The sequence below is a fragment of the Ranitomeya imitator genome, chromosome 3, assembly GCF_032444005.1.
Source record: "Ranitomeya imitator isolate aRanImi1 chromosome 3, aRanImi1.pri, whole genome shotgun sequence".
NCBI lineage: Eukaryota > Metazoa > Chordata > Amphibia > Anura > Dendrobatidae > Ranitomeya > Ranitomeya imitator.
In genome coordinates, this window is record NC_091284.1 from 286,201,922 (window position 1) to 286,264,229 (window position 62,308).

At 42.6% G+C, this 62,308-nt stretch overlaps 1 long non-coding RNA gene across 1 annotated transcript; it reads right to left on the minus strand.

Moving 5' to 3' along the window:
- Positions 1-20,462: 20,462 nt before the first annotated feature.
- On the minus strand, positions 20,463-54,583 carry LOC138672053 (uncharacterized). The gene is made up of 3 exons (XR_011319551.1): positions 54,447-54,583; positions 54,050-54,223; positions 20,463-20,844 (listed from the first exon to the last, which is right to left on the minus strand). It is a non-coding gene; the product is annotated as an uncharacterized lncRNA (long non-coding RNA).
- Positions 54,584-62,308: the final 7,725 nt, after the last annotated feature.

Below are 62,308 nucleotides of genomic sequence, written 5' to 3' on the forward strand. Positions count from 1 at the left end.
CTGCGTGAATTGGTAGTCAAGGCTGGTTCTGTAGTGCCAGTAGGCCAAGCTCCCCCTGTAGGACTGTTGGGGTTCGGTAACTGCGGCTGCCTCGCGGCCTAGCTGTTTTCTCCTCTCCTGTGGACCTTCTGGTCCACCACCTGGTTCCAGCACCGTCAGCTGGTTCCGGGCCAAGCCTTTGGCTTAGGTGCCTCCTTCTGGGTATCCGAGTTCCGCCAACGTCAGGCGGTCCTTGGTAGTGCTTTTAAGCGCGGGCGCCTACAGCTTAGTAACCGGGTTCCAGCACCGTCAGCTGGTCCTCGGTCGTGCCATTGGCTCTTGCACACTGGGGCAACGCATCCGGGTTCCAGCACCGCCAGCTGGTTCTCGGCAGTGTTTTTGTCACGGGTACTCCCTCGTGCCCAGCCTGGTTCCAGCACCGTCAGCTGTTTCCCGGTAGTGTCAAGCTCACTGAGACGCCTATGCTTGCCCCGTCGTGTTGTGGTCGGGTTAGCCAACTCCAGGGTGCCTCCAGTTTAGGAGCTTCCTATGTGGGCTGCGTGAATTGGTAGTCAAGGCTGGTTCTGTAGTGCCAGTAGGCCAAGCTCCCCCTGTAGGACTGTTGGGGTTCGGTAACTGCGGCTGCCTCACGGCCTAGCTGTTCTCTCCTCTCCTGTGGACCTTCTGGTCCACATCCTGGTTCCAGCACTGTCAGCTGGTTCTCGGCAGTGTCTTTTGCTCTTGTACCTTCTGCTCCCCATCCTGGTTCCAGTACCGTCAGCTGGTTCCGGGCAGAGCCTTTGGCTTAGGTGCCTCCTTCTGGGTATCCAAGTTCCACCAACGTCAGGTGTTCCTTGGTAGTGCTTTCAGGCACGGGTACCTCCTGCTTAGTAACCGGGTTCCAGTAACGTCAGCTGGTCCTCGGTAGTTCCATTGGCTCTTGGACCTTCGGCTACCCATCCGGGTTCCAGTACCGTCAGCTGGTTCTCGGTATTGTCTTTTGCTCTTGTACCTTCTGCTCCCCATCCTGGTTCCAGTAACGTCAGCTGGTTCCGGGCAGAGCCTTTGGCTTAGGTGCCTCCTTCTGGGTATCCGAGTTCCGCCAACGTCCGGCGGTCCTTGGTAGTGCTTTTTAGCACGGGTACCTCCTGCTTAGTAACCGGGTTCCAGTAACGTCAGCTGGTCCTCGGTAGTTCCATAGGCTCTTGAACCTACGGGTAGCCATCTGAGTTCCAGTTCCATCAGCTGGTTCTTGGCATTTTCTCAGCCTTCTTGTACCTTCTGCTACATTTCCAAGCTGAAGACCCTAAAGTCGACGACCCGGAAGACCACCCCGATGACGATGACGACGACGACGACGGCGGAGACGACGACCCTGGAGACGACGACATGGAAGACCGAGAAGCAGAAGAACAAGAGGCTGCAGAACAAAGAGCAGAAGAACATTAAGCATAACACTTAATATCAGAGCAAAAGATATTATCTAAATTATATGCAGAAGAAGACTAAGCAGTGTATGGGGGTGAGTCCGTTCCTCCTCGTGGTGCCCCTGGATAAAGCCTGATGCTGCAGGCCAAACTGAACGCGGACAAATGTAACTTTTGTGACTGGCAGAACGGAAGGTGTAATCTTCAAACTTTTATAGATAACAACTACGGGAATGCCTGTCACAAATGAGAATATGATGAAGAAGTAGAATAGGAAGAATAATAATAGTTGAATAAAATGAATATGAAGAATGTAATAAAAAAAAAAAATAGGTAGAAGATGAAGAAGAAGATGAATAAGGTGAAGAAGTTGATGTCAAAGATGCTGATGATGAAGAAGATGAAAGTGTGGGAAAAGTAAAAAAAAAAAGAAGGGGAAGGGCGTGGAATAGTGAAACATCAATATCTGACAAAATAAAAAAAAAAATTACATAGTCAATATCTTTGTCACTCCGAACGTCTTTACCAAAAAAAAAAAAATCATGCTATTCTATTTGATTGGGCTAAACCTCTATGCCTTAAATGTCTCCGCCACCTCCCCAAATACATCCTACATTATTCTTAGTTGTTTTCCTTCATGTAGAATGAACCTACAAGGAAAGAAAGGGTTTATTTTAATTCCGATATTTTGGTCCCATTGACTTGCATTGGGATCGGGTATCAGTATCGGCGATATCCGATATTTTTTGAATATCGGCCGATCCAATCCGATAACGATACTTTCCGATATCGGAAGGTATCGCTCAACACTAGTGGAGACACCTCTTGGAGGGAGCTCGCTTTCCCTTCCAAGTGTTCACTGACCACAAGAACTTGGTATATATTCAGACGGCCCAGCGGCTGAATTCTCGCCAGGCTAGATGGTCCCTGTTCTTCTCCCGGTTCCATTTTTCTCCATTTTCTCTCTGGGGAGAAGAATATTCGTGCCGACGCTCTCTCCCGCTCCATAGTGTCTTCTTCTTCTGAGGAGCCCCGGCTTATTGTCCCTCCTGAGAGCCTGAGAACTGTGGCTCCGGTTTCGCTAGAGTCCATGCCCTAGGGCAAGACTTTCGTACCAGCGAATTTGCGACCGGAGGTTCTCTCTTGGGCTCACTTGTCCAGAGTGGGTGGACATTTTGGGACCAAGAGGACATCTGAGCTTTTGGCGAGGATGTACTGGTGGCCGCATATGGCTCGTGACGTCGGGGACTATATTCGGGCATGTGTCTCCTGTGCCCAGAATCGGTCTTCACGACAACGACCTGCTGGGTTACTTTACCCCATGCCAGTGGCAGACAGGCCCTGGGAGATGGTCGGGATGGACTTCGTGGTGGGCTTACCCAAGTCTCGTAGCTGCACCATTATCTGGGAAGTCACTGATCATTTTTCCAAGATGGTGCATTTGGTGTCGCTTCCACGGTTACCTTCTGCACGGGCTTTGGCGGCGTTGTTCTTAAAGCATATTTTCCGCTTACATAGAATGCCTGATAAAATTGTCAGCGACCGGGGTCCCCGTTTGTGTCTCGGTTTTGGAGAGAGCTCTGCCGTTTACTCAGCATAGAGCTGAATCTCTCCTCTGCATATCATCCCGAGACGAACGGGTTGGTAGAGAGAACTAACCAGACTCTGGTGACATACTTGCGACATTTTGTCTCTGCTAGGCAGGATGACTGGGCATCTTTGCTACCTTGGGCGGAATTTGCATTGAACAACGCCGTAGCCGATTCCACTGGTCAGACTCCTTTTCTCCTTAATTACGGTCAACATCTGCGCATCCCTGTGCCCATGCCCGTGTCATCCACCGATTCGATTCTAGGGTGGCAGACTGGGCGGTGGAGGCACGTGACATCTGGGACCGCACACAGGATGCCATCCGAGCCTCCAAGGAGAGAATGAGGGTTTCGGCTGATACACACCGGCGTCCCGCTCCGACCTTTGCTCCTGGCGACTTTGTGTGGATCTCCGCCCGTAACATCAGGCTGCGAGTTGAGTCCACTAAGTTTGCGCCTCGCTACATTGGCCCGTTCAAGGTTCTGGAACAGGTCAACCCTGTGGTCTACTGTTTGGCTATTCCTCCACGCCTTGGTATCACAGATACTCGTTTCCCTCTTAAAGCCCAATCATTTGTCCCGGTTTTCTGAGTCATCTGCCGGGACATCGTGTTCATCCACGGATGAGTTTGAGGTGAATGCTATCGTGGGGTGCAAGGTGGTACGTGGCAAGAAATTTTATCTGGTGGACTGGAAGGGCCACGGTCCAGAGGATAGAACCTGGGAGCCTGTGGAGCACATTCGGGCTCCGCTGCTCATTGCAGCTTTTGAGCATAGCGAGGTTCAAGTGGGGGGGGCCCTAGGAGGGGGGGTAATGTTAGGAGTCGAGTTTCCTCTGCTGCACAGGGGGAATCTTGATCCGTGTCTGCTGCGGTCTCCCATTCTGCATCAGCCGCAGTGCAGCCTGCTCAGCGGAGACGTCGCTCCCAGTATCTCACTGGGACTGATGCTGTGCATAGGGTTACTACTGCCTCTCCAGGCTCTGCTATGGTACCCTGCACTGATCTGCGGCGAGCAGGCTTTTCTGAATCTAAGTCCTGCTTTGCACACACTGAGCATGCCCAGGGCAAGATCTCTCAGTGGAGGTCTAGGGTCACATGCTCAGGTACTGCAGCGACTTCCATTGGTCCGTCTCACGGAAGGTACTGCAGGTGCTAGGACTAAGTTCTGCTTTGCTCTGAGCATACCCAGGGCAAGATCTCTCAGTGGAGATCTAGGGTCACATGCCCAGGTACTGCAGCAATTCCATTGGTCCTTCTTTGACAGGTCCTTTATGTGCTGCAGCTATTTAAGGCTTGCATGGCCGCACGGCCATGTGCTAATATCATATGTCTTGTGACTTATGCCAGTGGATACTATACCACTTAGTTCAATGTGGTGTGAAGCTGTAGCATTGGGACTGTACACTCAGGCAGGCAGCTAGCGTCAGTGAGGGCAATTAGCCTAGTTAGGGCATTAGCTCTGTGTACAGCGCGACTTTGTGAGGCAACGCAGTTCACTACCAGTTCACACAGGGTGAAGCCTAACACACGTGTGAGCTCAGAGTTCATCCGCCTTTACTTAGAAGCAAATATTTCTGCACGGTGGATCCCGGGCTGCGAACGCACCTAGTAGCTAACTACTTATTACCCGATGCGTTCCGCTAGCCCAAACAATCGGAAGGTATCGCTCAACACTACTGCTGAGCATTAAATTGCAGGGGCACAATAACCACATAAAGTGCAAAGTGCACATCATAAATACCTAACCGTAAGTATAGCTTAATAGATAGGGCCACAATACCATGTTAGTTAAAGTGACTCAAGTTGCATATGGTCCATAGATATATGTATAAACATCAATGAGATAGTACTGCTTAAATCTGAATATAGAAAATAGAGAAAATGGCTCATATGATAGATAGCTTATGTTGTAGGAAAAGTACAATTTGCAGACATAGTGAACCAATGTGACAGTGCAGTCATGGGAACAGGCTGTGGCTAAAAGACATCCTAACCTCCAAGAAAGCACAAGGCAAAGGAAAGAATACTTACTGATGTAGATGTAAAATACGCACGTATTGGAAGCTCACACAGGATCCCAGTGAGCACACACCGTCTCAATGGCGGCTGTGATGTGCTTGTGCTGTTTGGAGACTCAGTCATTGGATGAGAGCTCTTTATAAGGCCCCCAGATCCCTCCCCCAGCACATGCATCCTGAAGAAGTCCAAATGAAAAGTGCGTATTTTACATCTACATCAGTAAGTATTCTTTCCTTTGCCTTGTGCTTTCTTGGAGGCTAGGATGTCTTTTAGCCACCGCCTGTTCCTATGACTGCACTGTCACATTGGTTCACTTTGTCTGCAAATTGTACTTTTCCTACAACATAAGCTATCTATCATATGAGCCATTTTCTCTATTTTCTATATTCAGATTTAAGCAGTACTATCTCATTGATGTTCATACATATATCTATGGACCATATGCAACTTGAATCACTTTAACTAACATGGTATTGTGGCCCTATCTATTAAGCTATACTTACGGTTAGGTATTTATGATGTGCACTTTGCACTTTATGTGGTTATTTTCCCCTGCAATTTAATGCTCAGCAGTAGTGTTGAGTAGGGTTGAGCGACTTTTGTTTTTATAGGATTGGGTCGGATTTCACGAAACCTGACTTTTTCAAAAGTCGGGTCGAGTGAAATCGGCCGACCCTATAGAAAAGTCGGGGTCGGGGTCGGCCGAAACACGAAACCCCATGCAGTGCATTGGGCTTCTAATGGTTCCCAGGGTCTGAAGGAGAGGAAACTCTCCTTCAGGCCCTGCGATCCATATTAGTGTGTAAAATAAAGAATAAAAATAAAATTTTTTGATATACTCACCCTCGGACGCACCCTGGTTGTAACCGGGAGCCTTCCTTCCTAAGAATCAGCGCTTGTAGGACTTTTCGATGACGTTGCGGCTTGTGATTGGTCGCGTGAGCGGTCACATGGGTGTCACGCGACCAATCAGAAGCCGTGACGTCATCGAAAGGTCCTTCAAGCACTGATTCTTAGGAAGGAAGGCTGCGGGTTACAACCAGGGCGCGTCCGAGGGTGAGTATATACCTATTGAACCAGCCTTGATTGCCAGTTCCCGCAGCCCACATAGGAAGCACCTAAACTGCAGGCACCATAGAGTCGGCTAACCCGACCGCAACATGACAGGACAAGGTTTTGGAGTCTAAGTGACTTTGACACTACCCGGAAACAGCTGGTGTGCTGGAACCAGGCTGTGCAGGAGGGAGTACCCATGCGAAAGACACTGCCGAAAACCAGCTGATGGTACTGAAACCCGGATGCGTTGCCCAACGTACAAGAGCCAATGGAACTACCGAGGACCAGCTGACGGTACTGGAACCCGGTTACTAAGCAAGAGGTATCCATGCGACAAAGCACTGCCAAAGACCACCTGACGTTGGTAGAACTCGGATATCCAGAAGGAGGCACCTAAGCCAAACGCTCTGCCCGGATCCAGCTGACGGTACTGGAACCAGGATGGGGAGCTGAAGGTACAAGAGCAAAAGACACTGCCGAGAACCAGCCGACGGTAATAGAACCCGGAAGGCTACCCGAAGGTAGAAGAGCCAATGGCACGACCGAGGACAAGCTGACATTACTGGAACCCGGTTACAAAGCACTACCAAGGACCACCTGACATTGGTGGAACTCGGATACCCAGAAGGAGGCACCTAATCTAAAGGCTCTGCCCGGAACCAGCTGACGGTACTGGAACCAGGGGGACCTAGTCAAGATTGTCTTCCCAAGAACCAGCTAATGGTGCTGGAACTCTGATAGGCAACAGAAGGTCCACAGGAAAAGAAAAAATTGCTAGGCCGCGAGCTGGCCGTAGTTACCGAAAACCCACAGTCCTACAGGGGGAGCTTGTCCTATTGGCACTACTGAAACAGCCTTGATTGCCACTTTCCACAGCCCACATAGGAAGCATCTAAACTGCAGGCACCATAGAGTCAGCTAACCCGACCGCAACACAACAGGACAACGCAGGGGCGGACACAGACAGCTTGGGGCCCCTGTGCAGGAAATGTGTTTGGGCCCCCCCTTCTTTAAAGGCGACAAAGCTAATTATATATATATATACAGTGGGGCAAAAAAGTATTTAGTCAGTCAGCAATAGTGCAAGTTCCACCACTTAAAAAGATGAGAGGCGTCTGTAATTTACATCATAGGTAGACCTCAACTATGGGAGACAAACTGAGAAAAAAAAATCCAGAAAATCACATTGTCTGTTTTTTTATCATTTTTTTGCATATTATGGTGGAAAATAAGTATTTGGTCAGAAACAAACAATCAAGATTTCTGGCTCTCACAGACCTGTAACTTCTTCTTTAAGAGTCTCCTCTTTCCTCCACTCATTACCTGTAGTAATGGCACCTGTTTAAATTTGTTATCAGTATAAAAAGACACCTGTGCACACCCTCAAACAGTGTGACTCCAAACTCCACTATGGTGAAGACCAAAGAGCTGTCAAAGGACACCAGAAACAAAATTGTAGCCCTGCACCAGGCTGGGAAGACTGAATCTGCAATAGCCAACCAGCTTGGAGTGAAGAAATCAACAGTGGGAGCAATAATTAGAAAATGGAAGACATACAAGACCACTGATAATCTCCCTCGATCTGGGGCTCCACGCAAAATCCCACCCCGTGGGGTCAGAATGATCACAAGAACGGTGAGCAAAAATCCCAGAACCACGCGGGGGGACCTAGTGAATGAACTGCAGAGAGCTGGGACCAATGTATCAAGGCCTACCATAAGTAACACACTACGCCACCATGGACTCAGATCCTGCAGTGCCAGACGTGTCCCACTGCTTAAGCCAGTACATGTCCGGGCCCGTCTGAAGTTTGCTAGAGAGCATTTGGATGATCCAGAGGAGTTTTGGGAGAATTTCCTATGGTCTGATGAAACCAAACTGGAACTGTTTGGTAGAAACACAACTTGTCGTGTTTGGAGGAAAAAGAATACTGAGTTGCATCCATCAAACACCATACCTACTGTAAAGCATGGTGGTGGAAACATCATGCTTTGGGGCTGTTTCTCTGCAAAGGGGCCAGGACGACTGATCCGGGTACATGAAAGAATGAATGGGGCCATGTATCGTGAGATTTTGAGTGCAAACCTCCTTCCATCAGCAAGGGCATTGAAGATGAAACGTGGCTGGGTCTTTCAATATGACAATGATCCAAAGCACACCGCCAGGGCAACGAAGGAGTGGCTTCGTAAGAAGCATTTCAAGGTCCTGGAGTGGCCTAGCCAGTCTCCAGATCTCACCCCTATAGAAAACCTTTGGAGGGAGTTGAAAGTCCGTGTTGCCAAGCGAAAAGCCAAAAACATCACTGCTCTAGAGGAGATCTGCATGGAGGAATGGGTCAACATACCAACAACAGTGTGTGGCAACTTTGTGAAGACTTACAGAAAACGTTTGACCTCTGTCATTGCCAACAAAGGATATATTACAAAGTATTGAGATGAAATTTTGTTTCTGACCAAATACTTATTTTCCACCATAATATGCAAATAAAATGTTAAAAAAACAGACAATGTGATTTTCTGGATTTTTTTTCTCAGTTTGTCTCCCATAGTTGAGGTCTACCTATGATGTAAATTACAGACGTCTCTCATCTTTTTAAGTGGTGGAACTTGCACTATTGCTGACTGACTAAATACTTTTTTGCCCCACTGTATATATACTGTAGAATGTGCCCATGTATAATAAACACCTGTGTCTACTGCATATGTGACATAGTATACATTAATGGATAAGGGTATGGTTCCACGGTCAGGAATCGGCAGCGCTTTGGATGCAGCACATGTCCGCTCGGTCCAAAGCGCTGCCGGCTTTTGTACGAGTGATGCTTCCGCATGTGTTCATTGAACACATGCGGAATCACCGCATCCTATACATTGGACTGTGATATTTATCTTGTGGAGACTGAGCGACTCCACAAGATAAATAGACATGCTACAGTCTAGAAAGATGTGCCGCATGTCCGTCTCTGCAGGGAAGCTGCGGGTGCCGCTGCATACATAGTGGACATTGGATTCCTTGAAATCTCATGCACTATGCTGTAACATCAGGAGCTGCGGACCCTTATATGTGTGTTTAATGCAACAGATACAGTATATGTGAAAAAGTCTTCACTGGGGGATGGGCTCAGGGGTCAGTCCCAGCCTGGATCTGATACTGCAGTGATGACTGGAGTCCCGTCAGAGAATAGACCCAGTGATTTAGTGACTGTGTTCCTGAGCTCTGAACTCTCTGGTCCCTGCTGTGTGTGGATGAAAATCCTGCACTGACCAGAGAACACAAAGCTCCGGGGGTCACAGTCAGTAAATCACTGCTTCTAGTCTCTGACTGCTGCCCCTGTCTCCCCTCTTTACTCTGCAAACAATCCGTCACATTCAGACCGTTCTTTACCTCCTGTTCAGGGGGTGATTGAGGTCCTGCACAGCTGCAGCTTCCTTCCAGGCATGAGTGTGCAGAAGCCAGTGTGCGGCAGCTTCCTGTCTCGCACAGCCGCAGCGCGGAATGATGATGTCATTCAGCTGAGCCGCTGCTGTCTGTGTGAGAAAGGAAGCAGGAAGCATCCATTCCCTGCAGATCCGTTGCCATTTTCTCTTGCAGGCAGCGGAGCTGCAGGGATTGCTCCATGCCTGCCGCACATGAGGGCAATCTGGCCAGGGGACCCCCGGAGCCTCGGGGCCGGATAGGCTGGCCAGATTGCCCTCTATATTAGCCACCCTCAGGGGTGAACCTAGCCTCTCTGCTGCCTGAGGCGAACGGAAAAATGGCTCCTAACATAAATAAAAACATGAGAATTAGTTAGTATCACAAATAACATTTACATCCAGGTACCTTATAGATAACGTCGTCTCTGGAGCTGTTCTTCTTTTCCTCATCTTGTCCAGATCCCATGATGAGTTTTCTCAGCCACAGCCGTCTCTGCAGACTTCCATCTTTTCCGCTCTTTTGCAGTAAGTCTCCACAAGATGCCCTTAAAGATACAAGTGTCATTATAATGCTCCGGAATAAAAAATTGCCCCTCACTATATTGTCTGAACAAAACATGACCCCCACACTGTCCCTCTTATGGTACATGCTCTTCACACTGACCTCTCCTTTCTATACCGGCCCCCTCTTCACACTGTCCACTCACACTGTGTCCCCCCTATAGGGCCTAGTATTTATACTCCATATTTATACTCCATCCTCCCACTCTGTGTGCATGGCTCCCCCATCCTTCTCCCCTGCGTTCACGTCTCCCGTAATTCCTTCTCCCCTGCGTTCACGGCTCCGCCATCCTTCTCCCCTGCGTTCACGGCTCCCCCATCCTTCTCCCCTGCGTTCACGGCTCCCCCATCCTTCTCCCCTGCGTTCATGGCTCCCCCATCCTTCTCCCCTGCGTGCTGGGCTCCCCCATCCTTCTCCCCTGCGTTCACGGCTCCCCCATCCTTCTCCCCTGCGTGCTGGGCTCCCCCATCCTTCTCCCCTGTGTTCACAGCTCCCCCATCCTTCTCCCCTGCGTGCTGGGCTCCCCCATCCTTCTCCCCTGCGTTCACGGCTCCCCCATCCTTCTCCCCTGCGTGCTGGGCTCCCCCATCCTTCTCCCCTGCATTCACGGCTCCCCCATCCTTCTCCCTTGCGTTCACGGCTCCCCCATCCTTCTCCCCTGTGTGCATGCCTCCCCTATCCTCCCACCCTGCGTGCATGGCTCCCCCATTCTTCTCCCCTGTGTGCATGGCTCCATATCCTTTTTCCCTGCGTGCATGGCTCCACATCCTTTTTCCCTGCGTGCATGGCTCCACATCCTTTTTCCCTGTCATACTTACCTCTCACCGCGCAGCACAGAACAGAACTTCCTTCCTGGCATCTCTTCTGCAGCGTCTTCCTTCCTGTCTTCAGCGGTCACATGATAGCGCTAATTAAGGTCATGAATATGCACATATTCATGACCTTAAATTAGCGGTACCATGTGACCGCTGAAGACAGGACGCGCTGCCGGCGCTGGGACGCAGTTGCAGCCACCGCTGGAGGAAGGTGAGTATTACGTCTTCAGGAAGGAGGGAGGAAGGAGGGAGGGAGGAGGGAGGGAGGAGGGGGGGGGGGCACTTGACCCCGGAGTTTTAGAGAAAAAAAGAAAAAAAAACTAGCAGCGCAAATTCACTTACTATAGAGTCTGCCGCCCTCTCTTCTGCCGCCTGATAGTCAAATCGCCTAATGGTAGCAGCGTCCCTGGCCGCCCTGCAGGGGCCCCCCAGAGCCTCCGGGCCCCGGTGCAGCTGCACCGGTTGAACCGGCGGTATGTCCGCCCATGGGACAATGTTTTGGAGTCTAAGTGACCTTGACACTACCCGGAAACAGCTGGCGTGCTGGAACCAGGCTGGGCAGGAGGGAGTACCCGTGACAAAGACACTGCCGAGAACCAGCTGACAGTACTGGAACCCAGGTGCGTTGCCCAAGGTACAAGAGACAATGGAACTACCGAGGACCAGCTGACGGTACTGGAACCCGGTTACTAAGCAGTAGGTACCCGTGCCATAAAGCACTACCAAGGACCACCTGACATTGGTAGAACTCGGATACCCAGAAGGAGGCACTTAAGCCAAAGGCTCTGCCCAGAACCAGCTGATGGTACTGGAACCAGGATGGGGAGCAGAAGGTACAAGAGCAAAAGACAATGCTGAGAACCAGCTGATGGTGCTGGAACCCGGATGGCTACCCGAAGGTAGGAGAGCCAATGGAACTACCGAGGACCAGCTGACGGTACTTGAACTCGGTTACTAAGCAGGAGGTACCCGTGCCAGAAAGCACTACCAAGGAACACCTGAAATTGGTGGAACTTGGATATCCAGAAGGAGACACCTAAGCCAAAGGCTCTGCCTGGAACCAGCTGACGGTACTGGAACCAGGGGGACCTATGCAAATTGTCTTCCAAAGAAGCAGCTAATGGTGCTGGAACTCAGATAGGCAGCAGAAGGTCCACAGGAAAGAAAACATTGCTAGGCCACGAGCCAGCTGTAGTTACCGAAAACCCACAGTCCTACAGGGGGAGCTTGTCCTATTGGCACTACTGAACCAGCCTTGATTGCCAGTTCCCGCAGCCCACATAGGAAGCACCTAAACTGCAGGCACTATAGAGTTGGCTAACCCGACAGCAACACGACAGGACAACGTTGTGGAGTCTAAGTGACCTTGACACTACCCGGAAACAGCTGGCATGATGGAACCAGGCTAGGCAGGAGGGAGTACCCGTGCCACAGACACTTCTGAGCAGCAACTGGCCATGTTGGAGCCCAGGGTCAATGCAAGAAGCTGGCATCAGAACTTGCCACACACACAGCTGGGGATCAATAACCCCAATAACAGAGGAGCAGCTGATAACTGTGCAGACAGCACTTCCGGGCAGCAACTGGCGGTATTGGAGCCCAGGGTCAATGCTAGAAACTGAGTGTAATAATTGCCGCACACACAGCAGGGGAGCAGCTGGAGTTACGGAACCCCAATAACAGAGGAACAGCTGTTAACTATGCAGACAGCACTTCTGGGCAGTAACTGGTGGTGTTGGAGCCCAGGGTCAATGCTAGAAGCATAGTGTAGGCCAAAGCCTAATTGGAGGCAGTTTAATATCTGTTGCAGTCTTATTGTGGAGGGGGCAGGCGAAATTGCCGGATACACAGCTGGGGATCAGCTGACGTTACTGAACCCCAATAACACGGCAGCATGTGTTGACTGTGCATACAGCACTTCCGGGCAGCAAATGGCGGTGTTGGAGCCCAGGGTCAATGCTAGAAACTGAGTGTAATAATTGCCACACACACAGCAGGGAAGCAGCTGGCGTTACTGAACCCCAATAACAGAGGAGCAGCTATTAAATATGCAGACAGCACTTCCGGGCAGCAACTGGCGGTGTTGGAGCCCAGGGTCAATGCTAGAAGCATAGTGTAGGCCGAAGCCTAATTGGAGGCAGTTTAATATCTGTTGCAGTCTTATTGTGGAGGGAGCAGGTGAAATTGCCTTATACACAGCTGGGGATCAGCTGACGTAACTGAACCCCAATAACACGGCAGCAAGTGTTGACTGTGCATACAGCACTTCCGGGCAGCAACTGGCAGTGTTGGAGCCCAGGGTCAATGCTAGAAGCATAGTATAGGCTAAAAACTGAGTGCAATAATTGCCGCACACACAGCAGAGGAGCATCTGGCGTTACTGAACCCAAGTAACAGTGGAGCAGCTGTTAACTGTGCAGACAGCACTTCCGGACAGCAACTGGCGGTGTTGGAGCCCAGGGTCAATGCTAAAAGCATAGTGTAGGCCGAGGCCTAATTGGAGGCAGTTTAATATCTGTTGCAGTCTTAGCATGGAGGGAGCAAGCCAAATTGCCGGTTACACAGCTGGGGATCAGCTGACGTTACTGAACCCCAATAACACGGCAGCAAGTGTTGACTGTGCATACAGCACTTCCGGGCAGCAACTGGCGGTGTTGGAGCCCAGGGTCAATGCTAGAAGCATAGTGTAGGCCGCGGCCTAATTGGAGGCAGTTTAATATCTGTTGCAGTCTTAGTGTGGAGGGAGCAGGCAAAATTGCTGGATACACAACAGGGGAGCAGCTGGCGTTACTGAACCCCACTAACACAGGAGCGAGTATTTTTCTCTGTGCAGACAGCACTTCCGAGCACCAACTGGCGGTGTTAGAGCCCAGGGACAGCAGGAGGAGCAGACTTTAGTTATTACCGCACACACAGCAGGGGTGCAGCTGGCGTTACTGAACCCCTACTAAAACACGAGCGAGTGTTTTTCTCTGTGCAGGCAGCACCTCCGAGCACCTACTGGCGGTGTTAGAGCCCAGGGACAGCAGGAGGGGCATACTTTAGTTATTGCCGCACACACAACAGGGAGCAGCTGGCGTTACTGATCCCCACTAATACCGGAGCGAGTGTTTTTCTCTGTGCAGACAGCACTTCCGAGCACCAACTGGCGGTGTTAGAGCTCTGGGACAGCAGGGGGAGCATACTTTAGTTATTGCCACACACACAGCAGGGGAGCAGCTGGCGTTACTTAACCCCACTAACACAGGAGTGAGTGTTTTTCTCTGTGCAGACAGCATTTCCGAGCACCAACTGACGATGTTGGAGTCTAGGGATTACAGTTCAGGTGGTAGAAACACGAACACAATAGGAGACCTGGATACTGTTGCCAACCAATTATTTAATCTGGAAGAGGAGTGGCAAATTCCTGCGAGATCCAGGCTTTGTTCATTTTCAGAAAAGTAAGCCGGTCAATGTTATCATAGGATAGTCACATGCGACGGTCTGTTAGTACACCACCTGCGGCACTAAATACGCGTTCCGATAATACACTAGCAGCAGTGCAAGCCAGCACCTCCAATGCATACTGGCTAAGCTCTGGCCATGTATCCAGCTTAGAGACCCAAAACTTGAAGGGGGAAGAGCCGTCTGGGAGTACACCAAGAGGGCAAGACATGTAGTCAGTCACCATCTGACGGAAACGTGGCCTCTTGCTGACTGGACCCGTTTGTAATGGTGTAGACATTGTGGCGGGCACACAAAACTTTGCCACTGTTGGGCCATACTGGTCTTGCCTGAGGCAGTGCTTCTGCTCCCTCTTTGTGCAGAGCTTCCTCCACTGCCTCGACACACTGAGCTGCTTTGTAAAGCACTAGCAGCACTTCTCTCGATTGGACTGGAGAAGATGATGGACTGCACCAGTGTGTCTTGGTACTCCCGCAATTTACTCTCCCGATGCAATGGTGTTATGAGGCTTTGTAAGTTGTCCTGGTAGTGCTAATCTAGGAGGGTGTACACCCAATAATCAGCTGTGGTGAGAATATGGGCGATGCGGCGGTCGTTTCTCAGGCACTGCAGCATGAAATCAACCATGTGCTGCAGACTGCCAACTGGCCAAGAAACGCTGTCCCCTGCTTGAGGCGTGATCTCTGCCTGCTCTGCATCACCCCACCCTCGCTCTACATACTGACTACTGGAGATTTGTGTAACTCCCTCCTCTGGACAGATGTCTTCCTCCTCCATTGACTCCTCCTCATCCTCCTCACAAAGTGTCCCCTGCCTAGGCCTTTGTGAGGAACCACGTCACGCAGACTGTCCAGAAGCAGATGGCATTTCTGACTCCTCATCCTCCACCTCTTCCACCACCTCATCCCTTAGCGCTTGCAGTGTTCTTTCAAGCAGGCAGATAAGGGGGACAGTCATGCTGACTAGTGCATCATCTGCACTTGCCATCCACGTGGAATCATCGAAGACATGCAAAGCCTGGCAGATGTCCTTCTTGGTGGCCCACTCAGAGGTTGTGAAGTCTGAAGTGCAGTGCGACTTCTTTGGACTTGATGCAGCTGGTACTCCATTACTGCTGGCTGCTGCTCACACAACCGCTCCAACATATGGAACGTTGAATTCCACCTGGTGGGTAGGTCACATATGATGTCATGTTCCGGAAGGCGGAATCGGCGCTGCAGAGCTGCAATACGCGATCTTGCCATGCTGGAACACCGCAAGTGAGCACATTCTAGGCGGACCTTGTGCAACAGTGCATCAAGATCCGGATAGTCCCTCAAAAAACTCTGCACGACCAAGTTGAGCACATGTGCCAGACATGGGATGTGATTGAGGTTGCCTAGGCCCAGAGCTGCCACCAGATTTCGGCCATTGTCACACACTACCATGCCTGGCTGGAGATTCGCTGGCACAAACCACACGTCGCTCTCCTGCTTGATGGCATTCCAGAGCTCCTGCGCTGTGCGGCTTCGATTCCCCAAAGAAATTAATTTCAATACGGCCTGTTGATGTTTGGACACGGCTGTGCTCATATCGGTCGGAACAGGTAAGCGTTCACGGGTCCATGTGGAGGTGGACTGTGACGGCTCCTGCAGCGATGATTCAGAGGAACTGGAGTATGAGGAGGAGTCATTGTGTACAGACTGGATTCCTGCAATCCTTGGAGTTGGCAGAACACGTAGAGCGCCACTGTCACGATCTGTACCTGGCTCCACAACATTTACCCAATAGGCAGTGAGGGAAAGGTATCGTCCCTGTCCATGGTGACTGGTCCACGCATCGGTGGTGAGGTGGACCTTGCTACTGACGGCGTTTAGTAGCGCATGTTTAATGTTTCCCTCCACATGCTTTTGCAGGGCAGGGACGGCTTGCCTGCTGAAATAAAAGCGGCTGGGCACGTTGTATTGTGGAACTGCCAATGCCACCAAGTTACGGAAGCTGTCAGTCTCCACCAGCCTGAATGACAACATTTCAAGGGACAGTAGTTTTGCAATGCCAGCATTCAGAGCCTGTGCTCGTGGGTGGTTTGCCGAGAATGGCTGCCTTTTCTCCCATGCCTGTGCTACCGATGGCTGTAGGGTGGACTGGGAGAGTTAGGATGACTGGGAACGTGGTGCTGTGGGTGGACAGCCTGTATGGTTTCAAAATACACCCAGAAAAGAGTTACATTTAGAGTGGAAAGATCATGGTCTGGGGTTACATTCAGTATGGGGGTGTGCGAAACATTTGCAAAGTGGAAGGCAATATCAATAACCTATAATATCAAGAAATATTAGCTACCTATTATATTCCAAATCATAAAAGCGGTCAAATTCTGGTGCTCCATCTCATACATCCATCTGTACAACAAAGTTCCCTCAGGCAAAAAAGATCAAGGTGCTCAAGGACTGGGCAGCCCAGTCACCAGACATGAACATCATTGAGCATATTTGGGGTAGGATGAAAGAGGAAGCTTGGAAGACAAAACCAAAGAATCTAGATGAACTCTGGGAGGCATGTAAGACTGCATTCTTTGCTATTCCTGGTGACTTCATTAATAAAGTGTATGAATCATTGTTGAACCGCATGGATGCAGTCCTTCAAGATCATGGAAGACACACAAAATATTAAATATGACTCTAATAGCACCACATCTTCATTCACCAATGCCACATATATTTGTATTTTAATCTAATTATTTGTTTGAATATCACATTACTTTCTGTGTGCGACAAAACTTTTGTCTTGCCAAAATCTGACCATTCTGTGTCCATTAACTGATCAATATTTCTGCATTGATGCCAATTTATTTTCTTAGCCTAAACCACATTTCAGAGGGTTTCAGCTTTCAAAAGAATAGTTTATACAACCAATGGATGAATTTAACGTCAGGTTATAAGCTTTTATTTACATAAGATGGATAAGCGGCATAACTTCTGTCAGGGAGTGTATACTATGTTTCTGTGGTATATACTACGTGGGCTGTGCTATATACTATGTGGGCTGTGATATATACTTTGTGGGCTGTGCTATATACTATGTGGCTGCGCTATATACTATGTGGCTGTGCTATATACTACATGGGCTGTGTTATATGCTACATGGGCTGTTATATACTACGTGGCTGTGCTATATGCTATGTGGCTGTGCTATATGCTATGTGGGCTGTGTTATATACTACATGGCTGTGCTATATACTACGTGGGCTGTGCTATATGCTATGTGGGCTGTGTTATAAACTACGTGGCCTGTGCTATATGCTACATGTCTGTGCTATATGCTACGTGGGCTTTGTTATATACTACGTGGACTGTGTTATATGCTACTTGGCTGTGCTATATTTCTCTGCTGTATCTGTGCATCATGAATCGTGGTATGTGTTAAAGAGGAGGCCCACTGAGACTCTTTCACCCGGGACCCTCAAAAACCTGGAGCAGGCCCTGGCTTCATTGATTGGTCACGCCCGAATGGCCGCGAACAATCAGCAACCAGCGCAGTCCGGCCGCGAATTGGGGCGGAATTTGAACCGCGCTTCGCTAATTGGTCGCACCCGGCTGGCTGAATCCTGTGTATAAATTGCATTAGTCTGAAAACTTCATAAATAAACTACATACATGTTCTAGAATACTCGATGCGTTGGAATCGGGCCACCATCTAGTCACTAATAATTAGCAACAAGTTGAGTGGTCAATCATGACAAATTAGGTGGGGCAGGTGGTGCTTGCTGCAATGGCAGGGAACCAAACACTAGGAAGCAGGCAAAAGTAGTAAATACAGCAGGAGGGCAGACTTTAAAGAGAACCTGACAGCTGGTACAGGCTGCCTTATCCACGGTCAACAAGAAACAGACACGGTATGAGCTCAGCCAGGTATGTTGGACTCTGAAACTCTGCTGCACGTCAGTAATAAACATACTTTAAAAGTTTCTGGAGACCGAGCAGCATTGTGGACCAGTAAGGTAGGGTGGTCCTTAGCAGATTTTTACCACCTCCTACCCTGGAGTGACAGGTCTCGGGCTTTCCACGCACACATAAGCAGATACATGTCAATCCAGGGCTGAGGTTTGGGAGAAGCCTCTGGGACTCACCTGTCCGACTAATGTCCAGTGCTGATTGGTTCCAGGTGGCTTTTAATGAATGTTTTGTTTCACTGTTTCTCACTGTGAGTATTATTTTATGAGATTCTAATCTTGCTGCAAAGTTGAAAGATGTGTAATTAAAATTATGTTATAGCCCTATCAGGTCTAGTTATGCACACCATAAATATATGCAGGGTATGCTCTAAAAAATTCAATCTGACATCAATGATTTCTGCTCTTACTTCCTTCCTTTTCCATCTGAATTTCCCTGAAAGTTTAATCCACTCATTTACAGGGGTATGGACTCAATCTGGCTTGTTTAACTTTGCTGACATAATTAACTAAAACGCGAATTCTACATTCCTATGATGAACTGAAAATGAAATTTTTCCTCCATTCTCTTATTATTTCAATATATTAAAATTAGGCATTTTGCGCCTCATCATTATTCCACGGTCTACAGATCTCCATTCTTACCTCCTTTGAGAGACTGTGCAAGAATAGTGCAACAACAAGAGGTTTACCATCTAGTATTTACAATATTCTACAGGCTCCAGACACAGATTCCCTAAGTAGACACATTTATATGCTCAAATGGGAGGAATATTGGGGAAAACACTGAGGGTATGTGCACACGTTCAGGTTTTTTCGCATTTTTTGCCGCATTTTTTGTGTGATAAAAACGCATTACAAACTGCAGACATATGCATCTTATCATTTAGAATGCATTCTGCAATTTTTGTGCACATGATGCGTTTTTTTCCGCAAAAAAACGCATTGCGGTAAAAAAAAAGCAGCATGTTCATTAATTTTGTGGATTTTTCGCATTTTTCCCGCTATTCTATGCATTTGGAAAAAAACACACCAAAAACACATCAAAAATGCATCAAAAACGCGAAAAAAAACGCATGTGGATTTTTGGCAGAAATGTCCGGTTTTTGTCAGGAAATTTCTGCTAGAAAATCCTGACGTGTGCACATACCCTGAACGTGGTAGAATAGAGAAATGTTTGGACCAGAGCAGCCAAGCCTGCATCTTGTATTTCACACAAAGAAAATCCATTCAAAATCCTTCATCTCTGTTACCATATGCCTGAATTTTTACATAAAATGGACCCAACTATTCCTTCCCTGTGCTGGCGTTGTGTCCTGTACAGAGGTTCTATATTTCACATTTTTTGGGACTTTATGCTGATTAAACCACTCTGAGTGATAGTCCAACTCCTCATTAAGCAAGTTTTTGGAGTAGATCTTCCATTAAGTCCTCAGGTCTAAGTCCTCAGCTAAGAGATCCATTAAACTGCTTTTACATATGTTAACAGCAGCATGCTGTTTGATTGCCTACCATTGGAAGCAAACCTCTCCACCTTCCCAACTAGATCTATATACTCGCATCAAGGATATCAGGAACTTTGAATACCGGGCAGCCTTTTATGACAATACAGTAGAGAGATTTAAGCTTGTTTGGACTCCTTGGGATTCCTTTTGGTCCATGTTAAATATATGACCTCTATGAGATGGCTATAACTAAGTTGTAACATTCCACATCATTCCCCCCCCCCCCTTTCTTTTTGTCTCAGTCTTTGTGTTTGTTTGTAATATGTTACTCTTTATCTACTTGAAAACGTTTATCTATTAGTATAGCATGAGATTGGTTGCTAACCTATAAATGATAGTGAAAAATCTAAAGTGTCTAATTATTTTTTCTTTTCCTGTAAAATTTGAAAAATTTCAATATAAATTACATTTAAAAAAAAAATGTTGTTATAGCCTTGGAAAAATGTCTGAATTTAATGACATCCTAGTTAAGTAAAATAAGGCTTATCATACATTCTGCATTTAGATTCAGAACCCTGTGTTGTAGAGTAACTGTCCATTTCATTTTTATTTCACAAATCAATAGGACACATGAAAATAAGAAACATGGTAATATATGTTATCAGAAAAATCTGCTTCATTCTCCTCCATAACAGAACTGATCATTCATTCTCAAAATTCTGAATTCCTGGGTAAAATCTGTATTCATTGTAGTGCGGAGTTACATTACAGACATAGGAGATGACAGCTGCTACTGAAAGAAAAATTAAAATGACAGCTACTTTTTAAATGAGCATCTAATATAGAAATACCTCTACCTTCTGTGTCATATTTCCATACTGTACAGTGTGTCAGTTTGCATCACCAGATTATGGCAAATTCTTTATTGGTGCCAAGCAGTCACCAACGTGGTACTACTTCAGTATTGGGAGAGATCCTGGCTACTTACAGCACTCACAACTCTCCTCAAATACAAGGCCGGTTGGACAATATTGCTTGTAAGTTATTCCATTAGTGCAGTGCCAGAATGCATTTTTGTCACCAGTCACTGGGTGCAGACCACTTGCTCGACCAGTACAGAATTCTTTCTGCGTTTTAGCTGGTGGTACAGGGGGATAATTGCCTGCAACAGCAAAACAGACATTAATTGTTCAGTGATGAATCAACAATTACGGTATACAGTAATGAATCACTTATAGTGGATGTATTTGTAACTAAAGATATAAGAACAACAAAAATACAATTTATTATTTTGATACATAGCACACCAAAAAAGTAACACCTTATAATACTTTAAAATTTCAATGCATCAATTATTTTTTTAATGTTTCCAAGGTTTAATGAAAAATATACAAATCAAACCCCACCAAGGACAACATCTGCAAGGAGTTTGTATGTTCTCCCTGTGTTTGCGTGGGTTTCCTCCGGGTTCTCCGGTTTCCTCCTACATTCCAAAAACATACTGATAGGGAATTTAGATTGTGAGCCCCATTGGGGACAGAGGGGATAATGTGTGCAAGCTGTAAAGTGCTGCGGAATATGTTAGAGCTATAAAAAAATAAATATTATTATTATTATTATTATTAAAGGCAGGTAAGTAACATTGCTTTGGCGACATTTCCACCTGGACTACATTTGGCTGAACTAGTCATCTAACAGATGAATTAACCTGCTTAGTTAGACTTCATTCAGTCATCCGATTTTTAAACATAGTTTGATTAGAGTGTGATACAAGCGTCACAAGTGATTTTCTCATATGTGGAGAAATGTAAAAAAATCTTCAGAATCCGTGAAAATCAAATATCATCCGGGTGTGGTCCAATTTCTTCATGGAGCCTTTGACTTGCATTCCTGATGTTGATCCAACCCTTTGATCAAAATCAGACTTGTCTCCGATATTTTCCGTGAACCGCTCGCTCCGAGAAAAATAGTCATGTGAATCGCCCATAGACTATCAGCAATGAATAAGATCCACTAAAATCGAAACGCGTCTGCTTATGGATCCCTGGGGTAGCTGGTGTCACTTATGCTGCATGATTTGATGCCGGATTTTTAAGTATGGCTTCAATAAATGATGGATTTTAGTAGTGTAGCAGAGCTAGGTTTCGTCAAACTCAATCTGACAGGTGTCCCGCCCCTATCAAAGTGTATCAAAGTGTGTAACCCCTCCCCTCCTCCTGTCAGCCAGTTGTCCCTGAGGCTGGCTGATTTCCCCTTTTGATATAGTTTGATATATTTTAATTTGTTGCAGTTTGATATTATTCCCGTATTTGTGGGATAACACATGTTTATAATTATATCCTAGTCGTGTATTTATTTTACACGTGGTTTATAACACCTTTCTCATTTGTTTTATATTAGATTTTATACGTAGCTCGAGTTTGATTCTGTAAGCTGTGTTTTATTCACAGTGTACAGATATAGTGCAGAACTTTGTTTTATAACACAACCAGCTGTTTATTTGTGTTTCTACTGACCATTAACTAAATGTTTATTTTCACAAACAGAAAAGACAGATTTCCTGTTTGTACCTGTATTGTACCTGTAGGGTTATGTAGGGTTATCTGCGGGTCAGAGGTTTATAACACCTAGGTCAATTGTTGTTGTATTCGCTTTCCCAGAAAAGTTATTTGTGTCTCTACATTTCTCAGAAAAGTTATTTGTGTCGCTACTGACCATTAACTAAATGCTTATTTTCACAAACAGAAAAGATAGATTTTCTGTTTGTACCTGTATTGTACCTGTAGGGTTATGTAGGGTTATCTGCGGGTCAGAGGTTTATAACACCTAGGTCATTTGTTTTCTGTATTCGCTTTCTCAGAAAAGTTATTTGATGTCTCTACTGACCATTAACTAAATGCTTATTTTCACAAACAGAAAAGACAGATTTTCTGTTTGTACCTGTAGGGTTCTCTGCTAACACCTAGGTCATTTGTTTTCTGTATTCACTTTCTCAGAAAAGTTATTTGATGTCTCTACTGACCATTAACTAAATGCTTATTTTCACAAACAGAAAAGACAGATTTTCTGTTTGTACCTGTAGGGTTATCTGCGGGTCATGTGCACATTATGTATGCGGCCACATTACAACACACGCAAGTAAGAAGCGGTGTGTTTTATACGAATATAAAACCAAAGACACGATTTTGTAAAAATGTAAAAAAAATTTATTTCTCACAATAAAACAGCATCTCAAATTTTAAGTTAGCTAACAGCATGATGCTGACAAATGCATCTTTGCGGAATCTGATAACAACGCGCTGAACAGCAACACACAGAACCCACACACAACAAACACACATAACATACAAAACATACACAACACATACAACACACACGACAAACATACACACACAACATACAGAACACATACATCACATGCGGCACACACAACACACACACACACACACAACAAACACACACACACACAAGAAATAGACATTTAGAACTTATTTATGTTATTATGTTTTTGCACTTTGCCTGTGCTGCCTATAATTTGACACCTTTTTATCCAAAGACAGCTAACATATGCGGACTTTTAAAGCTTTTTTACATTTCTATTGGTGTTACATTTCTATTGGTGTTACTTTTGCACATGTATTACTGGATTCTTTAACCCCTCTGTGACCTTAGACGTACTATCTCGTCGAGGTGCCCTGGGCTTATCTGACCCTGGACGGGATAGTACGTCATAGCCGATCGGCCGTGCTCACGGGGGGAGCGCGGCCGATCGCGGCCGGGTGTCAGCTGCTTATCGCAGCTGACATCCGGCACTATGTGCCAGGAGCGGTCACGGACCGCCCCCGGCACATTAACCCCTGGCACACCGCGATCAAACATGATCGCGATGTGCCGGCGGTATAGGGAAGCTTCCCGCAGGGAGGGGGCTCCCTGCGGGCTTCCCTGAGCCCCCCGCAGCAACGCGATGTGATCGCATTGCTGCGAGGGTCTCGCCTCCCTCCCTGCTTCCTCCAGCCCCGGATCCAAGATGGCCGCGGATCCGGGTCCTGCAGGGAGGGAGGTGACTTCACAGAGCCTGCTCAGAGCAGGCACTGTGAAGGCTGCAGCGCTGCATGTCAGATCAGTGATCTGACAGAGTGCTGTGCAAACTGTCAGATCACTGATCTGTGGTGTCCCCCCCTGGGACAAAGTAAAAAAGTTAAAAAAAAATTTCCAAATGTGTAAAAAAAAATAAAAAAAAAAATTCCAAAATAATGAAAAAAAAAAAAAATATTATTCCCATAAATACATTTCTTCATCTAAATAAAAAAAAAAACCAATAAAAGTACACATATTTAGTATCGCCGCGTCCGTAACGACTCGACCTATAAAAGTGTCCCACTAGTTAACCCCTTCAGTAAACACCGTAAGAAAAAAAAAAAAAAAACGAGGCAAAAAACAACACTTTATTATCATACCGCCGAACAAAAAGTGGAATAACACGCGATCAAAAGGACAGATATAAATAACCATGGTACCGCTGAAAGCGTCATATTGTCACGCAAAAAACGAGCCACCATACAGCATCATCAGCAAAAAAATAAAAAAGTTATAGTCCTGAGAATAAAGCGATGCAAAATAATTATTTTTTCTGTAAAATAGTTTTTATCGTATAAAAGCGCCAAACCATAAAAAAATGATATAAATGAGGTATCGCTGTAATCGTACTGACCCGAAGTATAAACGCCTCCCCCAATAGAAATTCATGAATAGCTGGTTTTTGGTCATTCTTCCTCACAAAAATCGGAATAAAAAGCGATCAAAAAATGTCACGTGCCCGAAAATGTTTTCAATAAAAACGTCAACTCGTCCCGCAAAAAACAAGACCTCACATGACTCTGTGGACCAAAATATGGAAAAATTATAGCTCTCAAAATGTGGTATTGCAAAAAATATTTTTTGCAATAAAAAGCGTCTTTCAGTGTGTGACGGCTGCCAATCATAAAAATCCGCTAAAAAACTCGCTATAAAAGTAAATCAAACCCCCCTTCATCACCCCCTTAGTTAGGGAAAAATAAAAAAAAATGTATTTATTTCCATTTTCCCATTAGGGCTAGGGTTAGGGCTAGGGTTAGGGCTAGGGTTAGGGCTAGGGCTAGGGTTAGGGCTAGGGTTAGGGTTAGGGCTAGGGTTAGGGCTAGGGTTAGGGTTAGGGCTAGGGTTAGGGCTAGGGTTAGGGCTAGGGTTAGGGCTAGGATTAGGGCTAGGGTTAGGGCTAGGGTTAGGGCTAGGGTTAGGGCTAGGGTTAGGGCTAGGGTTAGGGTTGGGGCTACAGTTAGGGTTGGGGCTAAAGTTAGGGTTAGGGTTTAGATTACATTTACAGTTGGGAATAGGGTTGGGATTAGGGTTAGGGGTGTGTCAGGGTTAGAGGTGTGGTTAGGGTTACCGTTGGAATTAGGGTTAGGGGTGTGTTTAGATTAGGGTTTCAGTTATAATTGGGGGGTTTCCACTGTTTTGGCACATCAGGGGCTCTCCAAACACGACATGGCGTCCGATCTCAATTCCAGCCAATTCTGCGTTGAAAAAGTAAAACAGTGCTCCTTCCCTTCCGAGCTCTCCTGTGCGCCCAAACAGGGGTTTACCCTCACATATGGGGTATCAGCGTACTCAGGACAAATTGGACAACAACTTTTGTGGACCAATTTCTCCTGTTACCCTTGGGAAAATACAAAACTGGGGGCTAAAAAATAATTTTTGTGGGAAAACAAAAAGATTTTTTATTTTCACGGCTCTGCGTTATAAACTGTAGTGAAACACTTGGGGGTTCAAAGTTCTCACAACACATCTAGATAAGTTCATTGAGGGGTCTAGTTTCCAATATGGGGTCACTTGTGGGGGGTTTCTACTGTTTAGGTACATTAGGGGCTCTGCAAACGCAATGTGACGCCTGCAGACTATTCCATCTAAATCTGCATTCCAAATGATGCTCCTTCCCTTCCGAGCTCTCCCATGCGCCCAAACGGTGGTTCCCCCCCACATATCGGGTATCAGCGTACTCAGGACAAATTGGACAACAACATTTAGGGTCCAATTTCTCCTGCTAACCTTGGAAAAATACAAAACTGGGGGCTAGAATATAATTTTTGTGGAAAAAAAAATATTTTTTATTTGCACGGCTCTGCGTTATAAACTGTAGTGAAATACTTGGGGGTTCAAAGCTCTCACAACACATCAAGATGAGTTCCTTATGGGGTCTACTTTCCAAAATGGTGTCACTTGTGGGGGGTTTCTACTGTTTAGGTACATTAGGGGCTCTGCAAACGCAATGTGACGCCTGCAGACCATTCCATCTAAGTCTGCATTCCAAATGGCGCTCCTTCCCTTCCGAGCCCTCCCATGCGCCCGAACGGTGGTTCCCCCCCCCACATATGGGGTATCAGCGTACTCAGGACAAATTGGACAACAACTTTTGGGGTCCAATTTCTCCTGTTACCCTAGGGAAAATACAAAACTGGGGGCTAAAAAATAATTTTTGTGGGAAAAAAAATTTGTTTTATTTTTATGGCTCTGCATTATAAACTTCTGTGAAGCCCTTGGTGGGTCAAAGTGCTCACCACACATCCAGATAAGTTCCTTAGGGGGTCTACTTTCCAAAATGGTGTCACTTGTGGGGGGTTTCAATGTTTAGGCACATCAGTGGCTCTCCAAATGCAACATGGCGTCCCATCTCAATTCCTGTCAATTTTGCATTGAAAAGTCAAACGGCGCTCCTTCCCTTCCGAGCTCTCCCATGCGCCCAAACAGTGGTTTACTGCCACATATGGGGTATCAGCATACTCAGGACAAATTGGACAACAACTTTTGAGGTCCAATTTCTTCTCTTACCCTTGGAAAAATAAAAAATTGGGGGCAAAAATATAATTTTTGTGAAAAAATATGATTTTTTATTTTTACGGTTCTGCATTATTAACTTCTGTGAAGCACTTGGTGGGTCAAAGTGCTCACCACACCTCTAGATAAGTTCCTTATGGGGTCTACTTTCCAAAATGGTGTCACTTGTGGGGGGTTTCAATGTTTAGGGACATCAGTGGCTCTCCAAATGCAACATGGTGTCCCATCTCAATTTCTGTCAATTTTGCATTGAAAAGTCAAACGGCGCTCCTTCCCTTCCGAGCTCTCCCATGCGCCCAAACAGTGGTTTACTGCCACATATGGGGTATCAGCATACTCAGGACAAATTGGACAACAACTTTTGGGGTCCATTTTCTCCTGTTACCCTTGGTAAAATAAAACAAATTGGAGCTGAAGTAAATTTTTTGTGTAAAAAAGTTAAATGTTCATTTTTATTTAAACATTCCAAAAATTCCTATTAAACACTTGAAGGGTTAATAAACTTCTTGAATGTGGTTTTGAGCACCTTGAGGGGTGCAGTTTTTAGAATGGTGTCACACTTGGGCATTTTCTATCATATAGACCCCTCAAAATGACTTCAAATGAGACGTGGTCCCTAAAAAAAAATAGTGTTGTAAAAATGAGAAATTGCTGGTCAACTTGTAACCCTTATAACTCCCTAACAAAAAAAAATTTGGTTCCAAAATTATGCTGATGTAAAGGAGACATGTGGGAAATGTTACTTATTAAGTATTTTGTGTGACATATCTCTGTGATTTAATTGCATAAAAATTCAAAGTTTGAAAATTGCGAAATTTTCAAAATTTGCGCCAAATTTCCGTTTTTTTCACAAATAAACGCAGGTACTGTCAAAGAAATTTTACCACTATCATGAAGTACAATATGTCACGAGAAAACAATGTCAGAATCACCAGGATCCGTTGAAGCGTTCCAGAGTTATAACCTCATAAAGGGACAGTGGTCAGAATTGTAAAAATTGGCCTGGTCATTGACGTGCAAACCACCCTTGGGAGTAAAGGGGTTAAAAATATGAATATTATCTAGTTTACTTATGTTGCAGTATTTTATTTTCCTGGTGATACTTTTGCACACGTATTACTGTTTTTCTTGTTTTCTGTGTAAAATCTCGGTCATGCAGGCACGAACACACAAACACACACACACACAACGCAGAACCCACACACAACAAACACACATAACATACAAAACATACAACACATACAACACACACGACAAACATACGCACACAACATACAGAACACATACATCACATGCGGCACACACAACACACACACACACAACAAACACACACACACGAAATAGACATTTAGGACTTATTTATGTTATTATGTTTTGCACTTTGCCTGTGCGGCCTATAATTTGACTCCTTTTTATTCAAAGACAGCTAACATATGCGGACTTTTAAAGCTTTTTTACATACCTGTTGGTGTTACATTTCTATTGGTGTTACTTTTGCACATGTATTACTGGATTCTTTAAAAATATGAATATTATCTAGTTTACTTATGTTGCACTATTTTATTTTCCTGGTGTTACTTTTGCACATGTATTACTGTCGTCTTTAAAAAATATGAATATTATTTAGTTTACTTATGTTACAGTATTTTATTTTTCGTGTGTTACTTATGCACATGTATTACTGGCGTCTTCAACAGTTATGATCCATATCTTTTCTATATAAATATGGGTAAATGAATACACCATTATAGAACCATTTCGAATCTATGTTTTGTTGAAAATAACTGGGCATGCATAAGAAACCGTGCAATATATCTTTATAGAAATAACACTTCTGCACCCACGGGCGCTTCTCAGCAACACCGGCAGCTGGTACTCATCAGGCACTGTGAAATAATGCAAAAAATACATCTGTGTGTGGCTGGCGGGATCAACATTGTGCTATTATAAGTTTATGGTTCTGTAAACAACACACAACACATACAGAATACACCAACACACACAACACACAACAAGCACATATTATGAAAAAATGACAATCATTGTATGTGATTTAAAAGACTTTAGTAGCTCACACGTATCACAGAAAGATTTAGTTTAAAAACTGCTTAGTCATGGGGATTTAGATTTATCAGGGGTGATTTAGTTTGAAAGAACACAGCTCCGCGATAATGGCGGGGGTTGGGCAGGCATTTAACAGTCTTTCATATGTATCACAGAAAGATTTTAGTTCCATCTGTGCGAGTTTGCTTTGAGCGTACTGCGCAGCCATGTCAGTAAACATTTTGACATGGTCATCATCCCACGAAGGACGACCTGTGTAAGGTGTATGTACAGCAACTTTCTGTTTTTTACCTACACGGCGACGGGCTACTGCGCGTTTCTTTAGAGGTAATACAGGGGCAAAAACGCTAGAAGAGCCTGCAAGAGCAGTATCTGCAGATTGCACAGTCTGACACACAGGTATATTGAGGGGGTCTATGGGTGACCACATACCCTCGGAGAGCTGTTCAATTTCTCTGTTTTCAGGAGTAACTTGTGGTATGGCGCCTGCGCTATTGGCATCCCGAGTTATGCAGGGACTAGCGTTCTGCGATGCACGTCTCTCTCTTGAAACGTTCGTATATTTCTGATGTGGAATCTTGGGGCTTGGATTCCCGGGTTGTTTTGGTGCCGCGTAGCATTCATCACGATCCTCAACACAGATGGGCGAAAGAGATGTTGTTCTCACCGCCGTATTAGCTCTTTGTGGATGATTCTCTGCAGCTCCGTAATTACGCCGTTGCAAAACGCGTTGCTGAAGATTCGGCGTATCTAAAAGAAAAGATACAAGCGTCGGATAGCAGCGAAACGGGGCAAAATTGGAAAAGCTAAACGGCGACGCATAGCTATGATCCTGCGTAATATTTGAAAAGTTAACGGTGCCAGTTACCCATGAAATCATTGTAACAATATTTACATAAACCTGTATAGAGCAGCCCAGATATATACTTACAAGTATGAAGCGGGAATTGCCCCACAACAGCTCCTGGTTTAACGGTCGGCGCAATGCTCAAACTCGCCGAGATGGGAATATTCTCTTTTTCAAGCTGTATTTTCCAGGCAACTAGATTAGCGGATGTAAGTAAAAATATAACGATTAGCTAACACAGAATTGATTTTCTGCACAAAACTGCAGCGTTGAGACGGATATATATATATATATATTTTTTTTTTCAAAATGAATTTTCTGACAGCTAGTTAGCAGCTGTAAGTAAATATGAGTATTACACAAAAGTGAGAATCGACTGTATTTCAAGTGAACAGATACCTTTTCTATTCTTGAAGCACCTGCGTAACGAGCTGCCGCGTCTTTTAGGCGCATCGGGTTTCGATGAAATTGCAGGGTTCTTCACATCTATGATCTTAACGTCTGAACCCAGCGTATCGCATGGTTCGGGAACACACCAGTTTTCAGGCATATCGTCAGATGTCTCTGTGTCAGTATCTGTATGAGAAATTGCGCGTAGTTCGTGTTTACATACAAAGGATTAAAGCAACTGACATAGTATAATATAGTTTTACGGCCTAAACATATTTGCAGTGTAAAATTAATATAGCAAGACTTATGCCGCTATATATTAATAATTCAGTATTATATTGGTGGCTACCGCTATTATTTGTTTTATTAATCTAATCATATATTTATTATGACATAATTTGTGTAATACATTAGTTAATAGCTGCTATAGTTTTACGCCATAAACAGTATATATTAACATAGATAATATATATATATATATATATTTAGCTTTCTTACATGTGATACATGAAAGATAAATATCTTTGTACCGTGTTACAATGACATTTTTCCCTATCTAAAAGCAAAAAGGCGCGCCTAATTACCCATGATGAGGTGAAGAGCAGGTCCATTATCGGCGCCACGGCTTCAATGCGCTCATAATTTTGCGTTATGAAATTATTGCGCCAATCGGGCGACATACACGGCTCTTAAATAAGAAAGAATGCATGAATATATAATTAATATAAATTACTTATAATATAATGACTCAATCAGAATGAGTCAATACTCTGTACATTATACGCGTATAATACTGAGTTAATACATGCATTAATTGCATGTATGCCTGTGTTCTGGGTGTTAACAGAAGGCGTGTGGAGGTGCGTAACTGGGTGTGTTTCTGGGTGTTAACAGCTGGCTTGTTTTCTGACACTCAGGATAAATACAGCTGGATGTACCACTATAGTACAGCAGACATCCACCAGAAGCCAGACTAGACTAAAAGAAGAACTATTCTAAATGTAAGTACAGTGGGGCAAAAAAGTATTTAGTCAGTCAGCAATAGTGCAAGTTCCACCACTTAAAAAGATGAGAGGCGTCTGTAATTTGCATCATAGGTAGACCTCAACTATGGGAGACAAACTGAGAAAAAAAAATCCAGAAAATCACATTGTCTGTTTTTTTAACAATTTATTTGCATATTATGGTGGAAAATAAGTATTTGGTCAGAAACAAACAATCAAGATTTCTGGCTCTCACAGACCTGTAACTTCTTCTTTAAGAGTCTCCTCTTTCCTCCACTCATTACCTGTAGTAATGGCACCTGTTTAAACTTGTTATCAGTATAAAAAGACACCTGTGCACACCCTCAAACAGTCTGACTCCAAACTCCACTATGGTGAAGACCAAAGAGCTGGCAAAGGACACCAGAAACAAAATTGTAGCCCTGCACCAGGCTGGGAAGACTGAATCTGCAATAGCCAACCAGCTTGGAGTGAAGAAATCAACAGTGGGAGCAATAATTAGAAAATGGAAGACATACAAGACCACTGATAATCTCCCTTGATCTGGGGCTCCACGCAAAATCCCACCCCGTGGGGTCAGAATGATCACAAGAACGGTGAGCAAAAATCCCAGAACCACACGGGGGGACCTAGTGAATGAGCTGCAGAGAGCTGGGACCAATGTAACAAGGCCTACCATAAGTAACACACTACGCCACCATGGACTCAGATCCTGCAGTGCCAGACGTGTCCCACTGCTTAAGCCAGTACATGTCCGGACCCGTCTGAAGTTTGCTAGAGAGCATTTGGATGATCCAGAGGAGTTTTGGGAGAATGTCCTATGGTCTGATGAAACCAAACTGGAACTGTTTGGTAGAAACACAACTTGTCGTGTTTGGAGGAAAAAGAATACTGAGTTGCATCCATCAAACACCATACCTACTGTAAAGCATGGTGGTGGAAACATCATGTTTTGGGGCTGTTTCTCTGCATAGGGGCCAGGACGACTGATCCGGGTACATGAAAGAATGAATGGGGCCATGTATCGTGAGATTTTGAGTGCAAACCTCCTTCCATCAGCAAGGGCATTGAAGATGAAACGTGGCTGGGTCTTTCAACATGACAATGATCCAAAGCACACCGCCATGGCAACGAAGGAGTGGCTTCGTAAGAAGCATTTCAAGGTCCTGGAGTGACCTAGCCAGTCTCAAGATCTCAACCCTATAGAAAACCTTTGGAGGGAGTTGAAAGTCCGTGTTGCCAAGCGAAAAGCCAAAAACATCACTGCTCTAGAGGAGATCTGCATGGAGGAATGGGCCAACATACCAATAACAGTGTGTGGCAACCTTGTGAAGACTTACAGAAAACGTTTCACCTCTGTCATTGCCAACAAAGGATATATTACAAAGTAATGAGATGAAATTTTGTTTCTGACCAAATACTTATTTTCCACCATAATATGCAAATAAAATGATAAAAAAACAGACAATGTGATTTTCTGGATTTTTTTTTCTCAGTTTGTCTCCCATAGTTGAGGGCTACCTATGATGTAAATTACAGACGCCTCTCATCTTTTTAAGTGGTGGAACTTGCACTATTGCTGACTGACTAAATACTTTTTTGCCCCACTGTATATAAGACAGTTGGCTTATTATTCGCAAATGCTTAATTATATTTAACTATGCATCTCTAAAACCATAATTAAGGATGTTATTTGTTTAATAAGTTAGTGTTATACTGCCAGCTAGATGCATTGGCGGGGGCATAACCACCACTGCTATCTGACATGTGTTAGCAATTAGTCACGGGTGCCGTATAATGCGGATTCCCTGTAGGTGTGGTCACGGTGGGTGGTAATTTCTCTTTAAATACATTGATAGTTCCTCCAAGCTTGAGAAGCAGAATCTTAAACACCATTTTTCTGGGCCTCTGAACAGCTGCGCTACTCTCTGAAAAAGTAAGTGTTTACTGTTTTATTTGCGGCCTAATATTATCATTGTCTGTAACGCATATTTTTGTAACGTAGTTTTAAACTGTATTTATTGTCGGAGCAGTTATAGATAAAACTTTTCCCCTATTTATTTAAGATGGAAGCCCAATACCCTCGCGATCAATGCAGCCCTCTTTTTGCAAGCACACAATTAGGTATTATACGCGTATAATGTACAGAGTATTGACTCATTCTGATTGAGTCATTATATTATAAGTAATTTATATTAATTATATATTCATGCATTCTTTCTTATTTAAGAGCTGTGTATGTAGCCCGATTGGCGCAATAATTTCATAACGCAGAATTATGAGCGCATTGAAGCCGTGGCGCCGATAGCCGATAATGGACCTGCTCTTCACCTCATCATGGGTAATTAGGTGCGACTTTTTTGCTTTTAGATAGGGAAAAATGTCATTGTAACACGGTACAAAGATATTTATCTTTCATGTATCACATGTAAGAAAGCTAAATATATATATATATATATTATCTATGTTAATATATACTGTTTATGGCGTAAAACTATAGCAGCTATTAACTAATGTATTACACAAATTATGTCATAATAAATATATGATTAGATTAATAAAACAAATAATAGCGGTAGCCACCAATATAATACTGAATTATTAATATGGAAACAGGAACACATGGGCTACTTGCACAGTGAACAAGTCTGTATGATCATGTTCACACACCACCAAGAAACCTGAAGACACAAAAGAGAATAGTAAAACCAAAAACACTCAGTTTGAAAAAATGTTGCAGTAATCCGCAAGTGCTAGTAAAAGATGTAAAAAACAGGGTATTTGGTTGATACGTTTTTTGCAAAAAATGTATACTAAGCTGCTCTACCAATCTTCACGGTATACCCTTATCAGAGCAGTCCTAACTAATGTATGCAATCCCTATCTGATGTATTTAAAAACCTGATCATCTGTATATAACCTGTGTGAACAGGGTTCAGAGAGGAAAAATCCATGTGTGCATACAGGGTAGAACAGCTTTTGTGCAGATAGCCCAAGAGGAGTGGTGGAACTCCCCAGTCTTGTAGACACAAGAGAACAATTATGGAAACAGGAACACATGGGCTACTTGCACAGTGAACAAGTCTGTATGATCATGTTCACACACCACCAAGAAACCTGAAGACACAAAAGAGAATAGTAAAACCAAAAACACTCAGTTTGAAAAAATGTTGCAGTAATCCGCAAGTGCTAGTAAAAGATGTAAAAAACAGGGTATTTGGTTGATACGTTTTTTGCAAAAAATGTATACTAAGCTGCTCTACCAATCTTCACGGTATACCCTTATCAGAGCAGTCCTAACTAATGTATGCAATCCCTATCTGATGTATTTAAAAACCTGATCATCTTTATATAACCTGTGTGAACAGGGTTCAGAGAGGAAAAATCCATGTGTGCATACAGGGTAGAACAGCTTTTGTGCAGATAGCCCAAGAGGAGTGGTGGAACTCCCCAGTCTTGTAGACACAAGAGAACAATTATGGAAACAGGAACACATGGGCTACTTGCACAGTGAACAAGTCTGTATGATCATGTTCACACACCACCAAGAAACCTGAAGACACAAAAGAGAATAGTAAAACCAAAAACACTCAGTTTGAAAAAATGTTGCAGTAATCCGCAAGTGCTAGTAAAAGATGTAAAAAACAGGGTATTTGGTTGATACGTTTTTTGCAAAAAATGTATACTAAGCTGCTCTACCAATCTTCACGGTATACCCTTATCAGAGCAGTCCTAACTAATGTATGCAATCCCTATCTGATGTATTTAAAAACCTGATCATCTGTATATAACCTGTGTGAACAGGGTTCAGAGAGGAAAAATCCATGTGTGCATACAGGGTAGAACAGCTTTTGTGCAGATAGCCCAAGAGGAGTGGTGGAACTCCCCAGTCTTGTAGACACAAGAGAACAATTATGGAAACAGGAACACATGGGCTACTTGCACAGTGAACAAGTCTGTATGATCATGTTCACACACCACCAAGAAACCTGAAGACACAAAAGAGAATAGTAAAACCAAAAACACTCAGTTTGAAAAAATGTTGCAGTAATCCGCAAGTGCTAGTAAAAGATGTAAAAAACAGGGTATTTGGTTGATACGTTTTTTGCAAAAAATGTATACTAAGCTGCTCTACCAATCTTCACGGTATACCCTTATCAGAGCAGTCCTAACTAATGTATGCAATCCCTATCTGATGTATTTAAAAACCTGATCATCTGTATATAACCTGTGTGAACAGGGTTCAGAGAGGAAAAATCCATGTGTGCATACAGGGTAGAACAGCTTTTGTGCAGATAGCCCAAGAGGAGTGGTGGAACTCCCCAGTCTTGTAGACACAAGAGAACAATTATGGAAACAGGAACACATGGGCTACTTGCACAGTGAACAAGTCTGTATGATCATGTTCACACACCACCAAGAAACCTGAAGACACAAAAGAGAATAGTAAAACCAAAAACACTCAGTTTGAAAAAATGTTGCAGTAATCCGCAAGTGCTAGTAAAAGATGTAAAAAACAGGGTATTTGGTTGATACGTTTTTTGCAAAAAATGTATACTAAGCTGCTCTACCAATCTTCACGGTATACCCTTATCAGAGCAGTCCTAACTAATGTATGCAATCCCTATCTGATGTATTTAAAAACCTGATCATCTGTATATAACCTGTGTGAACAGGGTTCAGAGAGGAAAAATCCATGTGTGCATACAGGGTAGAACAGCTTTTGTGCAGATAGCCCAAGAGGAGTGGTGGAACTCCCCAGTCTTGTAGACACAAGAGAACAATTATGGAAACAGGAACACATGGGCTACTTGCACAGTGAACAAGTCTGTATGATCATGTTCACACACCACCAAGAAACCTGAAGACACAAAAGAGAATAGTAAAACCAAAAACACTCAGTTTGAAAAAATGTTGCAGTAATCCGCAAGTGCTAGGTAAAAGATGTAAAAAACAGGGTATTTGGTTGATACGTTTTTTGCAAAAAATGTATACTAAGCTGCTCTACCAATCTTCACGGTATACCCTTATCAGAGCAGTCCTAACTAATGTATGCAATCCCTATCTGATGTATTTAAAAACCTGATCATCTGTATATAACCTGTGTGAACAGGGTTCAGAGAGGAAAAATCCATGTGTGCATACAGGGTAGAACAGCTTTTGTGCAGATAGCCCAAGAGGAGTGGTGGAACTCCCCAGTCTTGTAGACACAAGAGAACAATTATGGAAACAGGAACACATGGGCTACTTGCACAGTGAACAAGTCTGTATGATCATGTTCACACACCACCAAGAAACCTGAAGACACAAAAGAGAATAGTAAAACCAAAAACACTCAGTTTGAAAAAATGTTGCAGTAATCCGCAAGTGCTAGTAAAAGATGTAAAAAACAGGGTATTTGGTTGATACGTTTTTTGCAAAAAATGTATACTAAGCTGCTCTACCAATCTTCACGGTATACCCTTATCAGAGCAGTCCTAACTAATGTATGCAATCCCTATCTGATGTATTTAAAAACCTGATCATCTGTATATAACCTGTGTGAACAGGGTTCAGAGAGGAAAAATCCATGTGTGCATACAGGGTAGAACAGCTTTTGTGCAGATAGCCCAAGAGGAGTGGTGGAACTCCCCAGTCTTGTAGACACAAGAGAACAATTATGGAAACAGGAACACATGGGCTACTTGCACAGTGAACAAGTCTGTATGATCATGTTCACACACCACCAAGAAACCTGAAGACACAAAAGAGAATAGTAAAACCAAAAACACTCAGTTTGAAAAAATGTTGCAGTAATCCGCAAGTGCTAGTAAAAGATGTAAAAAACAGGGTATTTGGTTGATACGTTTTTTGCAAAAAATGTATACTAAGCTGCTCTACCAATCTTCACGGTATACCCTTATCAGAGCAGTCCTAACTAATGTATGCAATCCCTATCTGATGTATTTAAAAACCTGATCATCTGTATATAACCTGTGTGAACAGGGTTCAGAGAGGAAAAATCCATGTGTGCATACAGGGTAGAACAGCTTTTGTGCAGATAGCCCAAGAGGAGTGGTGGAACTCCCCAGTCTTGTAGACACAAGAGAACAATTATGGAAACAGGAACACATGGGCTACTTGCACAGTGAACAAGTCTGTATGATCATGTTCACACACCACCAAGAAACCTGAAGACACAAAAGAGAATAGTAAAACCAAAAACACTCAGTTTGAAAAAATGTTGCAGTAATCCGCAAGTGCTAGTAAAAGATGTAAAAAACAGGGTATTTGGTTGATACGTTTTTTGCAAAAAATGTATACTAAGCTGCTCTACCAATCTTCACGGTATACCCTTATCAGAGCAGTCCTAACTAATGTATGCAATCCCTATCTGATGTATTTAAAAACCTGATCATCTGTATATAACCTGTGTGAACAGGGTTCAGAGAGGAAAAATCCATGTGTGCATACAGGGTAGAACAGCTTTTGTGCAGATAGCCCAAGAGGAGTGGTGGAACTCCCCAGTCTTGTAGACACAAGAGAACAATTATGGAAACAGGAACACATGGGCTACTTGCACAGTGAACAAGTCTGTATGATCATGTTCACACACCACCAAGAAACCTGAAGACACAAAAGAGAATAGTAAAACCAAAAACACTCAGTTTGAAAAAATGTTGCAGTAATCCGCAAGTGCTAGTAAAAGATGTAAAAAACAGGGTATTTGGTTGATACGTTTTTTGCAAAAAATGTATACTAAGCTGCTCTACCAATCTTCACGGTATACCCTTATCAGAGCAGTCCTAACTAATGTATGCAATCCCTATCTGATGTATTTAAAAACCTGATCATCTGTATATAACCTGTGTGAACAGGGTTCAGAGAGGAAAAATCCATGTGTGCATACAGGGTAGAACAGCTTTTGTGCAGATAGCCCAAGAGGAGTGGTGGAACTCCCCAGTCTTGTAGACACAAGAGAACAATTATGGAAACAGGAACACATGGGCTACTTGCACAGTGAACAAGTCTGTATGATCATGTTCACACACCACCAAGAAACCTGAAGACACAAAAAAGAATAGTAAAACCAAAAACACTCAGTTTGAAAAAATGTTGCAGTAATCCGCAAGTGCAAGTAAAAGATGTAAAAAACAGGGTATTTGGTTGATACGTTTTTTGCAAAAAATGTATACTAAGCTGCTCTACCAATCTTCACGGTATACCCTTATCAGAGCAGTCCTAACTAATGTATGCAATCCCTATCTGATGTATTTAAAAACCTGATCATCTGTATATAACCTGTGTGAACAGGGTTCAGAGAGGAAAAATCCATGTGTGCATACAGGGTAGAACAGCTTTTGTGCAGATAGCCCAAGAGGAGTGGTGGAACTCCCCAGTCTTGTAGACACAAGAGAACAATTATGGAAACAGGAACACATGGGCTACTTGCACAGTGAACAAGTCTGTATGATCATGTTCACACACCACCAAGAAACCTGAAGACACAAAAGAGAATAGTAAAACCAAAAACACTCAGTTTGAAAAAATGTTGCAGTAATCCGCAAGTGCTAGTAAAAGATGTAAAAAACAGGGTATTTGGTTGATACGTTTTTTGCAAAAAATGTATACTAAGCTGCTCTACCAATCTTCACGGTATACCCTTATCAGAGCAGTCCTAACTAATGTATGCAATCCCTATCTGATGTATTTAAAAACCTGATCATCTGTATAAAACCTGTGTGAACAGGGTTCAGAGAAGAAAAATCCATGTGTGCATACAGGGTAGAACAGCTTTTGTGCAGATAGCCCAAGAGGAGTGGTGGAACTCCCCAGTCTTGTAGACACAAGAGAACAATTATGGAAACAGGAACACATGGGCTACTTGCACAGTGAACAAGTCTGTATGATCATGTTCACACACCACCAAGAAACCTGAAGACACAAAAGAGAATAGTAAAACCAAAAACACTCAGTTTGAAAAAATGTTGCAGTAATCCGCAAGTGCTAGTAAAAGATGTAAAAAACAGGGTATTTGGTTGATACGTTTTTTGCAAAAAATGTATACTAAGCTGCTCTACCAATCTTCACGGTATACCCTTATCAGAGCAGTCCTAACTAATGTATGCAATCCCTATCTGATGTATTTAAAAACCTGATCATCTGTATATAACCTGTGTGAACAGGGTTCAGAGAGGAAAAATCCATGTGTGCATACAGGGTAGAACAGCTTTTGTGCAGATAGCCCAAGAGGAGTGGTGGAACTCCCCAGTCTTGTAGACACAAGAGAACAATTATGGAAACAGGAACACATGGGCTACTTGCACAGTGAACAAGTCTGTATGATCATGTTCACACACTACCAAGAAACCTGAAGACACAAAAGAGAATAGTAAAACCAAAAACACTCAGTTTGAAAAAATGTTGCAGTAATCCGCAAGTGCTAGTAAAAGATGTAAAAAACAGGGTATTTGGTTGATACGTTTTTTGCAAAAAATGTATACTAAGCTGCTCTACCAATCTTCACGGTATACCCTTATCAGAGCAGTCCTAACTAATGTATGCAATCCCTATCTGATGTATTTAAAAACCTGATCATCTGTATATAACCTGTGTGAACAGGGTTCAGAGAGGAAAAATCCATGTGTGCATACAGGGTAGAACAGCTTTTGTGCAGATAGCCCAAGAGGAGTGGTGGAACTCCCCAGTCTTGTAGACACAAGAGAACAATTATGGAAACAGGAACACATGGGCTACTTGCACAGTGAACAAGTCTGTATGATCATGTTCACACACCACCAAGAAACCTGAAGACACAAAAGAGAATAGTAAAACCAAAAACACTCAGTTTGAAAAAATGTTGCAGTAATCCGCAAGTGCTAGTAAAAGATGTAAAAAACAGGGTATTTGGTTGATACGTTTTTTGCAAAAAATGTATACTAAGCTGCTCTACCAATCTTCACGGTATACCCTTATCAGAGCAGTCCTAACTAATGTATGCAATCCCTATCTGATGTAATTAAAAACCTGATCATCTGTATATAACCTGTGTGAACAGGGTTCAGAGAGGAAAAATCCATGTGTGCATACAGGGTAGAACAGCTTTTGTGCAGATAGCCCAAGAGTAGTGGTGGAACTCCCCAGTCTTGTAGACACAAGAGAACAATTATGGAAACAGGAACACATGGGCTACTTGCACAGTGAACAAGTCTGTATGATCATGTTCACACACCACCAAGAAACCTGAAGACACAAAAGAGAATAGTAAAACCAAAAACACTCAGTTTGAAAAAATGTTGCAGTAATCCGCAAGTGCTAGTAAAAGATGTAAAAAACAGGGTATTTGGTTGATACGTTTTTTGCAAAAAATGTATACTAAGCTGCTCTACCAATCTTCACGGTATACCCTTATCAGAGCAGTCCTAACTAATGTATGCAATCCCTATCTGATGTATTTAAAAACCTGATCATCTGTATATAACCTGTGTGAACAGGGTTCAGAGAGGAAAAATCCATGTGTGCATACAGGGTAGAACAGCTTTTGTGCAGATAGCCCAAGAGGAGTGGTGGAACTCCCCAGTCTTGTAGACACAAGAGAACAATTATGGAAACAGGAACACATGGGCTACTTGCACAGTGAACAAGTCTGTATGATCATGTTCACACACCACCAAGAAACCTGAAGACACAAAAGAGAATAGTAAAACCAAAAACACTCAGTTTGAAAAAATGTTGCAGCAATCCGCAAGTGCTAGTAAAAGATGTAAAAAACAGGGTATTTGGTTGATACGTTTTTTGCAAAAAATGTATACTAAGCTGCTCTACCAATCTTCACGGTATACCCTTATCAGAGCAGTCCTAACTAATGTATGCAATCCCTATCTGATGTATTTAAAAACCTGATCATCTGTATATAACCTGTGTGAACAGGGTTCAGAGAGGAAAAATCCATGTGTGCATACAGGGTAGAACAGCTTTTGTGCAGATAGCCCAAGAGGAGTGGTGGAACTCCCCAGTCTTGTAGACACAAGAGAACAATTATGGAAACAGGAACACATGGGCTACTTGCACAGTGAACAAGTCTGTATGATCATGTTCACACACCACCAAGAAACCTGAAGACACAAAAGAGAATAGTAAAACCAAAAACACTCAGTTTGAAAAAATGTTGCAGTAATCCGCAAGTGCTAGTAAAAGATGTAAAAAACAGGGTATTTGGTTGATACGTTTTTTGCAAAAAATGTATACTAAGCTGCTCTACCAATCTTCACGGTATACCCTTATCAGAGCAGTCCTAACTAATGTATGCAATCCCTATCTGATGTATTTAAAAACCTGATCATCTGTATATAACCTGTGTGAACAGGGTTCAGAGAGGAAAAATCCATGTGTGCATACAGGGTAGAACAGCTTTTGTGCAGATAGCCCAAGAGGAGTGGTGGAACTCCCCAGTCTTGTAGACACAAGAGAACAATTATGGAAACAGGAACACATGGGCTACTTGCACAGTGAACAAGTCTGTATGATCATGTTCACACACCACCAAGAAACCTGAAGACACAAAAGAGAATAGTAAAACCAAAAACACTCAGTTTGAAAAAATGTTGCAGTAATCCGCAAGTGCTAGTAAAAGATGTAAAAAACAGGGTATTTGGTTGATACGTTTTTTGCAAAAAATGTATACTAAGCTGCTCTACCAATCTTCACGGTATACCCTTATCAGAGCAGTCCTAACTAATGTATGCAATCCCTATCTGATGTATTTAAAAACCTGATCATCTGTATATAACCTGTGTGAACAGGGTTCAGAGAGGAAAAATCCATGTGTGCATACAGGGTAGAACAGCTTTTGTGCAGATAGCCCAAGAGGAGTGGTGGAACTCCCCAGTCTTGTAGACACAAGAGAACAATTATGGAAACAGGAACACATGGGCTACTTGCACAGTGAACAAGTCTGTATGATCATGTTCACACACCACCAAGAAACCTGAAGACACAAAAGAGAATAGTAAAACCAAAAACACTCAGTTTGAAAAAATGTTGCAGCAATCCGCAAGTGCTAGTAAAAGATGTAAAAAACAGGGTATTTGGTTGATACGTTTTTTGCAAAAAATGTATACTAAGCTGCTCTACCAATCTTCACGGTATACCCTTATCAGAGCAGTCCTAACTAATGTATGCAATCCCTATCTGATGTATTTAAAAACCTGATCATCTGTATATAACCTGTGTGAACAGGGTTCAGAGAGGAAAAATCCATGTGTGCATACAGGGTAGAACAGCTTTTGTGCAGATAGCCCAAGAGGAGTGGTGGAACTCCCCAGTCTTGTAGACACAAGAGAACAATTATGGAAACAGGAACACATGGGCTACTTGCACAGTGAACAAGTCTGTATGATCATGTTCACACACCACCAAGAAACCTGAAGACACAAAAGAGAATAGTAAAACCAAAAACACTCAGTTTGAAAAAATGTTGCAGTAATCCGCAAGTGCTAGTAAAAGATGTAAAAAACAGGGTATTTGGTTGATACGTTTTTTGCAAAAAATGTATACTAAGCTGCTCTACCAATCTTCACGGTATACCCTTATCAGAGCAGTCCTAACTAATGTATGCAATCCCTATCTGATGTATTTAAAAACCTGATCATCTGTATATAACCTGTGTGAACAGGGTTCAGAGAGGAAAAATCCATGTGTGCATACAGGGTAGAACAGCTTTTGTGCAGATAGCCCAAGAGGAGTGGTGGAACTCCCCAGTCTTGTAGACACAAGAGAACAATTATGGAAACAGGAACACATGGGCTACTTGCACAGTGAACAAGTCTGTATGATCATGTTCACACGCCACCAAGAAACCTGAAGACACAAAAGAGAATAGTAAAACCAAAAACACTCAGTTTGAAAAAATGTTGCAGTAATCCGCAAGTGCTAGTAAAAGATGTAAAAAACAGGGTATTTGGTTGATACGTTTTTTGCAAAAAATGTATACTAAGCTGCTCTACCAATCTTCACAGTATACCCTTATCAGAGCAGTCCTAACTAATGTATGCAATCCCTATCTGATGTATTTAAAAACCTGATCATCTGTATATAACCTGTGTGAACAGGGTTCAGAGAGGAAAAATCCATGTGTGCATACAGGGTAGAACAGCTTTTGTGCAGATAGCCCAAGAGGAGTGGTGGAACTCCCCAGTCTTGTAGACACAAGAGAACAATTATGGAAACAGGAACACATGGGCTACTTGCACAGTGAACAAGTCTGTATGATCATGTTCACACACCACCAAGAAACCTGAAGACACAAAAGAGAATAGTAAAACCAAAAACACTCAGTTTGAAAAAATGTTGCAGTAATCCGCAAGTGCTAGTAAAAGATGTAAAAAACAGGGTATTTGGTTGATACGTTTTTTGCAAAAAATGTATACTAAGCTGCTCTACTAATCTTCACGGTATACCCTTATCAGAGCAGTCCTAACTAATGTATGCAATCCCTATCTGATGTATTTAAAAACCTGATCATCTGTATATAACCTGTGTGAACAGGGTTCAGAGAGGAAAAATCCATGTGTGCATACAGGGTAGAACAGCTTTTGTGCAGATAGCCCAAGAGGAGTGGTGGAACTCCCCAGTCTTGTAGACACAAGAGAACAATTATGGAAACAGGAACACATGGGCTACTTGCACAGTGAACAAGTCTGTATGATCATGTTCACACACCACCAAGAAACCTGAAGACACAAAAGAGAATAGTAAAACCAAAAACACTCAGTTTGAAAAAATGTTGCAGTAATCCGCAAGTGCTAGTAAAAGATGTAAAAAACAGGGTATTTGGTTGATACGTTTTTTGCAAAAAATGTATACTAAGCTGCTCTACCAATCTTCACGGTATACCCTTATCAGAGCAGTCCTAACTAATGTATGCAATCCCTATCTGATGTATTTAAAAACCTGATCATCTGTATATAACCTGTGTGAACAGGGTTCAGAGAGGAAAAATCCATGTGTGCATACAGGGTAGAACAGCTTTTGTGCAGATAGCCCAAGAGGAGTGGTGGAACTCCCCAGTCTTGTAGACACAAGAGAACAATTATGGAAACAGGAACACATGGGCTACTTGCACAGTGAACAAGTCTGTATGATCATGTTCACACACCACCAAGAAACCTGAAGACACAAAAGAGAATAGTAAAACCAAAAACACTCAGTTTGAAAAAATGTTGCAGTAATCCGCAAGTGCTAGTAAAAGATGTAAAAAACAGGGTATTTGGTTGATACGTTTTTTGCAAAAAATGTATACTAAGCTGCTCTACCAATCTTCACGGTATACCCTTATCAGAGCAGTCCTAACTAATGTATGCAATCCCTATCTGATGTATTTAAAAACCTGATCATCTGTATATAACCTGTGTGAACAGGGTTCAGAGAGGAAAAATCCATGTGTGCATACAGGGTAGAACAGCTTTTGTGCAGATAGCCCAAGAGGAGTGGTGGAACTCCCCAGTCTTGTAGACACAAGAGAACAATTATGGAAACAGGAACACATGGGCTACTTGCACAGTGAACAAGTCTGTATGATCATGTTCACACACCACCAAGAAACCTGAAGACACAAAAGAGAATAGTAAAACCAAAAACACTCAGTTTGAAAAAATGTTGCAGTAATCCGCAAGTGCTAGTAAAAGATGTAAAAAACAGGGTATTTGGTTGATACGTTTTTTGCAAAAAATGTATACTAAGCTGCTCTACCAATCTTCACGGTATACCCTTATCAGAGCAGTCCTAACTAATGTATGCAATCCCTATCTGATGTATTTAAAAACCTGATCATCTGTATATAACCTGTGTGAACAGGGTTCAGAGAGGAAAAATCCATGTGTGCATACAGGGTAGAACAGCTTTTGTGCAGATAGCCCAAGAGGAGTGGTGGAACTCCCCAGTCTTGTAGACACAAGAGAACAATTATGGAAACAGGAACACATGGGCTACTTGCACAGTGAACAAGTCTGTATGATCATGTTCACACACCACCAAGAAACCTGAAGACACAAAAGAGAATAGTAAAACCAAAAACACTCAGTTTGAAAAAATGTTGCAGTAATCCGCAAGTGCTAGTAAAAGATGTAAAAAACAGGGTATTTGGTTGATACGTTTTTTGCAAAAAATGTATACTAAGCTGCTCTACCAATCTTCACGGTATACCCTTATCAGAGCAGTCCTAACTAATGTATGCAATCCCTATCTGATGTATTTAAAAACCTGATCATCTGTATATAACCTGTGTGAACAGGGTTCAGAGAGGAAAAATCCATGTGTGCATACAGGGTAGAACAGCTTTTGTGCAGATAGCCCAAGAGGAGTGGTGGAACTCCCCAGTCTTGTAGACACAAGAGAACAATTATGGAAACAGGAACACATGGGCTACTTGCACAGTGAACAAGTCTGTATGATCATGTTCACACACCACCAAGAAACCTGAAGACACAAAAGAGAATAGTAAAACCAAAAACACTCAGTTTGAAAAAATGTTGCAGTAATCCGCAAGTGCTAGTAAAAGATGTAAAAAACAGGGTATTTGGTTGATACGTTTTTTGCAAAAAATGTATACTAAGCTGCTCTACCAATCTTCACGGTATACCCTTATCAGAGCAGTCCTAACTAATGTATGCAATCCCTATCTGATGTATTTAAAAACCTGATCATCTGTATATAACCTGTGTGAACAGGGTTCAGAGAGGAAAAATCCATGTGTGCATACAGGGTAGAACAGCTTTTGTGCAGATAGCCCAAGAGGAGTGGTGGAACTCCCCAGTCTTGTAGACACAAGAGAACAATTATGGAAACAGGAACACATGGGCTACTTGCACAGTGAACAAGTCTGTATGATCATGTTCACACACCACCAAGAAACCTGAAGACACAAAAGAGAATAGTAAAACCAAAAACACTCAGTTTGAAAAAATGTTGCAGTAATCCGCAAGTGCTAGTAAAAGATGTAAAAAACAGGGTATTTGGTTGATACGTTTTTTGCAAAAAATGTATACTAAGCTGCTCTACCAATCTTCATGGTATACCCTTATCAGAGCAGTCCTAACTAATGTATGCAATCCCTATCTGATGTATTTAAAAACCTGATCATCTGTATATAACCTGTGTGAACAGGGTTCAGAGAGGAAAAATCCATGTGTGCATACAGGGTAGAACAGCTTTTGTGCAGATAGCCCAAGAGGAGTGGTGGAACTCCCCAGTCTTGTAGACACAAGAGAACAATTATGGAAACAGGAACACATGGGCTACTTGCACAGTGAACAAGTCTGTATGATCATGTTCACACACCACCAAGAAACCTGAAGACACAAAAGAGAATAGTAAAACCAAAAACACTCAGTTTGAAAAAATGTTGCAGTAATCCGCAAGTGCTAGTAAAAGATGTAAAAAACAGGGTATTTGGTTGATACGTTTTTTGCAAAAAATGTATACTAAGCTGCTCTACCAATCTTCACGGTATACCCTTATCAGAGCAGTCCTAACTAATGTATGCAATCCCTATCTGATGTATTTAAAAACCTGATCATCTGTATATAACCTGTGTGAACAGGGTTCAGAGAGGAAAAATCCATGTGTGCATACAGGGTAGAACAGCTTTTGTGCAGATAGCCCACTCCTCTTGGGCTATCTGCACAAAAGCTGTTCTACCCTGTATGCACACATGGATTTTTCCTCTCTGAACCCTGTTCACACAGGTTATATACAGATGATCAGGTTTTTAAATACATCAGATAGGGATTGCATACATTAGTTAGGACTGCTCTGATAAGGGTATACATTTTTTGCAAAAAACGTATCAACCAAATACCCTGTTTTTTACATCTTTTACCTAGCACTTGCGGATTACTGCAACATTTTTTCAAACTGAGTGTTTTTGGTTTTACTATTCTCTTTTGTGTCTTCAGGTTTCTTGGTGGTGTGTGAACATGATCATACAGACTTGTTCACTGTGCAAGTAGCCCATGTGTTCCTGTTTCCATAATTGTTCTCTTGTGTCTACAAGACTGGGGAGTTCCACCACTCCTCTTGGGCTATCTGCACAAAAGCTGTTCTACCCTGTATGCACACATGGATTTTTCCTCTCTGAACCCTGTTCACACAGGTTATATACAGATGATCAGGTTTTTAAATACATCAGATAGGGATTGCATACATTAGTTAGGACTGCTCTGATAAGGGTATACCGTGAAGATTGGTAGAGCAGCTTAGTATACATTTTTTGCAAAAAACGTATCAACCAAATACCCTGTTTTTTACATCTTTTACTAGCACTTGCGGATTACTGCAACATTTTTTCAAACTGAGTGTTTTTGGTTTTACTATTCTCTTTTGTGTCTTCAGGTTTCTTGGTGGTGTGTGAACATGATCATACAGACTTGTTCACTGTGCAAGTAGCCCATGTGTTCCTGTTTCCATAATTGTTCTCTTGTGTCTACAAGACTGGGGAGTTCCACCACTCCTCTTGGGCTATCTGCACAAAAGCTGTTCTACCCTGTATGCACACATGGATTTTTCCTCTCTGAACCCTGTTCACACAGGTTATATACAGATGATCAGGTTTTTAAATACATCAGATAGGGATTGCATACATTAGTTAGGACTGCTCTGATAAGGGTATACCGTGAAGATTGGTAGAGCAGCTTAGTATACATTTTTTGCAAAAAACGTATCAACCAAATACCCTGTTTTTTACATCTTTTACTAGCACTTGCGGATTACTGCAACATTTTTTCAAACTGAGTGTTTTTGGTTTTACTATTCTCTTTTGTGTCTTCAGGTTTCTTGGTGGTGTGTAAACATGATCATACAGACCTGTTCACTGTGCAAGTAGCCCATGTGTTCCTGTTTCCATAATTGTTCTCTTGTGTCTACAAGACTGGGGAGTTCCACCACTCCTCTTGGGCTATCTGCACAAAAGCTGTTCTACCCTGTATGCACACATGGATTTTTCCTCTCTGAACCCTGTTCACACAGGTTATATACAGATGATCAGGTTTTTAAATACATCAGATAGGGATTGCATACATTAGTTAGGACTGCTCTGATAAGGGTATACCGTGAAGATTGGTAGAGCAGCTTAGTATACATTTTTTGCAAAAAACATATCAACCAAATACCCTGTTTTTTACATCTTTTATTAGCACTTGCGGATTACTGCAACATTTTTTCAAACTGAGTGTTTTTGGTTTTACTATTCTCTTTTGTGTCTTCAGGTTTCTTGGTGGTGTGTGAACATGATCATACAGACTTGTTCACTGTGCAAGTAGCCCATGTGTTCCTGTTTCCATAATTGTTCTCTTGTGTCTACAAGACTGGGGAGTTCCACCACTCCTCTTGGGCTATCTGCACAAAAGCTGTTCTACCCTGTATGCACACATGGATTTTTCCTCTCTGAACCCTGTTCACACAGGTTATATACAGATGATCAGGTTTTTAAATACATCAGATAGGGATTGCATACATTAGTTAGGACTGCTCTGATAAGGGTATACCGTGAAGATTGGTAGAGCAGCTTAGTATACATTTTTTGCAAAAAACGTATCAACCAAATACCCTGTTTTTTACATCTTTTACTAGCACTTGCGGATTACTGCAACATTTTTTCAAACTGAGTGTTTTTGGTTTTACTATTCTCTTTTGTGTCTTCTGAATTATTAATATATAGCGGCATAAGTCTTGCTATATTAATTTTACACCGCAAATATGTTTAGGCCGTAAAACTATATTATACTATGTCAGTTGCTTTAATCCTTTGTATGTAAACACGAACTATGCGCAATTTCTCATACAGATACTGACACGGAGACATCTGACGATATGCCTGAAAACTGGTGTGTTCCCGAACCATGCGATACGCTGGGTTCAGACATTGAGATCATAGATGTCAAGAACCCTGCAATTTCATCGAAACCCGATGCGCCTAAAAGACGCGGCAGCTCGTTACGCAGGTGCTTCAAGAATAGAAAAGGTATCTGTTCACTTGAAATACAGTCGATTCTCACTTTTGTGTAATACTCATATTTACTTACACCTGCTAACTAGCTGTCAGAAAATTCATTTTGAAAAAAAAAAATATATATATATATATATATATATATATATCCGTCTCAACGCTGCAGTTTTGTGCAGAAAATCAATTCTGTGTTAGCTAATCGTTATATTTTTACTTACATCCGCTAATCTAGTTGCCCGGAAAATACAGCTTGAAGAAGAGAATATTCCCATCTCGGCGAGTTTGAGCATTGCGCCGACCGTTAAACCAGGAGCTGTTGTGGGGCAATTCCCGCTTCATACTTGTAAGTATATATCTGGGCTGCTCTATACAGGTTTATGTAAATATTGTTACAATGATTTCATGGGTAACAGGCACCATTAACTTTTCAAATATTACGCAGGATCATAGCTATGCGTCGCCGTTTAGCTTTTCCAATTTTGCCCCGTTTCGCTGCTATCCGACGCTTGTATCTTTTCTTTTAGATACGCCGAATCTTCAGCAACGCGTTTTGCAACGGCGTAATTACGGAGCTGCAGAGAATCATCCACAAAGAGCTAATACGGCGGTGAGAACAACATCTCTTTCGCCCATCTGTGTTGAGGATCGTGATGAATGCTACGCGGCACCAAAACAACCCGGGAATCCATGCCCCAAGATTCCACATCAGAAATATACGAACGTTTCAAGAGAGAGACGTGCATCGCAGAACGCTAGTCCCTGCATAACTCGGGACGCCAATAGCGCAGGCGCCATACCACAATTTACTCCTGAAAACAGAGAAATTGAACAGCTCTCCGAGGGTATGTGGTCACCCATAGACCCCCTCAATATACCTGTGTGTCAGACTGTGCAATCTGCAGATACTGCTCTTGCAGGCTCTTCTAGCATTTTTGCCCCTGTATTACCTCTAAAGAAATGCGCAGTAGCCCGTCGCCGTGTAGGTAAAAAACAGAAAGTTGCTGTACATACACCTTACACAGGTCGTCCTTCGTGGGATGATGACCATGTCAAAATGTTTACTGACATGGCTGCGCAGTACGCTCAAAGCAAACTCGCACAGATGGAACTAAAATCTTTCTGTGATACATATGAAAGACTGTTAAATGCCTGCCCAACCCCCGCTATTATCGCGGAGCTGTGTTCTTTCAAACTAAATCACCCCTGATAAATCTAAATCCCCATGACTAAGCAGTCATGCTTTCTGTGATACGTGTGAGCTACTAAAGTCTTTTAAATCACATACAATGATTGTCATTTTTTCATAATATGTGCTTGTTGTGTGTTGTGTGTGTGTGTATTCTGTATGTGTTGTGTGTTCTTTACAGAACCATAAACTTATAATAGCACAATGTTGATCCCACCAGCCGCACACAGATGTATTTTTTGCATTATTTCACAGTGCCTGATGATTACCAGCTGCCGGTGTTGCTGAGAAGCGCCCGTGGGTGCAGAAGTGTTATTTCTATAAAGATATATTGCACGGTTTCTTATGCATGCCCAGTTATTTTCAACAAAACATGGATTCGAAATGGTTCTATAATGGTGTATTCATTTACCCATATTTATATAGAAAAGATATGGATCATAACTGTTGAAGACGCCAGTAATACATGTGCATAAGTAACACACGGAAAATAAAATACTGTAACATAAGTAAACTAAATAATATTCATATTTTTTAAAGACGACAGTAATACATGTGCAAAAGTAACACCAGGAAAATAAAATAGTGCAACATAAGTAAACTAGATAATATTCATATTTTTAAAGAATCCAGTAATACATGTGCAAAAGTAACACCAATAGAAATGTAACACCAATAGGTATGTAAAAAAGCTTTAAAAGTCCGCATATGTTAGCTGTCTTTGAATAAAAAAGAGTCAAATTATAGGCCGCACAGGCAAAGTGCAAAACATAATAACATAAATAAGTCCTAAATGTCTATTTCATGTGTGTGTGTGTGTTTGTTGTGTGTGTGTGTGTTGTGTGTGCCGCATGTGATGTATGTGTTCTGTAAGTTGTGTGTGTATGTTTGTCGTGTGTGTTGTATGTGTTGTGTGTGTTTTGTATGTTATGTGTTTGTTGTGTGTGGTTCTGCGTTGTGTGTGTGTGTTGTGTGTGCCGCATGTGATATATGTGTTCTGTATGTTGTGTGTATGTTTGTCGTATGTGTTGTATGTGTTGTGTGTGTTTTGTATGTTATGTGTGTTTGTTGTGTGTGGGTTCTGCGTTGTGTGTGTGTGTTCGTGCCTGCCTGACCGAGATTTTACACGTGTGTTTTGTATGTTATGTGTGTTTGTTGTGTGTGGGTTCTGTGTGTTGTGTGTGTGTGTGTGTGTGTTCGTGCCTGCCTGACCGAGATTTTGCACAAAAAACAAGAAAAACAGTAATACGTGTGCAAAAGTAACACCAGAAAATAAAATACCGCAACATAAGTAAACTAGATAATATTCATATTTTTAAAGAATCCAGTAATACATGTGCAAAAGTAACACCAATAGAAATGTAACACCAATAGAAATGTAAAAAAGCTTTAAAAGATCAAGATTTTCAGGCTCATCCCTTTGTTCAGCGCGTTATCAGATTCCGCAAAGATGCATTTGTCAGCATCATGCTGTTAGCTAACTTAAAGTGTGTTTCCTTTTTTCTGATTGTGTAAAGTGAGTGCGGTTAGCTTAAAATGTGTTCTTTATTTCCAATTAGTTCTGACAATAAAACATTTTTGTACTATTTAATGTTTTTACTTTTTATATTCTGTATTTGCCTAAGCAATAATGGCTTAAAAATTTTCCAATGAATTTGTAAGTTTCCAAAAGTAAACCCCAATGTATAATTAATATGATATTCTGCCATCTAGTGGCCGTGATAGGTAATTGGTTATGCTACACATTTCTCAAAATGACATACACTGCAGAATATATCTGCAATTCACTACGCTTGTAACACATATTTCATCGCCCCAACTCCTGACTGTTATACATATAGACCAAATTTACGCCTAAAATAGCACAAATAGTTAATATTGGTGTATTTTCATACACTTATCAAAACTTTGGGTTTCTACATAATTTTCTATTTATATGGAGTAATTAGCAATACTATTCAGCTGCATTCTGAGATATATATATTAATGTACACTCTGCACGCCATCATGCCTGAACAAAACAGAAATGTAGATTTTTTGCGAATTTATTAAAAAGAAAAACTGAAATATCACACGGACATAAGTATTCAGACCCTTTGCACAGTATTGAGTGCAATATTACACTCATGTCTTTTCTGAGAAAGCGAATACAACAACAATTGACCTAGGTGTTATAAACCACTGCCCTGCAGATAACCCTACAGGTACAAACAGAAAATCTGTCTTTTCTGTTTGTGTAAATAAGCATTTAGTTAATGGTCAGTAGCGACACAAATAACTTTTCTGAGAAATGTAGAGACACAAATAACTTTTCTGAGAAAGCGAATACAACAACAATTGACCTAGGTGTTATAAACCACTGCCCCGCAGATAACCCTACATAGCCCTACAGGTACAATACAGGTACAAACAGAAAATCTGTCTTTTCTGTTTGTGAAAATAAACATTTAGTTAATGGTCAGTAGAAACACAAATAAACAGCTGGTTGTGTTATAAAACAAAGTTCTGCACTATATCTGTACACTGTGAATAAAACAGCTTACAGAATCAAACTCGAGCTACGTATAAAATCTAATATAAAACAAATGAGAAAGGTGTTATAAACCATGTGCAAAATAAATACACGACTAGGATATAATTATAAACATGTGTTATCCCACAAATACGGGAATAATATCAAACTGCAACAAATTAAAATATATCAAACTATATCAAAAGGGGAAATCAGCCAGCCTCAGGGACAGCTGGCTGACAGGAGGAGGGGAGGGGTTACACACTTTGATACACTTTGATAGGGGCGGGGCACCTGTCAGATTGAGTTTGACGAAACCTAGCTCTGCTACACTACTGATTTTAAAGGAATAAAGAGCTAGACTATTTCCTCTTTCGATTACTAATCTTGCTGCATCACAGACTCTCCATGCTCTGGTTCCTGGACACCTAAGGGGTGAGCTGACCTTTTTTTTCTTATTTCTATAGATTATCACAGGTATTAGAGCTATCTGTGAAAACATTAATAGCACTCGTACGTGAAAATCTTTTGTCTGAATGAGGCCTTAGACTGCTTTTGAAACCTTCTGTTCATGGTACAATATTCAGTACGTTGGAAGGATTTCCTGATGTATTCCTCCAGTGAAAAATTCAATGGCCCTGATTTATTATTGTGCTTTTGCCAGTTTTTTAATCAAAAAATATCTTCATAAATCTTATGTTCAACATGGAAGTCAAGCAAAAAATGTTAAACTTTTAGCATTTACATTTCAGTCCTGGCCAGCTTGATACAAATGAGTGGGGGTAGGGGGACATGGCTATATCCACTCGTCTAATCCATGAAATTAGTGGTGTAAGTTTCACTGTAAATGTACTCCAGCACTTAATTAGGTATATGCCCCATCATTAAGACTGCTGTGTACAATGCCAGTCTCAGTGATTTGCTCCCTGGAATCTTAAAGTGGCACATGGGCAGTGCAGTGGCTCTGTACTTAGCACTGTATCCTTGCAGTGTTGGGTCCTGGGTTCAATTCTCATCAAGGACAAAGTAAAGTGCTGAGATTCATGGTGAGCAAGTAAAATTAATAAATGTTGGTCAAATACACTTAAAAAAGTATATACTGATGTTGGAGAAATATACATAGTTTTGGGTGTCTGTAATATAATTGGTGCCTGGTTGTAATATCTCTCTACAATGAGGTGTCCAAAGTGTTTGCCAGACCACCGTAAAAACTTCAGTTAGTTGATTGTGGGGTTGAAAAGGGTCAGACCTGCACCAATTCATATTGATGACCTATCCTAAAGATATTAAATTCCCATAGAATCATTTTAATAAAAGTATTTAGATGTTTGTGTAGTTATGAGCATTAGTCATTGTGTTCTGGAGTCAAGTGAGATATGATTTGTTATTAGAAAATAGCCATATTTGATGGAAAATCAATCAATATACTAGGCAAAAGGTAAAAATAAAAAAACATAGATACTAAAGTTAATGTGAACTTTTCAAAACTGTCAAATGAAACCGCAATCACTTACAGCATGCACAAGTCACATTAAAGACAAGGCCAGCACTGCAAGATTGTTTATAGGTGATTCCATCTGAACAATGCCAGAAAGCGTTTTTGTCACCAGCAACAGGGTACAGGCCACTGGCTCTTCCAACACAGAATTTTTGGTGGGATTTAGCAGGTAGTACACTTGGTGAGGTGCCTTGAAAACAAAAAATAACAATTAGGTAGGAAAAAAGTATATGTATGACTGGTAGTAAAATAATAAGCAATATGGCCTATATTATTGCTCCTAGAGTCAGTTGCTTTTTTATTGTTGCAAATGCTGGTTTATGCACTGTATTACACCAATGCACGCCAAAGTTATGAGTGTAAACAACTGAAAGAACTAATTTGAGTCATTTCTACAAGACCATAACACTTACCTTTATGATGGTCATGCGAATGGTCATTCCCTGATGGATTGCTTTCAGGGTTGCTGGATATGGGATTGCTTCCAGAGTGTTTGGTCTTAATGCTGTTATGAGAGGGACTAGACTTAGGGATACTATGAGAAGGTATGTCGTCATGGTAACTAATCTTGGGGATACTGCCAGAATGACTGGATTTTGGAATTATATGAGATGGAACGCTTCCAGGACGACTGGTCTTGGGGTTGTTTGCACTCCTATGTGAAGGAATATTGTCATGATGAATGGATTTCGGAATATTACTAGGATTTGTCTTAGAGCTGCTATGAGAAGGATGTCTTTTAGTTTGGCTTGAATTAGGAATGGAATGAGAGGGAACATTCCCTGGGTGATCAGCCTTGGGGATTGGTTTTAGGACTGCCATGAGAATAAAAGCTCTGATGATGAATGGTTTTGGGGATGCTGCCAGAGGGACTGTTTTTAGGAGAGCTATGTGAAGGAATGCCCCTAGGGTGACTTGTCTTGGGGATATTGTCAGTGGATTTAGGTGTACTATGAAATGGACTGCCTACAGGTTGATTGGCCTTTGGGTTGCTGCTAGGACTGCTATGAGAGGGAATGATCTCATGGTGAAGGGATTTGGGAACACCTTTAGAAGGACTTATCCTAGGGCTGCTATGAGAAGGAATTATTTTGTGATCATTTGTCTTAGTACTGTTGTGAGAGTGAATGGTCCCGGGGGGACTAGTTTTGTGGATTCCTTCAGATGAACTGGTCTTGGGAATATTATGAATAGGAATGCTGCTTGGGCCACTATGAGTGGAAATGATCTGATGATGAGGTGTCTTGGGGATGTTGCTGTGGGTTCCAGTCTTAGGATTGCTTTGAGAGGGAATGCTGTCATGATGGGTAGTCTTAGGGATGTCACCAGAAGGACTAACTTTCGGGCTGCTATGAGAGGGGATCGTCTTGGGGCTGCTATCTGAGGGATTATGTTTATGGTTAATGTTGTCAGAACCACTGTGAGCTTTAATGGGTATCTTTTGTGTGGTAGAAGTAGAACCTTTAAAACAAATATAAAAGAAAAATGTTTATTAATTGCCACCAGTTATACTCATGCCATATTATTCATAATTCATTTTAATCATTTTGTGAAATGATAAAACATTTTGCTCTATTTTGCTCTATGGAATCAATATTTCTTCAGAATTTTTTCAAGATTTGTAAAACTTGTAATATGTTACATTTTTGACCAGAAGAAACACAATAAACCCAAATGTTTACTTTTTAGTTTTTCACTATAAATTAAAAAAATGAAATCATGTCAAGCATTTTGTATCTAAAAAATGCAGTGAAATAAAAATCAGCAAAACAATCTTTATGAATCACTCTTATAGTTTGGTCTCTACAGTAGTTGCTATTTCCTTAACACAAAATGTTCCATGTCTATCAAAATATTATTAGACAGAAGACTACATCTTCTTTACCACCTCACTTCAAGCCACATTAAGGAGATTTACTGATTTTATGAAATTACAGATTAATCACTAATTAATGAATTAATTAAAGAGTAATACTACTTTCTGATATGATTGATGTTTCAATTCTTTACAAGGGGGTAACCAGAAAAGGCTGAATCCCAAAGTAACATTTTGAATGTCCTCCCTCCTTTCAACTTAAACATTTATTAATGCTATATGAAATTAAAGCATAGGCAATAAGGCACACTTACTAAATTCCATAAAAATAAAATATGCTTTGATTATGTCCTTACATATACTGTACAGATTAGGTGTAACGTTAATAACTACTCTAACTGCTCTCTCTAGAGCACTCTGGAATGTCCGCTCAATCTGCAATAAGCTTCATGTGATTCATGACCTTTTTCTCTCTCATAAGCTTGCCTTCCTTGGCCTCACAGAAACGTGACTAACACCCTCTGACACCACCTCCCCTGCTTTGCTGTGTTACGGCGGCCTCCACTTCATCCACACACCTTGCCCCAGCAACAAACATGGTGGAGGAGTGGGTCGTCTCCTTTATTCAAACTGCACTTTTAATCTAATCCTACCTCTACCCTCCCTTATCCTCCCCACTTTTGGAGTCCACTCTGTCCGCATCCACTCTCCCTCCAACCTTCAAGTGGCCATCATATACTTTACCGACCACCGGGCCCAGCCACTGCCTTTATTGACAAATTCTCCACCTGGCTTCTTTGCTTTCTCTCTACTGACATTCCCACCATCATCATGGGTGACTTCAACATCCCCACTGATATCCTTCAGTCAACAGCCTCCAAACTTCTGTCCCTTACTTCATCTTTTGGACTTACTCAGTGGTCCTCCGCAGCCACCCACACAGATGGCCATACACTAGATCTGGTCTTCATCCGTCTCTGCTCTTTATCTAACTTCACCACCTCACCTCTCCCTCTATCCGACCACCATCTGCTCACTTTCTCATCCCTGTCCTCCTCATCGGTCACCCATGTCCAGCAACATGCGCACCCCCGCAGAAACCTTGCACACCATGACACTCACGCTCTCTGACTATCCTACCACTGGCATCCATATCCTCACTCCATGACACAGACAGTGCCACTGCTTTCTACAATGCCACTCTCTCATCAGCTATTGACACGTTTGCCCCTCTTGTTCATGGCAGAGTGCAACATATCAATAAACAACCCTGTCACAATAACACCACTAAAAAGCTCCGGCAAGTGTCCAGGGTTGCAGAGCGGCATTGGAAGAAAACACATTCTCAAGACGACTTCAGTGCATTCAAACAGGCAACAATTGCTTTTAAATCTGCTCTCACCTCTGCTAAACATGCCTACTTCACAACCTTCGTATCTTACCTATCCTACAACCCCAAACAATTATTAAAAACCTTTAACTCCCTCCTCCGCCCCCCCCCTCTGCCCCCTCCAACCTGCCTCATCTCTGCTGAGGACTTTGCCACACACTTTAAAAATAAGATCGACCAAACAAGGCAAGTCTTCATTGTTCAACCACCACAACCCCTTTGTATACCAGACCAATGCCCAAACTCCATAACCTCACTATCCACATCACTGAAGGTGGGCTTAACTGTCTCCTCTCCAAATCGCACCTCACCACCGATGTGCTCGACCACTTCCCATACCACCTCCTCCCCAACCTCACCACCACTCTTATCCCATCCCTAACCCACCTCTTAAACCTATCACAAACTTCAGGCACCTTACCTTCTGCTTTCAAACATGCCACAATAACGCCTATTCTTAAAAAGCTAACCCTCGATCCAACTGCTATGTCCAACTATCGCCCAATATCACTGCTCACATTCACTTCCAAACTCCTTGAGCAGCATGTCCATGCTGAACTTTCCTCCCACCTCTCATATAACTTGCTCTTTGACAATCTACAATCTGGTTTCCGCCCCCATCACTCAACTGCGACAGCCCAGACCAAAATCACTAATGACCTACTTACAGCCAATGGACAATACTCTGTACTCCTCCTTCTAGACCTATCCTCTGCTTTTGACACAGTTTACCACTGCCTCCTACTACAGATCCTCTCCTCCTTTGGCATCAAAGACCTTGCCCTATCCTGGATCTCCTCATACCTTTCCAACCGCACATTCAGCGTCTCCCACTCCCACATTACCTCCTCATCCCACCCTCTCTCTGTTGGAGCCCCCCAAGGCTCTGTTCTAGGACCCCTACTCTTCTCAATCTATACACTTGGCCTGGGACAACTCATAAAGTCCCATGGATTCCAGTACCACCTTTATGCTGATGACACTCAGATCTACCTTTCTGGCCCAGACGTCACTTCTCTGCTGTCCAGAATCCCAGAGTGTCTATCAGCCAAATCCTCCTTCGTCTCCTCTTCCTCAAACTCAATGTGGACAAATCTGAACTCATCATCTTTCCTCCATCTCCTAAGTCTTCCTTACCTGACCTATCTATCGCAATTAACGACATCACGCTTCCTCCCGTCCCGGAAGTCCGCTGCCTCGGAGTAACCCTTGACTCTGCCCTTTCCTTCAAACCGCATATCCAAGCTCTTTCCACCTCCTGTCGCCTCCAGCTCAAAAATATCTCCAGAATCCGTCCTTTCCTCAACTGTCAATCTACTAAAATGCTTGTGCATGCCCTCATCATCTCCCGCCTTGACTACTACAACATCTTTTTCTGTGGCCTCCCTGCTAACACCCTTGCACCTCTCCTGTCCATCCTTAACTCTGCTGCCTGACTAATTCATCTCTCTCCTCGCTACTCCAGAGTATGGTCTGAAAGGTGTTCTGTCAGTGTCACACTGACAAGTCTATTGCATTGCAGTACATGTGTATTGCAATGCATTAGAATAGTGATCAGACAAATAAAGTTAAAGTCCCATAGAGGGATTAAGTAGAAAAGTAAAAAAAAAAAGCTATTTGTTTCAATAAAAACACATAAAAAATTGTCAAAAAAATTATACCAATAAATACGCATATTTTAGGAAAATCAAAATTAAATGAAAAAAGTAGAAATATATGGTATTGCCTTTTTGGAATGACCTGATCTATAAAGCTATTAAATTGATTAACGTCTTCCATGAACATCATAAATAAATAGGAATAGTATCACTGATTGTGCCACACACAGTGTTAATGTCCTCGTATAGTAATAGCGCCAGTATTAGGCTAATGCCTTCTCCTGCAGTGGGTAGACCACGTGTCCTGTGGGAGGTAAGGCGACCCTACAGAGGCTGCAGAGCGGGCAAAAAACTTAAGGCAAGGCGAAGACGGTTTAAACCTGTAGTTCCGTCGATCATCATGGGGAATGTTCAATCACTGGGTAATAAGTCGGATGAACTGCTGGCATTAATACGGACCCAGAGGGAATACAAAGAATGCAGTTTGATATGTTTTACTGAAACATGGTTACGTGGCGAGATCCCGGACTCAAGTGTTTCAGTACCAGGATTTCACATGGTCCGGGCGGATAGAGACACTATGAAGAGCGGCAAAAAAAAGGGCGGTGGAGTTATACTCTACATAAACAATGGTTGGTGCAATCAGGGGCATGTGACTGTAAGGGAGCGCCATTCTTGTCCGAACATTGAATTGCTAGCTGTTGGCCTCAGACCTTACTATATTCCTAGAGAATTCTCGCTTGTTACTGCAATAGTGTTGTACATACCACCAACTGCAAACCATGAGGCTGCAGGTGAAGTGCTGTCAGGAGTCATTGCTCGGCTCCAGCTGAAACACCCCAACTCGCTTACTGTAATCTCTGGGGATTTTAACCGGGCTAAAATTTCTACTGCCTTACCTAAATTTTATCAATTGGTTAAATGTACAACACGTGACAAAATTACGTTGGACTTAATCTATGCGAATGTCAAGAATGCTTATTCATCGTCTACACTGCCGCCCTTGGGGAAGTCTGATCACAATCTTATACTATTGTCACCAGTCTACCAACCTGTTGTTAGAAAACAGCCTGCTATGATTAAATCAGTTAGAATGTGGAGTCCAACAAATGAACAGGCTTTGCAGGGTTGCTTTCATCTTACAGACTGGGATGTGTTGCTTGGGACAATGGACGAGTATACAAATGTTAATGAAGTGGTTGGTAGAGTGACTGACTACATTAACTTCTGCACTGATATGTTGGTGCCGACTAAAAAGATTAGGTGTTTTGCAAACAACAAGCCATGGATAACAAAGGAATTGAAGCATTTGCTCAACAGGAAAAAAAAAGGCATTTAAACTAGGTGACAAAGAGGAAATTAAAATGATACAGCATGAATTGAAGCATAAAATAAAGGAGGCCCAGGAAGCCTTCAGAATTAAACTTGAAAAGAAACTGTCCCACAATAATACCAGGGAGGTTTGGTCAGGAATGAAATTACTGACTGGGCTTAAGCTGAGGCCTGAAAATGATCCAGGAACAATGGACAAGGCTAATGAGATGAATGAGTATTTCAATAGATTTAGCAGTACATGTGTACCGCCAACTGATAGTGGATGGGAACTGGGTGCAAATTCTGCAACATCGATATTGGAGGATGAGCAGACTAATTTTAGAGTATCCGAAAATGATGTGAGGAGGCAGTTTAAGTCACTTAACATTGGTAAAGCAGCAGGACCAGATGGACTCAGCTCACGTGTCCTTAAAGTGTGTGCCGACCAGCTGTGTACTGTCTTTACGCGCCTATTTAATGGAAGTATACAAACACAGAGGGTACCTGTGTTATGGAAAACTTCCTGTCTGGTGCCGGTACCCAAGACTTCTTCTCCTGCAACCCTAAATGACTATCGTCCTGTAGCCTTAACATCTCACGCTATGAAGGCCTTGGAAAGATTAGTGCTTGCTCACTTAAGACCAAGGGTCAATAATTTTATCGATCCCCTTCAGTTTGCTTACCGACATAGATTGGGGGTGGATGATGCTATTCTTTCTCTGTTACATAGGGTACATTCATTTCTGGAGATGGACGGAACCACGGTGCGAGCGATGTTCTTCGATTTCTCGAGTGCATTTAACTCCCTGCAGCCACTTTTACTACACAAAAAGATGACTGATATGAAGGTGGAGGAGGGGATGAGAAATTGGATAACTGACTACCTATCAGATCGGCCACAGTTTGTACAGTTGGGAGCAGTGGTGTCAAGCAGATTACTGAGCAGTGTTGGTGCCCCCCAGGGAACGGTGCTTGCGCCCTTTCTATTCACACTGTATACTTCAGACTTTCAGTATAAATCTGAACTTTGCCACTTTCAAAAATTTTCGGATGACTCCGTGGTTGTGGGATGCATTAGGGGAGATCAGGGGGATGAGGAATACAGAAGGGTGGTGTCGAATTTCGTGGATGGGTGCAATGGTAACTATCTACAACTAAATGTTAAGAAAACTAAGGAGTTGGTGGCCAACTATAGCAGGATTAAGTTGGAATGCTTACCGATCACTATTGCTGGTCAGGAGGTAGAGCAGGTGGAGAGTTACAAATATTTGGGGGTCCATTTGGATAGCAAACTGGACTGGAGATGCCACTCAGAGTTTGTCTACAAGAAGGGGATGAGCAGATTGTATTTCCTAAGGAAACTGAGGTCTTTTAATGTGTGTAGCAAAATGTTAGAAATGTTCTACCAATCTGTAGTGGCAAGTGCCATCTTTTTTGCAATCACGTGCTGGGGTAGTAGTGTGCGGGCCTCTGATGCTAATAAGCTGAATAAGATTATTAAGAAGGCAAGTTCTGCTGTCGGCTGCAATCTGGACTCTTTTGGGGAGGTAGTGGAGAAAAGAACTCTGAAAAAGTGTATGGCAATTATGAACAATAATGCACATCCATTATATGAGCTATTCATGAGACAGAAGAGCACCTTCAGAAACCGGCTAATACTTCTGAGGTGTAAGAAGGAAAAATATAGGAAATCGTTTGTGCCAACTGCCATGGGGATGTACAACAATAACATTAGGGTTAAACCACCAAGGTGAATGTCTACTTATTTCTCTACATTTCAGTTCACTCGTTGTGTATGTCCTATTCTAATGTATGTTTGTATGTTTGTATGTTCTCTCCGTGTTTGCGTGGGTTTCCTCCGGGCACTCCGGTTTCCTCCCACATTCCAAAGACATACTGATAGGGAATTTAGATTGTGAGCCCCAACAGGGACAGCGATGATAATGTGTGTAAATTGTAAAGCGCTGCGTAATATGTTAGCGCTATATAAAAATAAAGATTATTATTATTATTATTATTATAATGTATAATGTTCTTCTGTCAACAAACATGTCAACTATGTAATTCCTTTATGATTTTTATGATTTAAGTTGTGCTGCTGTTGTTACGATCGCTGCGCATACTTACCCGGCTTCTCACATCCCTCGGCGCACTCGC